Source organism: Primulina eburnea, chromosome 6 (genome assembly GCF_022965805.1).
Source record: "Primulina eburnea isolate SZY01 chromosome 6, ASM2296580v1, whole genome shotgun sequence".
NCBI classification, from domain to species: domain Eukaryota; kingdom Viridiplantae; phylum Streptophyta; class Magnoliopsida; order Lamiales; family Gesneriaceae; genus Primulina; species Primulina eburnea.
The window spans coordinates 27,139,679-27,211,767 of NC_133106.1; the positions used below are offsets into that span (position 1 = coordinate 27,139,679).

The 72,089-nt window shown below is 37.8% G+C and overlaps 4 protein-coding genes across 8 annotated transcripts; 2 read left to right on the forward strand and 2 right to left on the reverse strand.

Moving 5' to 3' along the window:
- Positions 1-4,594: 4,594 nt before the first annotated feature.
- LOC140834023 (methylsterol monooxygenase 2-2-like) lies at positions 4,595-35,823 on the reverse strand. Of its 4 annotated transcripts, none has more exons than XM_073198596.1 (7): positions 35,648-35,821; positions 34,281-34,418; positions 6,888-7,033; positions 6,330-6,449; positions 6,045-6,257; positions 5,867-5,947; positions 4,595-5,047 (listed from the first exon to the last, which is right to left on the reverse strand). In XM_073198596.1, the coding sequence occupies exons 1-7, from the start codon at positions 35,675-35,677 to the stop codon at positions 4,966-4,968; spliced, it is 810 nt and encodes a 269-aa protein (XP_073054697.1). In that variant the 5' UTR covers positions 35,678-35,821; the 3' UTR covers positions 4,595-4,965. The 4 variants fall into 4 exon arrangements, with proteins under 4 accessions (XP_073054697.1, XP_073054699.1, XP_073054700.1 ...); XM_073198597.1 differs by lacking the exon at positions 4,595-5,047 and adding an exon at positions 5,096-5,331 and having other exon boundaries at positions 35,648-35,823; XM_073198598.1 differs by lacking the exon at positions 34,281-34,418 and having other exon boundaries at positions 35,648-35,822.
- LOC140833653 (uncharacterized) lies at positions 23,557-26,382 on the forward strand. Its single transcript, XM_073197978.1, has 6 exons — positions 23,557-23,626; positions 23,920-24,422; positions 24,556-24,649; positions 24,933-25,131; positions 25,173-25,470; positions 25,546-26,382. The coding sequence occupies exons 1-6, from the start codon at positions 23,557-23,559 to the stop codon at positions 26,128-26,130; spliced, it is 1,749 nt and encodes a 582-aa protein (XP_073054079.1). The 3' UTR covers positions 26,131-26,382.
- Positions 35,824-44,342: 8,519 nt separating the features above from the next.
- Positions 44,343-44,990, reverse strand: LOC140835432 (uncharacterized mitochondrial protein AtMg00860-like). Its single transcript, XM_073200927.1, has one exon. It carries the CDS (start codon positions 44,988-44,990, stop codon positions 44,343-44,345), a length of 648 nt encoding a protein of 215 aa, XP_073057028.1.
- Positions 44,991-60,982: 15,992 nt separating this feature from the next.
- Positions 60,983-64,584, forward strand: LOC140834024 (uncharacterized). 2 transcript variants are annotated; one of them, XM_073198600.1, is made up of 5 exons: positions 60,983-61,466; positions 62,017-62,185; positions 63,486-63,518; positions 63,665-63,759; positions 64,205-64,584. In XM_073198600.1, the coding sequence occupies exons 1-5, from the start codon at positions 61,053-61,055 to the stop codon at positions 64,436-64,438; spliced, it is 945 nt and encodes a 314-aa protein (XP_073054701.1). In that variant the 5' UTR covers positions 60,983-61,052; the 3' UTR covers positions 64,439-64,584. The 2 variants fall into 2 exon arrangements, with proteins under 2 accessions (XP_073054701.1, XP_073054702.1); XM_073198601.1 differs by lacking the exon at positions 63,486-63,518 and having other exon boundaries at positions 60,987-61,466.
- The last annotated feature ends 7,505 nt before the right edge of the window (positions 64,585-72,089 follow it).

Here is a 72,089-nt window from a genome sequence, read left to right on the forward strand (position 1 = left end):
TTGAGGTTGTTTTGTCTTGAATAAAATAATGATGTAACGTTTCTGAAAAGCTAAGTGCAAGAGAAAGAGACGAATATGGTTGTAATCGAATCGAGTCGAAGTGAATTAGTCAATAATTTATCCTGATGGAGTTATATGAAGGATGCAAATTGATCGGAAATTAGGAAAAACATTTAACATTTGAGTATATATATATACGAGACATGACACGGGCCACGCTGGTACCATTTAAAAATTTGAAAAGTCAAAAAGTGACATTGGGTGGTTCATATATCCGATTAAAAAATAAAACTTTTAAATATAGAAAATAATTATCAAATTAATAAATACTGAATTTAAAATAATTTAAAAAATTTGAAATATTTAAAATAAGTCCGTTTAAAAAAGATTAATTTATTTAAAAAAGAAACGGTTAGAGCACTTAGTCAGAATCATGTACTAACTTAATACATTGTTTTATAATCTCAACTTTTGTTTCCCCTAAATTTTTGCATTAATTAAAATCAATTAAACCAATTATATTTTTCAGAAATAAGAAAACTTAGCATCTAAAAGTGGTTTAATGAGAATTGTCAGTGGCTTGATTGTCTGTTGAAATATTCTCTCCTGATATCATTTTTCATTACATGATCCCGGATGAAATTATGTCCGATGTCAATGTGTTAGGTCCGATAATTCAAGACAGGATTATAGATGGTTTTTATGGAACTTGTATTATCATAGAATATTGGAGACTTGTTGTGTTGAATTCCATAATTTCTTAATTGATGTTGAATCCAAAGCACTTTTGCACAACAACTCCCAACGACTAGATACTAAGTTTCAAACGTTGATGTGGAAATCGATGTTTGCTTTTTTTGCCGAACCAATAGGTATGATCCATTGGTGCTTTTCCGGTCGATCTTTCAAATGCAAACACTGTGTTTGGCCAGCTAGCTTTCAGATACAGGAGTGTTCCAACTAACCCTCCGTACATTTTTATGTCTGTTGATATTCCACTTTCATGTTTGTCTAATTTGATTTATGAACTCGTTGGAGTGGCGGTCATCACAAAATTTTTCATGCCAAACTTCTTTAACAAGTCTTTGGTTATTTGTCTTTGTTGATAAAAATGCTGGTTTCTATATGCTTTAATTTTAATCAAAGGAAGAATATTAATTCTCCCATCATGTTTATCTCAAACTGTTTATGCATAATGTTAGAGAATCTTTCACACAGTTTAGGGTAAGTGGAACCAAATATTATGTAATCAACATATATTTACACGAATAATGAATGATCACATTTACTGAATCTAAACAGTGTTTTATCTATGGTTCTAATTATAAAGTCATGCTCAAGCAAGAATTTAGTCAAAGTATCACTTCATGCACAAGGATATTATCAAGTTTATAAACATAACAATGATGAATGTGATTGACAAATCCTTGTAAGCTTGGTGGTACATGACTATCTTAAAATATCCATCACATAATTGATAAATTGACAAAGGCTTCAATTCTAGCAGGAGCAAGAATTCTTTCATGGTAGCCTATAGATATGCTAAGCTCGACATGAGCAAGTCCATGAATTCAAATCCACTACAAAAAAAATTCCTCATCTATGCCATCAAACAGAGTTCCACAAGACTTGTGAACTTTTAAGGTTCGAGATTTACTATGCAACTGATACATTCTTCTTCTTTATTATACTTAGTTCTTGTATCATCTTCAATGTTGTTTCTCATCTTTGGTGCATCATGATCATAATCTGAATGTGTAATATTATCTGTCATAGCCAGAAAAGGTAGATAGCGAGAAAGTTTTACCCAATTGTTACAACTTTCAACTATATTATTGTTATTGACACACCATTGATCACCCAAAAACAAAGAATTGGCCTAATTTCTTAGGGAAGAGCTCAAAAGAAACTCCTGGGGTGAATGAAATTGAATCATTCATACTTTTAATATATTGAGTAAACTCGTGTCTTGATGGGGAATATACAGCTTTTTCCAAAACTGAAGACCAATGTTTTTTTTTTTTTTGTTTTGGAAAGGGTACACGAAGAACATTGCGTATCAAATCAGTTACAATGATGATGATATATTGTGGCTTATGTACGAAAAATATCGCGAGGAAAATATAGGCACTATATTTAATCTCGAGCATATTTGGATAGCCGTCAAAAATTGTCCAATGTTTACTCCACGTTCAACCGATCACCTTGTTGGCACAAGAAAGGCGAGGACCTCATCCAACTAAGATGTGAGTCTAGATATAGACCTAAACCAAGAAAACACTTGTACAATAGGTCAGAAGTCAACAAAAAGAAAGGACAAAGGAAAAACAAAATCAGTCATGGAAGATATAATAGTAAACTACAACAATATGTTCAAAGTTTACTGAGTAAGCATAAAAAAGGCCGAAGTTGATCTCAAGCAAAAACAACTCGAATTAGAGGAGATTAAAGAAAAATTTTCCTTAGCCAAATCTGAAGCAAAGAATCGCAAAATTAAGCTAAAGGGATATGAAATCTTTTACAAGTACACTTCACAAATGATAGAGGAGTAGCTTATCATTCATGAAAGTCTACGTCACGAGATTATAGAGAGATGGTATATCTCAAATGTGTACTAAAAAGTGGAGATGTGAAAAACTTGGATATAACGAGTTGTGTCTTGACGGAAATCTTTTGCCGCCTCGGCACGAAAATAGAAAAAGGAAAGATCCTGCACAAAATCTTTGAGAAAGGAAATCTCAAACTCTTGGCGAATTTAAAAAGGAGAAGCCCTAGATTTCGAAGGGGTGTTTAGAAGAGAAGCTGCCAAATAAGGAGTCGTCGATCTTGAGTGTGAAAAAGGAGACGGAGAACGAGAGATCAAGTGATGAAGAACTTCACAACATTTTCTCCTTTTCTCTTTCTTTTTATGGGGATTGAGGGGATCCTAACCCCTACAAATTTATGTTGTGATTGGATTTAAGATTCAATGTTATTTTTGATTATGTTATTGCGTTTATGGTATAAAGTTCTCATTCCCCTAATATTAGAAAAACTCTATTATAATGTAATTTTTAATTAATGTAATAATGTTTTCAATCAATGTAATATAGTCTTAGGAAAGTAGTCATTGCAAAGTAGTCGTTTAAAACTATTTGTTACATAGTAGCAATTGGAAACTAGCTATTGCAAACTAACTGTTTCAAAATAGTTGTTGCATGACAAGAAAAATAGTTGTAGCTCCACATGTGAAACAAAATCCAAGTTGAAGTTGACGGTCGGTATGACCCGAGTGAAGAACTAATGTTGTTTATGTTGCAACAAGGCGACAAATACAAGAAACATATCAAAGTAAATGAGATGTGGCAAAGAAGAAGGTTTATCCATAGAAATCATGAAGCCAGGCACGTCAGGCTCAATGTTTATTTATCCACAACCCCAGTGTATTCAGATCAAATATTTCGAAGATGATTTCGAATGCAAAGAGAGTTATTCCTTCGCATAGTGAGTGCACTTGAGAATCTTTTATCGTATTTGCAGTAGAGAGACGATATTATAAGAAGGCGATACTTGTCAATCATCACTACAAAAATGCACGACTAAGATCCATCAATTGGCTTGTGGAGTCTCTGTCAACCATCTTGACAAGTACCAACATTCATAAAGTTTCTTTTCAAGTTACGTGAAAATGTGGTTGAAGTTAGCACCCGATGAGAATATTACAATAACCCTGAACAAAGATGATAAGCGTACACAAAATGATAAATCTTCATTGTTGTATGAACTTCAATATAATTAAATTGAGAGCAATCCCAAAAGATGATCAGAGTATGGTTTCATAAATGTCGAGAAATAATTTTTTTTTTTTGCATTTATGTTTTGTTTTGAGTGCAAGGTTAAGAATTTGCAATGTTCGTAATTATTACTTTTTCTGCACTGGTTTATTTTTGTCGAATACTTGACCATTAGTTTGCATTATTCATTGCGTATATTACTTAATTAATGATATTTAAAGTATGTGTTAGAGTTTATAATGTAAGTTAAATTATCGTTAAAAGAATATCGAGTTGATTGCTCATGTATTATATTGATTTGTTTTAAAATGGTAAGGTTTGATTTCAATGAAGAAGTTTGTGCTAATGGAGTGCATTTTAAGAAATTCTATTGATTCTTGGAGACATCACATACGTCGTAAAAGCCTAACATTTAAAGATGCAACAGAATTCAGGATTTGTGTTAAAAAAATATGTTATTGTCACTAGACACATTTTCCTACAAGGAAAGTGATTGGTAAGACATACTTATGTAGCAAAAAATTTATGAGTGGTGATTTATGCATCCAAACATAAATCAGACAATTCATTCTGCATAAAAAAATGCAACTTAAATGGAAGATAATGAACTTTCTTTTGGAAGATCCTTGAAAGAAATTTCCATTGCTCGGTTTAGATCTTATTAGTGGTACAAGCCTACTTACTGTTCATTCACCTACAAAAAATAAAGCTCTCATTCCAGCTGCCGGAACCTCCATCGAGTTGGTCGAAGAAGCCACGATTTCATCGGGAACATCATAAGTGATTAGGAGAGGCTGGCAATGAACAAGCAACATCTACTATTCTTTTTTCTACCTAAACGATGTTTCGACACTCCTGTGATCAGTAGTACTATTCAAAATTCCCAGGAGGTTACAAGATGCAACAAACATGAATTAAATCAATAATATCATCAAACTGGTTAATTTCACAATGAGAGCAACTAAAACTGTATGCAGGTGGAATTTCATTCATGTGGTTTCAGAGGGACACGGAGTTCATAACAAACCAAGAATTGATTCCACGATACAGAATGTAAATCTTAAACTGCAATTGGACACAAAAGGCAATTGCACACGAGATGCTGACGAACAAAATTCGACCAGTCAAATGATATGTTTCAACCCCACGAACCGATCTGTTACACCAAACACTCGACGTCTTCCTGTCACCTTTATGTTTCCTTTAGATCAGCCTCCTCTCTGTCACTCTTAAGGGCCTTCAGCTTTCTGTAACCTTTGTCGGTACCAAATATCCTGGAAAAAACACTACTATGAGAACCAGCACCCTTGTTTACTTCCAATCACATCGTTTCATCCAGTCACGAAGTTATTAAGCAATCACTTGAATTAAGAAATACACTGAGGCGTGACATGTTTGGACTGTCTCGCAAACACTGTCTATATCACTAAGTTAATGGATGTGAATTTATCCATGATCTAAGATTCAAGACAGACGTGTCTACTGCACCTCCGAGGCATCAATTAGCAATACCAACAAGAAAGCTCCAGTCACCTGGAATTCAGCTCCATCTCTGATGCTAATAAATGCAGAGACATGGTCTTACTCATAATTATTCACAAGTGGTTAAGAACGACTAAAGTTTACTAAAACCAACTGAATACTTATCAAATTCAAAAGATTGTTCAACAGCTCACTCTAATCCCTAAATCAGAGTGAATGAAAAATGCAGACCATTAGGATTGGATCATCCCCATGGTAATGCTTAATAAAGTGATTTTTATGGTTATAAGATATATTACTCAGAACATAGTTCAAGGTTCAAAAATGAAAGCAAGGTAAGGAATCTCTTCTATGGTGGAAACTAGTGCTTGAGATACGCTGCTTGTGGTTTTGCTGTTAGAAGTGAAACTAAAAAAATATGGTTACAATAAGAAAGGGTTGACGTTTTATTCTTCTAAATACAACTCATAGAAAGCTTTTAACGATATGAAAGGTGTTGGTAGATGATTCAATATTCCTTAATTATCTAAAAGATGAAACAGACTATCACTCAGAAAAATCATACACGGTTGAAAAATGCAAGTTAGAAAGGAGTGGACTAAAGATCTCACCAGTCCATGTAAACAAAAGTTGATGAATAGTTGCCACTCTTAGTGTACAGCAATCGGTGATGATAGTCGTGAAAATCAGCACTGTCAATCCATAGCAGAAATTTCAGATGTAAGGTGATTAACTTAATAAATATCGTGCAACAGTCGAACAAAAGATAAAAGAGTACAAAGTACAGACCCCCCATATAAAGGCAAGAAGTTTGAGAGACTCCATGGGAAATGGTACCCACAATGCGCCTCAACCGTCTCAAGGACTCTGAGCACCATCCATAACCAGAGTGTAATCAGATGAGGACCAGTTATGGCAGGACCAACTATTGTTGCAAACCCAAGAAACAAAATCTCTGCCGGGTGAGCATATTCAGAAGTCAATCCAAATGGAGTCGCGTATCTGCATTATCAAACATATTGATGATAATCAGCAAACAGATATGGTTTTCTTGAGAACTTGATGTTTGCTTACTCATGATGAACACTGTGGACATGCTTGTAAAGCCATTTTGTATGTAAAATCCTGTGTCCCCAGTAGAAAACAAAATCCTCCAGGATGAAGTAGAAAAATATCTGAGTTGAGATGACTTTCCTGCAGAAAAATGTCAACTTTTTATTCTAAAAGTAACGGGAAAAGGCTTTATTACAACTGAAAAGACACTATGCAATTCATGATTATATACTGCAGTAACACCGCACAACACAGGACTACAACTTACAATCATTATTGTGATTTTTCAAATATAGAGACAAACTGATTGTGGATTAGCCAAACCCATTGCTTTTTTTTCTTGAAAGGAAAAGAACTTGATATGCTCCAGAATAACATGATTTTACAAAATCAAGATCTTTCAATGATTTTGATTGTCATACCAACTAGAGGACAATCTGCAATTATAGGAAACAAAAATAACTGTTTTGTCTAGAAATGAAATTTATCCTGAGATTTGAAACATTTCAAGAGTAAAGAATCACATACAATATCAACCCCCATAAACTTCATACTAATAAATAAAGACCACAAATGTACCAGGAGGGAAGTGGTAATGAGCTTCGCATTCCCATGAATTTGAAGACAGGATAGGATAGGATCATAACAGGTAGATTGACACAAAAATGATACAGCAATAGCTTAGTGATACATTTCTCCTGAGCTGCAGGGGTATTATTCTTAATCTGCAGCAACAGAAAAGCCAAGAATCGTTATGATTCGAATGAGTCAAGTCACTAGCTAGTTACAATCCATAGTAAAATACTTGCACCACTACCTTGAGCACATAATTTAAAGGAACTCCATGTCTCACACATCAACATGCTTATTCACTCGAAGGCAGATGGTTTTTCAAATCACATCTTAAGTCAAAAACTAAGCATTGATCAAGCATATTTCCAAAGAATATTAACTGCCATCAATGCGTCTTTTAGTTGACATTCAAGCTTCCATCCACAACACCAGATTAGGATATATAACTCCGAAAATAAAAACTTGAGAGGCCACTTAAGGTCAAACATGTGAACAATAATTTTTGTTTCTCTAGCATTGACCCATAAGTAGATCAAGAAACAAAGAGAGCCACCAATTCTCGAGGCAAGAACCAGCACCTGAACTCGTTGTTAGATTGAAAAAATCCTAAGTTTTGGTGATAACAAACAGTTTTGAACTGTTTCACGATCTAGCTGCTATTTACATGTATTCACAGGTTTCTAATTGGAAGTGGTGAAGTCAAGCCGGACTGCATGATTATATCAAGCAGTAATCCAACCTGACCGCAGATCAGACTAATCCTAGCTGGATATATCTATCATCTAAAATACATTGACAGATCATGCATGGTATCTTACCAACTTCCGATTGACTGGAATGTTTTTAATATGTGAAGAGTCAATCAACATTTCAAAATCCAAAGTAACCAAAGCCGTAAAAAGTGAAGAAATAATAAATGGACATTAAATATAGTGTACTATAAAGAGAACTTGAAAATATCATCGTGTCGGATGTTAATACATATAACCGTTGAAAAGTTACCAACCATTGTAGATGTTCGTATAAATATGTAGATTCAAGATTGAAGAAAGACACAAGACAAACTTTTACAATATGCAAAATACAAGATTCCGAACACTCTTATTCTTTCAAATATCAAGTTGTTCACTAGCACACGATTACCTTTCATATCAGATCATCAAGGATCAAATTGTGCCATTTCACCAACTCCAGCCATTAAAAACTATCTGTTGAAGAGTTCAGATACTGTCTGAACCAAGTGTTCCAAAGACAACCAAACTTATTTATAGTATTGTTTGAACTTTCACTAAGAATTTCGATTTAGGCAGTGATAAGTCCTAATCGAAGTGGGTTTGTACAAGTATTGTATAAATCAAAATATTTTAGTGAATTTTATCCTAAGTGGAAGATAAGGTGACGTAAGAGTTGTTAGTCTCCAAACATAAATAAATATCATGTCTTATTTACTTGCATTTTATATCTTCTTCTGTTTTATAGTTCTTATCTAGCCGCATACGTTTGCTTTGAATATATTGTATCACTAGTCTAGCCGGACCGTTTTCGCAGTCAAAATCTTTTAAGCAGTCTAGTTACTTCAAGTCGTTCCAGAAAACAGACACTAATAAGAAACAACTGTTAAGGTCAACTCGAGTTACAATTTTTTAAAAGAGCTTATTCATCCTCTAAACTCTTTTTCGTACCATAAAGTGGTACCGTAGAGGTTATTTTCTAACTCTGATATTCATATATTTAAATGACATCACTTACCAAGATCTTTATGTTTTCTAAATAAGACTACGATGATTGGACGATACGCAAGCAGGCACATCTAGCCACAAAAGATGATGACATATGGTATATCATCACATATGGCACAATGAAGATCCTCAAAACCAACATTGTCATAGCCATATCTGAGGGAGAACCTCAATTAGTTGAAAAATATCGGTCGGAGTGGAATGCCAAGGACAAAAAAAAGAAACAAAACTTTACAATGTGGCCAAGGATATCCTTTAGAAGACTCTTGATAAAATATTTTCGGTAAATTTAAAACTTGATCTACAACTAAAAAGTTCTGAGAAAGCCGACCCAACTCCACGAGGAAACGATCAACAAGCTTACTGTGGCAATTCAAAAGTTTGACAATGCAAAGATGAAGCTCGGCGAGACATTGAATGTGTTTGCCGAACGATTTAGTGGTATTGTAATTGAACTTGCTTCTTTAGGCAAAAAATGCTCTGATCGTTAATTTTCTTTGAAGATAATGAAAGCATTGCATAGAGAATGAGATTTAAAGACTGTAGCAATGAGGGAGTCCAAAGACCTCAACAAACTCGAGCTGCATGACTTGTTTGCAGATTTGAAGGCATGTGAGTTCGAATTAAGTATCCAGACAGAACTGGAGGCTTTCACCTCTCAACCTACCAAAGCTCTAGCCACCACAACATCCACTAAAAACAACGGTAAAAAGTCTTCCAACAGAAAATCTGCTGACTAGTTAAACATGAGGTCCTATCATTATTTGTTAAAAATTTGGCAAATTGATGAGAAAAAATCAATGTAAGTTTAAGTATTATTATTTTTTTTATAAGAAACATAATTTATTAATAATAGAATAAGAAAGAGTACAACAGTGGACTAGTGGTCCACTCTCGTCATGAAACACACAACATCAAATTTGCTTTATGGACGCATATTCCCAATTTCTCACTAAATCTAAAATCGAGACGTTCTTAAAATCATGATGATTGCCAATCCACATTGCAATGTTGATCTTTATTTTTTCCCAGCAACTCTCTGTAGATTCTTCGTTGTCCTCGAAAATTCTTCTATTCCTTTCTAGCCATATCGTCCAGCGTATGCACTGAACAATCACTTGCCAAACAATTCTTCCCCTGGTACCAGTTAGCCGTCCCAAATCCATACAGAATAAATCATTTGTGGACTTCGGCATCACCCACACCAATCGAAGCACTTGCAAAGCTCTAGACCACAGTGAGATTGTGAATGGACAATGAATGAGCATATGATCCTGAGTCTCTGTATCCTTTCTACATAGCACACACCAATTTGGGCACAATGCAATTGTTGGCCATCTTTCTTGAATCATCCTAAGTTTAAGTATTATCGTAAAAAAGATCAAGCTGATGATAATCAAGCTTGTTTTAACTGTCAAAAGAAAGGTCATTTTATTGCAGGCTATAATAGGCCAAAGAAGGATGAAAAGAAGCCCAGTGAAAGAAGAAAGTTCAAAGATGATAGAAGATCATTCAAGAAAAAGAAGGACCGGAAGGTGATTGTTGTTGAGGATAGCAAAACAAGAGGGCTGATTCAGACTCAGATCCTTCATGCTCAGATACCTCTTCCAGCGGTAATGAGAATGAGAAAGTTCAATGTCTAACGCTAGACATCGAGCCGGAAATCACAAAAGTCGAGCCGAAACTATTGATGACATGGTATTTGAATTTGACTCAGACTAATTTACACGAGAGGATCTTGTCACGGTACTGCGTAGCATGGTAGATGAGGTTGAAAGACTTTCACAATCATTCGAAAAAGTCAAAGACGAAAAGAAAAAACGAATAGACAAGTCTAGTGACTCTAGCTGCATGAGGAGCTTGATAGTCTAAGGAGAAAATTCATGTTAGCAACTGAGAACGATGATTTACGAAAAGTGTTCCATGTAACTATCAATAAATTGATAAAAATAAACGTTTGACGCAATTAGTCAATTTCTGGAACAAGTCTTCTTCTTCTATAGTGGAGATGCATGAGATGCAAAAACCAACCAGAGATAGAACTAGCTTAGGGTTTGGCAACAATGAATGTAGCTCTTCAGAAGCTAGTATTCAATCGTGTCATATAAAGACAAGTCTAAAATGATACACTTTGTCCAGTCCAGCATGATATATGAACATGATAAGCCAGAAATCCAAACAAGTCAAATCGTAACTTTTGAGAGCAGGGCTAAGCATAGAGGCCTTGGCTATGTTGAACCGCAAAATTCTATGGCTAAAATACAGACAAGGTCGAGTTGGTCATGGTCACCATACCGGCTTGAAATGGTCTCGCAGAAATCCAAATATAGCCGGACATTATTTTATGAAGGGAAAACCTAGCTGGTACTATAATTGCAAGCTGGTTCAAATGAGAAACAAAATGAATGGACATGATGAAAAGCCTAAACATCATTCGGTAAGAGAGAGAATACGAGACAAAACTTCACAAATTTATGCATAGGCTAGTACTCTTGGGATACACACACTAGTAGGCCAATTAGCCTAAGTGTGGGTCTTGAAATGGTTAATCCAATCAGGACACAACTAGATTTGGTTACCAAGTGTGTTATTTCATTGATTGCAGGCATCAAAGAGAATGTTTGTCAAGGATTCAATTTGGTAACTGGATAGTGGTTGTTCCAAACACATACAGAAATGCCAACCTGTTATCTGAGGTGATTGACCAAAAAAAATCCAAGAATCAATTTTAGAGATGCTTCTAAGCGTAAAACTATGGGTAAGAGTAAGATTATTCACGAGAAGGTTATTATTAGAGATGTATTGTTAGTTGAAAATCTATGCTACAACCTGATTAACATTAGCCAATTACGTGATAATGGATATTCTGTTGAATTCCACAAACACACATGCATTGTCATATCTGCTAATGGAAAATATTATGCTAACCGGACTACGAGAACAAAACACCTATAAAGTTATTTGATATGATGATCAAGTTGTTGCTTCTACTTGTTTTCTTGTTGTGCATGATAATAAAAATTGGTTTTGGCATAAGATATTAAATCACATAAATTCCAAATCTATTGTCAGTCTGAGTAAGCAAGAGCTAGTTTTTGGATTGCCTAAAATTGATTTTTCCAAATATAAGATCTGCATTGCATGCCAGCTTGGTAAGCATGTGAGATCTACTTTTAAAAATAAAAGGTATAACTCTTCAACCAAATGCTTGGATTCACTGCATATGGATCTCTCTGATCCCACCAATGAAGAGCTTAGGGAGAATGAGAAATACTCTGGTAATTATTGATGGTTTTTCCAGACTTAGTTGGATAATATTATTGCCTTCAAAAGACCATACTAGTGTCCAGTTGATGAAATTTTAAAACATCTTCAAAATGAAAAATCCTTGTGATAGATAGGATGAGGAGTGATACGAGCACTGAGTTTACAAACAAAATTCTCTCATGCTATCTAAATGACCAAGGAATCAAACGTTGGTTCTCTGCTGCTAGGTCATCGTAGCAAAACGATGTTGCTGAGAAAAGACCTTAAAGGAAGTGACGAGAACAATTGATAACTGATTATGGGATATCTCAAAGATTTTGGGCTGAACGAGTCAATATAGGTATCTACACTCGGAACAGATCGATGATAAATAAAAAGCATAATAAGGCTCCTTGTGAGAACTGGAATGGTAGTACACATGATATATCTTACTTCAAAATATTTGGTTGTAAGTTTTTCACTCATAATAATGGTAAAACACATCTAACAGCTTTTGAGGTTAAATTTGATGGTGGTGTGTTATTAGCATACTCATTTGTTCATAAAGCACATAGGGTTTATAATTATAAAACCTTGTCTGTTGAAGAATCTGTACATATTGTATTTGATGAATCATCTATATGTCAAAATGGTTAAAACAATAATGATGTCCATGATTTAAGTAACACATTAGATAGTACTAACCAACAGTGATGATGAGATAGACCTAAGAAGAACGGCTGGAGTTGCTCCAAAAAAACCTCCATCGGGACATGTAAAAACCACTGTCAATCAAGCCGCAGATAAAGTTGAGCCGGTAAATGGTCACCAGCCAGAGATACCTCAAGAGGAAAATGATACAAATACCAATGACGATCAAGCGGTTCAGCATCAAGACCCAAATCCTTATGGACCAAGCCTCTGGTAGAATAAGAATCATCCACTCGAGTTGATCATCGGTAATCCAATTACATCTTTTAGAACTAAAGGACAAATGACAAATGAATTTATGCATGTTACTTTTACATCTCATCTTAAACCTACGAAAATATATGAATCCTTGGCAAGCTCAAGCTGGATAGATTAAGCAAGATGTGTCACGTCCCGATACCGGGGTGAGTTGACATCCGGCGTTGTTTTACAATTATTCAATCGTAAATCAACAAGCCTCGTAGTACAGTGTACAACCAAACCAATCTTTTTCATAAAACATACATTCTCTTTACAACGTAATCAACTTAACAAACGTGTGCGGAAGCGAACAACGTAAAAATAAAATATAGCCAAATTCCAAAGTATGTCTTGATCAACTGAAACCTTGTTACCATCCCCAGAAATTTATTTGCTCTTCTTCTTCAACTTGTTTTTCATTCTTATCTGGGAGTGAGAGGTGTAAGGGTGAGTATTTTGTGAAATACTCAGCAAGTGGGGCCGATCGATCATAATAACACAAGAACATACATATATTGTAAGAATTATGAATATTATTATGGCTATTATTATTATTAACTATTATGAAGTGCAAAACATTGAAAAACATGTTTGCAAAATATTGACAAAACATGAGTGCAAAACATTGACAAAACAATGAAAATCAAATGTGCCAAACTTTTGACTAAAATAAATAAAATATATTAAAGTATGCATCAAATTGAGGAAATTGTTTTCAAATCTTGCCTATAAATAGATGTATTGAGTTTGAGGGAAATCACACCAAAACCTCTCCATCTAGAGCAAGCTTGAAGTTTGAAACCATCAATCTTCTTTGAAGTGAAATTTAAGAGTTATATTTCTGGAAATTCGTCTCATCACTCCCGACCTCAGAATCCTATCTCCAGCGTTCATAATACACTTTCAAATGTTCTAAAAATCATATCCAACTTTCAGCCTCATCCAACGGTTCAATTTCTGGGAAACGTATCTGCAAGAATACTGCTCGGAATTCAAGCGAATTTAGCAATTTTACGGATTTTCGGACGTTAACTTCCATAATTTAGGATCACCTTTCTGTAAGTGGGCTTATGTTTTAAAGTTTCTAAGTATGTTTTCGAAAATTCGATCGACATGATATATTCCTTCGATTTGATATATGAATATTTCGTTTCGATAAATTGTTAAGCATGTTTAAATCAATTTCAAGTGCATGTTCCTTTCGTTTCAAAATTATGTTGTCTTCGTTTCATGTTATATTCTAATATATGTTCTTAAACACCAATTTGGTGTATTCTAAGAATTATATTTAAAAGCACTATTATGATTCAAGTTAGAAATGGTAAAAAAAAAGAAGGAAAATTTTCCTAAAACATGATAAGACATGACAAGTTTATGGCCCTGAGGCGGTGGGTAATAATAACCGATATATGGCCTCACCCCTTAGAGGAATTACATATAGGGGACTGATCAGTAACACCATGAATAATAAGATGAAATAACAGTGCAATACGAATAATGTATGATATGTCTATATGCATATGATAAGCTATGTTTACTCATGGTTAATATCAGGTCTTGACTTTTGTTATGAATTATTATTGGAACATGAAATTCATATTTACATAAAAATATATATAAGTTATGTCATGACTATCATTTTGTCTATTTATTGTCTCGACGTTTGTGGAGACACGGCAAATTTCGAATTGTTAAGATCTATATATGTATATTCTTGTGTTATTATGATCGATCGGCCCCCACTTGCTGAGTATTTCACAAAATACTCATCCTTACACCTCTCACTCCTAGATAAGAATGAAAAACAAGTTGAAGAAGAAGAGCAAATAAATTTCTGGGGATGGTAACAAGGTTTCAGTTGATCAAGACATACTTTGGAATTTGGCTATCTTTTATTTTTATGTTGTTCGCTTCCGCACTCGTTTGTTAAGTTGAATACGTTGTAAAGACAAGGTATGTTTTATGAAAATGACTGGTTTGGTTGTACACTGTACTACGAGGCTTGTTGATTTGCGATTGAATAATTGTAAAACAACGCCGGATGTCAACTCACCCCGGTATCGGGACGTGACATTTAAGTTGTATCAGAGCCCTCCAAGTTCATAATCCGACTGGGAAATTGCCATAGGAAATTTGACAAAGTCAATTTTTGGCAAGACCCTAGCGACTTCCTACCAATGAACAATAATCACTATTCTTATCGTGACATCTGAAAATCGCAAAATTCTATTGTTGAAGCATCCAAAATCACGTTTTGCCGTTTTTGGTAATAATCGTGAATATCATAACTCCTTGTTCTAAGCCTTTCCATTTGTTTTATTTCAGGAAATGGCTCCTCGTACTCGTGCTGAAATACCCAAACGTATGCGTGAACTCGCCCTTAGCGACCACGAAATTGCGATGGCACATCTTAGAGCGCAACTTTATGAGGAACAACAAAAATATCACGATCAATTGTTAGCCAAAGACTTGGTATATGAAAACTTGAAGAAGGAAAAACAAGAACTAGAAGATATCAAAGACCATCTTCAGGCTGACGTGCAAAGATTTGCTTTATCTTAACTCAGAAGAAAAACAGCACGAAATGACCAAGAACAAACTAGAGGCTTCCCAAACAATAGCCCTTGAAATGGATGGATTACGCCAACGAATGTTAAGAGGAATCTCAAGCACTACAGTCTCAGATTCAACAAATGTTGCTAATGGAAAAACAACGCCGTCAGCAAGATAAGGCAACCATTCAAGAACAGCAGAATTCGGTGCAGAATTTGACTATGCAAAATGAACAATTACAGAATCATGTTCATCATCTTGAGGATGCCATCATTTTGGCATTGGAGCCGGAAGTAGAACCGGTAGAAGAACAGATGGAAGACGAAGTACTAGGAGATGGCGAGATTTTAGATGATTGAGTATTGAGTGTCGTGAATATTTGGAATAAGGATTTATAATCCATTTCCTTTCTTTTGTACTTCTTATCACTGCACTTCTGAAAACTTTGATTTCAATTGATTTTCCTTTTCATTGGAATCAATAAAAAGTTTATTTGATCTATTCCTTGATTTATTGGATATTTGAGATAATCTTCAATATTTTGTACATAATTATTCAAACCGCTTATAAACTCTCATGCGTGTAGGAAATGGCAAAGAGACCCCATCGTAGCAACCGCAACCCGCGATATGCCAATCGCAACAATGATTGCAACAACAATAACAACGAAGAGACACCACCACCAGCAAGAGCTGGCCTTAGCAGAGAAGATTTAATGGCCATAGCAACCATTGTGGCAATAACCCTCCAAGGAATGAGCCATTTAAATACCAACACTAATCAGCCACCTTTTTATTGATTCCAATGAAAAGAAAAATCAATACAAATCAAAGTTTTCAGAAGTGCCATGATAAGAAGTACAAAAGAAAGTAAATGGATTATAAATCCTTATTACAAATATTCACGACACTAAATACTCAATTATCTAAAATCTCGCCATCTCCTAGTACTTCGTCTTCCATGTGTTCTTCTACCGGTTCTACTTCCGGCTCCAATACCAAAATGATGGCATCCTCAAGATGATGAACATGATTCTGTAATTGTTCATTTTGCATAGTCGAATTCTGCACCGAATTCTGCAGTTCTGGAATGGTTGCCTTATCTTGCTGACGGCGTTGTTTTTCCATTAGCAACATTTGTTGAATCTGAGACTGTAGTGCTTGAGATTCCTCTAACATTCGTTGGCGTAATCCATCCATTTCAAGGGCTATTATTTGGGAAGCCTCTAGTTAATTCTTGGTCATTTCGTGCTGTTTTTCTTCTGAGTTAAGATAATAAGCAAACCTTTGCATGTCAGCCTGAAGATAGTCTTTGATATCTTCTAGTTCTTGTTTTTCCTTCTTCAAGTTTTCATATACCAAGTCTTTGGCTAACAATTGATCGTGATATTTTTGTTGTTCCTCATAAAGTTGCGTTCTAAGATGTGCCATTGCAATTTCATGGTCGATAAGGGCGAGTTCACGCATACGTTTGGTATTTCATCACGAGTACGGGGAGCCATTTCCTGAAATAAAACAAATGGAAAGGCTTAGAACAAGGAGTTATGATATTCACGATTATTACCAAAAACGGCAAAACGTGATTTTGGATGCTTCAACAATAGAATTTTGCGATTTTCAGATTTCACGATAAGAATAGTGAATATTGTTCATTGGTAAGAAGTCGCTAGGGTCTTGCCACAAACTGACTTTGTCAAATTTCCTATGGCAATTTCCCAGTCGGATTATGAACCTGGAGGGCTCTGATACCACTTAAATGTCATGTCCCGATACCGGGGTGAGTTGACATCCGGCGTTGTTTTACAATTATTCAATCGCAAATCAACAAGCCTCGTAGTACAGTGTACAACCAAACCAGTCTTTTTCATAAAACATACATTGTCTTTACAACGTAATCAATTTAACAAACGAGTGTGGAAGCGAACAACGTAAAAATAAAAGATAGCCAAATTCCAAAATATGTCTTGATCAACTGAAACCTTGTTACCATCCCCAGAAATTTATTTGCTCTTCTTCTTCAACTTGTTTTTCATTCTTATCTAGGAGTGAGAGGTGTAAGGATGAGTATTTTGTGAAATACTCAGCAAGTGGGGGCCGATCGATCATAATAACACAAGAATATACATATATAGATCTTAACAATTCGAAATTTGCCGTGTCTCAACAAACGTCGAGACAATAAATAGACAAAATGATAGTCATGACATAACTTATATATATTTTTATGTAAATATGAATTTCATGTTCCAATAATAATTCATAACAAAAGTCAAGACCTGATATTAACCATGAGTAAACATAGCTTATCATATGCATATAGACATATCATACATTATTCGTATTGCACTGTTATTTCATCTTATTATTCATGGTGTTACTGATCAGTCCCCTATATGTAATTCCTCTAAGGGGTGAGGCCATATATCGGTTATTATTACCCACCGCCTCAGGGCCATAAACTTGTCATGTCTTATCATGTTTTAGGAAAATTTTCCTTCTTTTTTTTTACCATTTCTAACTTGAATCATAATAGTGCTTTTAAACATAATTCTTAGAATACACCAAATTGGTGTTTAAGAACATATATTAGAATATAACATGAAACGAAGACAACATAATTTTGAAACGAAAGGAACATGCACTTGAAATTGATTTAAACATGCTTAACAATTTATCGAAACGAAATATTCATATATCAAATCGAAGGAATATATCATGTCGATCGAATTTTCGAAAACATACTTAGAAACTTTAAAACATAAGCCCACTTACAGAAAGGTGATCCTAAATTATGGAAGAAACGAGCTGGAAGTTAACGTCCGAAAATCCGTAAAATTGCTAAATTCGCTTGAATTCCGAGCAGTATTCTTGCAGATACGTTTCCCAGAAATTGAACCGTTGGATGAGGCTGAAAGTTGGATATGATTTTTAGAACATTTGAAAGTGTATTATGAACGCTGGAGATCGGATTCTGAGGTCGGGAGTGATGAGACGAATTTCCAGAAATATAACTCCTAAATTTCACTTCAAGGAAGATTGATGGTTTCAAACTTCAAGCTTGCTCTAGATGGAGAGGTTTTGGTGTGATTTCCTTCAAACTCAATACATCTATTTATAGGCAAGATTTGAAAACAATTTCCACAATTTGATGCATACTTTAATATATTTTATTTATTTTAGTCAAAAGTTTGGCACATTTGATTTTCAATGTTTTGCACTCATGTTTTGTCAATATTTTGCAATCATGTCTTTCAATGTTTTGCACTTCATAATAGCTAATAATAATAATAGCCATAATAATAGTAATAATATTCATAATTCTTACAAGATGAACTTAATAAGTTTGAAAGAAACAAAGTTTGACACCTAGTTCCTTCTAATCAATGTATAATTAGAACTAGATGGGTGTTTAGAAACAAAGTTAGATGAACATGACTCTGTCATAAGGAATAAGGCTAGACTTGTTGTTCAAGGATATATAGACAGGAAGAAGGAATATACTTTGATAAATCATTTGCTTTTGTATCTAGACTTGAGGTCATAAGATTATTTTACTAAGGCCGATCATTATCTACTAGTTCAAATTTATGTTGATGACATTATATTCAGTTCTACAAATCCAGACTTAGTGAGAAATTATCTAAGTTAATGTAGGAAAAGTTTGAAATTATTATGACGGGAACTGACTTTCTTCCTCGGATTGCAATTCAAGCAGCTAGATATTGGAATCTTCATCAATTACGCCAAGTACACTAAATAAATTCTAAAGAAGTTTGGATGGAGAATTGTGTTGTTGTTGCCACCCCTATGAGCTCATCAATCAAAATATTACCCATATGAGCTCATCAATCAAAATAGACAAAGATGAAAGAGGAATCTAAATGGACCTAATCATGAATAAAGTTTTGATTGGATCACTGCTACATCTAACAGTTAGCCGACCAAACATTACGTTTGTGGTTTGTTTATTTGCGATATTTCAAGCTAATCCTAAGCAATCTCATTACACTACAGCTAAACATATTCTTAAATATCCTAAGGGGATTTGGTATCCCAAAAATTCTAGTTTTGATCCAATTGGTTATTCAGATACATACTATGCAAATAGCAAAATTGATAAGAAAAGCATTAGTAGATCATGTCAGTTTCTTGGAGACAGAGTGATATCTTGGTTCAGAAAAAAACAAATTTAAATTACTATATCTATCGATGAAGCTGAATATTTAGCCGCAAAAAGTTCTTGTGCACAAGTTTTGTGGATCTAACAACAACTCAAGGACTATGACATCTATTCTTCTGAATATCCGATATTCCATAATAATACAAATGTGATTGCCATCATATATAACCCCGTGTTGCAATCTAAGACCAAGTATATTAGCATAAGACATCTTTTATGTGAGACCATGTGATGAAATATGACATCCTTCTAGACTACATCTCAACGGATCAACAAGTTGTCGACATCTTCACTAAGCCATTGCCTGATGCTAAGTTATTATATTTTCGCAATATTATTTGCTTAATAAATTTGAATTAAATGCATAAATTTAGGGGGGATATGAGTCAAGCTAATGAGACAGAATGTCAAGCCGGTACGCAACTCTAGCCACTCCAGCTAGAGTTTGTGGAAGTCTGATCTCACCATGTGCTCTAACAGTACTTCCTTCCTAAAATATATTAATCTTTTGAAAGATCAAATATTTTAAATTTCAAATTTTAAATTATTTTAAATCCCGAATTTATTGCACAATCAGTTATTATCCGCATTAAAAATGATTTTATTTTATAGCGGATATATGAACTACCAAAAGTGTCTTTTTGAACTTTCAAATTTTTAAATTAAACCACAAACATGAAGACACGTGGACTGTCATGTCTATCACATCGGACCGTATAATATTCAAGCCTCGTCATCTTTTCCAATCACTTCGATATTCTCTACACACTATTCTCTTTGTTTTCGTGTATTCTAACCATTCACAAGATCAAGTCAATCTACTCCAAGATTTATCTAAAAATGACTAGCTGCTCTATCAACACTCTAGTTGTCGACTTTGAGTCAGTCCTGACTATGAAAGAGAAAGAAGCCATTGTAGGCATGTTCAAATACTGGGCTTAGGAAATTTTTGCGATGCATTATGAAAGTCTCGAAGCCTGTTCCAAACGAGTTCTTACCATATCCCAAGCTTAGAACATGAAGTCGTTCTCTGCACTATACAAGGGATCAATCAAATTATCTCCCAGAAATTGTTCGCATAAAATTCTGATCTTTCATCTAGTGGTCTACTATTTGCTCTGAGTTCCTTGAGGAAAACATCTCTCAATGGCAGTCAGAATTATCTCTCTATCAGGATTTCCACTCTCTTCCCCACATGTCTTAAGAAAGATCTGAAAGTGGAATTCAAGCTACTCGCCGATCTTGTTAGCAAATCATTGTTGGAAAAGTCCGTAGCATTTGACAAAGTGGCAACCGAGAAGTTCTTGGTCATGGACACCATCACATCCAGGGTAAACGTAACCTGGTCAAATATTCTATTCAATATATTTACTGCACGATCAAAGGAAGGACTCATTCCCATGCATACAACAAAAAGTTGTTTTGGTGAATGTTCCAAAGCTCCACTCCATCAAGCTCATGAATGCCACCGTCATTGAGGCATTCAAGAAGCAAAATATTCCAACATGAGTCGAACGGTTGGAAATCAAAAAGAAAAAAGCAGAATAACAAGAGACTGCCAAGAACAAACACAAGCCGGCCAAAACCCCTGCTAGAGATGCTAAAAGAAAGCTCATTTTTTCTAATGATTCAGATTTTGATGCAGGTAGAGAGAAGGTTTCCCTCACCCAAGTGTTTGGTGGACCAAAGAAGGCTGCCAAGCCAAAGAAGAAGGCGGAGAGTCCTGAGGTGAAAGATAATGTTGATTAAGCATGTTTCCAAACCACTCAAACCTACACCAATTCAAGCCATTCCTATCTCCAGTCTGAGAGGAGTCGAAATTGTGGAAGGTGAAGAAGTTGCCACACAATTTGGTCTACCTGCCATTGATCCCAAGGACAAGGACAAGGGCATACTTGTTGAGCAAACAAAACTCTTCAATGCTCAAGCTGCCATCAATGTCGCCATGCGGCGAGTTGATGAGATTATCAGAGAAAGACTTATCATGTTTAATAAATAGGTTGATTATCGCACTGTGGTTCATTTCTCTGTAATCCGTGAAGAGAAAAAGCTGAAGGCCGTCGCCGAACTAGAGGATAAGATTCTACATTGGGCTGAAACCGATATAATCTATGAAGCCCTAGAATGGCGAGAGTTCTTACTTCTCCAATCATTACTTCAGCCGCTGAATAGTTGAAACACAATGGATTAGGATCTCTCTCCTCAAACACTGATAGGTGGAGAACTTGTGATTCGAACTGTTTCTTTAGAGACCCTACCTATCCAATTGACTCAAGACGTTTCTTCTCAGTCTCCTCATACTTTATCCGAGCCAAATGACCTAGCTGAAGAAGATTTCTTGCCGAAACAGCTAATAGATCAACTTCAAGCCGTGTCGAAATCTGTCAACAGCCTGGAGATCAATCACTTCAATCATACAGTTGATTTTGATCATTTTAAGAAACGAATGGTCGAAGATATAAGCTTCATTGGCAAGCACTTCCTGAATTTGAGCAGAACAGATCATGATGAAGAATAAAGCTGCCCATATAAACGCATAATTTTCAGTCCAAAACACTCAAGTCAAGAATCATATGGATGAGAGGCTTGGTAATTTACAGACCAGACTTGGCAACCAATTGCAAAAAATTTTGGACTATATACAACGTGATGATGCAAAAAAATGGGGAAGGTTATAAGAAGTTAGAAGAGCAAAAGAGGAAAGCTCAGAAGGCCAAATTCGAAGAGGCTAATGATGCGGTACGAAATTCAGGTGATCAGTCTATCTGGATGGACACGTTGTTATGAAAGAGTAACCAATACTCCAATGTTTACAGCGGTAAATATCAGGGTCGCCACCTGCGTCACGGAACGAGATTAGAGGTATCGCGAGAGTCCCAGTAAAAGATCCTCCAGTGCTCGAATTAGCAAACACCTCAAGATATGTACTCACCAAAGCTAGAGGCCTTTTTGGAGCATATCATGAGATAAAAATCCTCCCCTCAAATGATGAGATAACTCATATTTATAGGCTCTCTTGATGAGCCATGGGCCTTAATTACCTTGAGCTCTCTATTGGGCCTAAACCTTAATTAAAGGCCCAACCCAACCTTCTCAACACTAATTACGATTAACTGATAATAATAATAAAAATTAATTTATTCTTCAGACTAATACCTATCATAAGCCCCCTACTCTCGAATACCTACATTCTAGTGAAGGTGATCGAGAGTACCGCTAACAAAATACAACAATTTAACGATAATTTTACCCTATTCTTCTTTTTAATTTAGCAACTAGGTTAAGCCTCCACCTCCCTATAAAAAGGGGTCCCACACGCCCCTGCTCCTCTACCGATTTTCCGCCGCAATGTCAGGTAAATTCTGTTCTCTGTTTTTCTCTTTTATGAGTCACTATTGCTGCTTTACGTTATATAACATTCTTTATTCCAATGCTTCTTCCTTTATCCTTCGATTCTATGCTCCATTAAACAATCGTACTCCTCCCTCCCTCCCTGACGTCGAGTGCTCTCAAGGACCGCTGACGCAGAGAAAGGTTCCTCGGCATTTTTTCAACAAGCAGTTCTGGCCGGGGGTTTTCGAGAACTGGGCCGATTCTACGAAATGTTTCGGTCGGGAATGGGAGTCCTGGAAATGGGTTGCTGACTCATATTCCTCGCAGAAGAACAGCCGCTCCGCCAGCGAGTGCCATCCGCCGATCATTCTATTGGACGGTAGAATACGAGCTGTTTAAGCCGGAGAGTTAATATCCCCTTTCTTCTCACAGGTTTCTTCATCAATCTCACTTAAGAAATCGAGATTCCTACTTTCGGATTTGTTGCTATTCAGCTATCACTTAGCTGATAGTGTTTCATTATAGGGCGGGAATGGTGCAAGGATTTTGAAGCATGAATAAATGTCTTGTGCAATCTGTGAGTTGATGGAATGAGATTTCTGCGGTGTGCTTACTAGGGAAAACAAGTCCGTCACAGTGGCTTTGGGCTTAAGTGGCGGAGAGAGGGCGTCAATATGAACGAGACCGAGACGGGTTTTGGTGAAGGTGTCATCGGCGCCGGCGAGGGAGGGGGAGAAGATGAAGGCAAATCTGAGTGGGAGATGATGCCTCCCATGATGCTACAAATATATTTAGAGTTTGGAACCGTAATATGAGGGTGTAGCTTGGGTTTGGGTTTGGGATTATTTGCGTAATGGGTTTGAGTTGGGGTGGTTTGGGATAGGGATCGGGCTGGGAGTATTTGTGGGTTGGATCTGGGTTTGGGTGATTTGGGCTCGGGATTGGGCTAGGGATCGGGCTGGGAGTATTTGTGGATTGGATCTGGGTTTGGGTGATTTGGGCTCGGGTTATCTAACAAATTTTAAAACTTCTTGCAGGGTGCACGCCTCGTGGTAAGGAGTACTCTTTACTAATGGCTAGTCGTATGCATAAATCTCCTTTTTCGAGTGATTTTAGTAGGGGTGAAGCTTCAGATACTTACTCTTATCACTCTGACACTCCGTCCCTCTTGAGCGATTTGGGTTCTTTGGGTGACCTGACCCTCCTTGGTGACTTGGGCTCTTTGGGTGATGACGTTTCAATAGATGATCTCGAGAGTACTTTCCCTCCTATCCCTCAAGTGCCATTATCTTGCCTTCGTGATTTCTCGCCTGGTGATAATCCTGATCAAGAAGTTATTCCCGGGGACCTAGATCGGAGCCTCCTGACTCCTCAGGATGTGAAGTGCTTGAGTGGTAAACTGGAAATCTCCTCTGACTATGAGTTTAAAGCTCCTGGCCTGGGGGATTCTTATCACAACCCACCCGCAGGGTATTTTACCGTGACCCTGGCCCATTTTAATAGTGGGTTTTCTATCCCTCCTCCTTCCTTACTAGTCGAGGTGACTCGAACCTTAGGTGTAAGCTTCAGTCAATTGTCTCCAAACTCACTTACTTATTTCCTAGGATTTTGTCACCGAGCAACCGAGTTTCAAATTCAGGCTACTACTTCTCTGTTTCATTTTCTTCTCTCAGTACGATGCCTCAGGCCGGACTACTCCGTCTACTTCCAACCTCGTGCTGGTTGCAAGTTTATGGTCAGACTACGCTCTACTCGAGGGGATTGGCGGTCTCATTTTCTTTTTGTAAAGGATAGTGGGTGGGGCGTACCTTCAACTTGAAGCTCTAGTTGTAGTGTTGTGAAAATGAGAATGATTCATCGACACTTGCAAGTTCAGTGTCAAACCCTGGGGTTTTTTGATGATTTATTCGATCCTAAGAGTTTGTTGGCCAGCGGTATCTCTTTTGTTGCTCTAATTGTCTTTTTGCACATCGTTGATATTCACTATTCTTAACTTTTACGTTTGAGTTATGAAATTTTGATGCTTTATTGCCCCTTATTTCTCTTGTAGGGTTGCGCGTGAACTTGGCCACCCTTCAAGCTCGCGAAGATACTATGGGGAAGTCTCTTCCTATCGGAGAGAAGAAAAGAGTTGAAGATCGGCGCTATCCTCCCGCTCCTCGATCTTCTATCCCTATTTCGGGGTCGCACCCCCAGTCTGGTCGTGGAGGAGGGTCTAGTTCTCAAGGTCGTCAGGGGCCTCATCCTATGTCCACTGACAGCCATGCTTCTGGAGCTGTTGTGGATAAAGAAAGGACCAGTGTACTAGAGGACATGACGATGGCAAGAGGAAGGGCGAAGTGGCCACCCCGCTAAACTTTAAGAAAGGTCGTGGAGATCCGATATCGTCTTCTCGAGGCCTTCGGAAGAACTCTCTATTCTTGGAGGGCGTTAATGCTAAGGAGAGAGTGGGGTCATTTTGGGATACCGACGACCCTGATATGGGATGGAGAAAGGGGAGGGAGATGATAAGTGATCATGACATGGCCCATTTGGTTCCTCAACCTCCTGCTGCCCTATCCCACTGCTTGGCCTTGATAGGTTGCCAGGTGCTTTCCTCGCCCCTTAGTGCCTTTTCTGCAGGGGTGCTCACGTGATGTAACCAATTGTTTCTTGTTTTTCAGGCTGTGTCTCTGGCCTGTGCTTACCAGGCGCGAGAGGAGAGAGGTCGATCCGAGGAGGCTCGAGTTCGCCGAGAGCTCTCCCAACTAAAGGAAGAAAATGAACGCCTTCGATCGGAGAACATGAAGTTCCAAGACGATCTTTCTTGCTTGACAAAGAAGTGTGAAGAAAAGACCAGAGATGATGAGGAATTGCGTAAAGAGCTTGGTTCCCTCTATGACAAGCACCATACCGAAGTGAAGACTGGCGGGATGTTCTTGGCTTCTAAGACGGGGATGTCCTTTGTGACGGGTGTTGAGGAGAAGGCACTAGCAGCCTTTCGTGCTTCTCCGGCCTATGCTGATGAGGTTTACAGTCACGCTTTTGGTCTCCGTGATGAGGTGGTGCGAGACTGTCGTCTCCAGCTCCGCTTGACAGGCTTAGTTCCTGAGGAGGTGATTATGAGGATTTCACCTCATGTGGCAGAGTTGGGTGACACCGCTCAGGTTGACCCTCTGCCAGAGTTTCCTCCAGCAGGGGATGTTGACTGCGAGGTCATTGGTGCGCTGCACTTGCTCCCTGCTGACGAAGCTATCGAGGATGGATGATTTTTGTCTATGCCACTGGACCTGTCGGAGCTTTATTCTAAGATCGTACTTTTGCACAACTATTTTGCTTAGTCGAAGTTTATTTTGATTACTATGTCATCTGGACATTAATTTTCGTTTTCTTTTAGTAATACTTCATGCTTGCTGCTTAGTTAAATATGAATTTGGGCATATTTAAGCCTCTGTGGTCTCGACGGGACGTTGTTACCCTAGCGTAGATATCCCGGGACTCTATTTTGGTGACCTCTTACAGTGTCTGAGCACTTTCCCGCTGGGCTGGCCAAGCTCTTATGCTTGGGTGGCTCTTTGTGACACCTTGGGTCTCGCGATGTCTTTCGCGTGCGTAATTCTTTTTTTTTTTTTTTTTGGTTCTTTAATTAAATAAAATGAAAAGACGATAAATGCAAGAAAAACTTTCAAATTTATTGATAAACGTAACTCAGGTAACAACATCTTGTCACTGACTGCTCTTTAAGTAAAAACAAACAGAAACACGTAGTTTATACGTAAAATTTCTTTAAGTTCGCAATGTTCCATGTTCTTGGTAAGGTCTTCCCATCTGGTTGCTGAAGACGATATGCTCCTCCTTTGATTATCTCCATTACTTTGTACGGGCCTTCCCATTTTGGGTCGAGTTTACCTACCTGCCGCAAGATTTCTGCCCTCCTCAAGACTAAGTCCCCTACTTGAAATGACCTATGCTTAACCTTGTTATTGTATGCTCTGGCCATTTGCGCTCTGTACCTTTCTGCACGGAGTGATGCCTTTTCCCTAAGTTCGTCTATGAGGTCCAAAGATAACCTCATCGCTTTCTCATTATCCGCTAGAGTATAATTCTGGACTCTCATGGAAGGTTCTCCTATTTCTGCGGGAGCCACTGCTTCTGCTCCATAAACCAAATTGAAGGGTGATTCTCCGGTAGAGGTGCGTGACGTAGTCCTATAAGCCCAGAGGGCACTCGGCAGTTCATCCACCCATTTGCCTTTGGCTGCTCCTAATCGGGTTTTGAGGTGCTGCAAGATAGTACGATTTGTAACTTCCGTCTGACCATTCGCCTGGGGGTTTCCTACGGAAGTGAAGAATTGCTTGATGGAAAACCCCTCACACCACTTTCTTAATTTGGAACCTGAGAACTGTGCTCCGTTATCTGAGACGAAGGCTCGTGGTATTCCAAACCTACATATTATATTCTTCCACACGAAGTTTATTATGTCTCTTTCAGCTATCTTAGCTAAAGGTTCAGCTTCTACCCACTTCGTGAAGTAATCGACGGCCACAAGAAGGAACTTTCTCTGCCCAGAAGCTATGGGAAATGGTCCCACGATATCCATTCCCCATTGTGCAAAAGGCAAGGGGCTTTCTAAGGGTTGCAAGAGCGTAGCTGGCTGATGATTGATATTCGCGTGCTCTTGGCATGCACGACAGTGTCTTACCAACTTTTCTGCGTCACGCCTCATTGTGGGCCAAAAATACCCTTGCCGCAGAGCTTTACAGGCCAATGCCCTTCCTCCTAAATGATTCCCACAAATTCCTTCGTGAATCTCTCGAAGTACGTAGTTAGCATTACTGGGAACAAGACACTTCAAGTACGGCAAGGAATAGCCCCTTTTGTACAACTCATTATCTATTATTGTAAATCGAGCGGCTCTGATCCGAAGCTTTCGGGCTGTAGACGGATTTCGTGGTAGGCTTCCTTGTACCAGGAAACCGACGATTTCATCTTTCCAGCTTGGTTCACCCTCTCTCGCGCACAGAATGTCAAGAGTTGGTCCCTCCGCCTCTTCCTTAGTAACGGCTAGAAAAGTGACCCTTCTACTGTCAATATTTGTCATTGAACTTGCCATCTTGGCTAACCTATCTGCTATTTCATTCTGGGCCCTGGGTACATGCTTTATCTCATAGTTCTCTAGACGCGAGAGTAGCTCATTAACCCGGAGCACATACCTGGCCATCTTCTCCTCCTTAGCCCCATAAATCCCTTGAAATTGGTTAACCACAAGCTGGGAGTCACTGTGCGCTACCAACCTCTTTGATCCTGCGGCTAAGGCTAGCTTTAATCCTAATATAATAGCCTCGTACTCTGCTTCGTTATTTGATGCCGAAAACTGAAGCCTTATGGAATACTGAAACTTGTCTCCTTGAGGATTTTCTAACAATATCCCGGCTCCACTTCCTGATGCAGTGGAAGATCCATCAACAAATAGTGTCCAAGTGGGGCTGGAACATTCTGCCTCCACTATCTCCATCTCTACTATGAAATCTGCCAGAACCTGGGCCTTTACCGCTGGGCGCGGTTGATACTCCAAGCCGTACTCGCTCAACTCCACCGCCCACTTGACCATCCGACCAGATGCCTCAGGGCTGGAGAGCACCTTTTTCAAGGGATGGTTGGTCAACACTACTACCTGATGCGATTGGAGGTAAGGACGAAGTTTCCTTCCAGCAGTGACCAGCGCCAGGGCTAGTTTTTCGATATTGGTGTACCGAAATTCTGCACCCTGCAATGTCTTGCTCACGTAATATACTGGTTTATGCTCGCGCCCTTCCTCTAAGGTTAGCACCACGCTGATTGCTTCGGCCGAGACTGCTAGATAAAGGAACAGCGTATCTCCTTCGCATGGTTTTACAAGTAAGGGTGATGTGGTCAAGTATTTCTTCAAGCTGCTGAAGGCTTGTTGACACTCGTCCGTCCATTTGAATCTACTTCCTTGTCTAAGCACTTTAAAGAATGGCAGGCCTTTATCCGCCGACCGAGAGATGAATCTGCTAAGGGCGGCGATCCGTCCTGTTAACTCTTGTATTCCTTTCAATGTCTTCGGAGGAGACATGTTCAAAATAGCATTGATCTTCTCAGGATTAGCTTCTATCCCTCTAACTGAGACCATATAACCTAGGAATTTCCCTCCTCCGACCCCGAATGTGCACTTTTCAGGGTTTAACTTCATTTTATATTTTCTCAGAATGTCAAAACATTCTTTGAGATCTTCAATGTGGGTTGAAGCCAGTATGCTCTTGACAAGCATGTCGTCTATATACACTTCCATGTTGCGCCCGATTGTTTTTTCAAACATCTTGTTTACCAACCGCTGGTAAGTTGCCCCGGCGTTCTTTAATCCAAACGGCATCATCACGAAACAGTAAATTCCTCGATCAGTTACAAAGCTTGTCTTTTCCTGATCTTCAGGTGCTAGCCGAATTTGATTGTAGCCTTGATATGCATCCAAGAAGCACATCCGGCGGTGGAGTCTACCAATGAATCAATCCTTGGCAACGGGAAAGGATCCTTAGGGCATGCTTTATTCCGATCAGTGAAATCTATGCACAACCGCCATTTGTTGCCCGGCTTCGGTACGAGTACGACATTTGACAACCATTCTGGGTACATGACGGGGTGGATGTACTCGGCTGCTAATAGCTTCTCTACTTCTTCAATGATGTGTCTGCTCTTCTCGAGACCGAACGTCCTTTTCTTTTGCTTGATTGGTTTTATCTTTGGATCTGCTTTGAGATTGTGGAGCGCATATTCCGGGGGTATTCCTGGCAATGCTTCATCCTTCCAGGCAAATACATCTGCATTTTTTCTCAGAAAGGCTGTCAGGGCTTCTTCCAAATTAGTTGGTAAACCTGTTCCAACCTTGACCTTGCTCTCGGAATTTCCTGGTATTACTTCTATACTTTTCAGTACTTCTGCGGCTTTAAGTCTCTCGTCTCTTCCTGATTCGCTTTCAACAATATGAATCTCGTTGTTCCCTGGATGATGCTCCAACTTCTGCTTACTTCTGGGTGATGAGTCTTTTGGGGCAGCCTGCCTCTTCCGGTGACTTGCTGTCCCCTGCAAGGTGATGGCATGACATTCTCTCGCCAATCGACTATCACCGGTGGCCTCCCCTATTCCTTCGGGTGTGGGGAACTTAAGTTTCATGTGATACGTAGAGCCTATCGCCTGAAACAAATTTAAGCTAGGACGCCCCAAAATAATGTTGTATGCTGACGGAGACTTCACCACGAGAAACTTCACCATCTTAGTGGTCCTTAGCGGGTAAGACCCCAAGGAAAGGGGGAGCACAACCTCTCCCAATGCCTCAACCACCTCTCCCGCAAATCCAACCAGAGGGGTGTTTACTGGGGCTATTAGGGCATTGTTGATTCCTAGTTTTACAAAAGCGCTATAAAAAATGATGTCTGCAGAACTTCCTGAATCCACTAGTATCTTTCTCACCCAGAAATTGGAAATGGTGGCGGAGATGACTAGGGCGTCATTGTGTTTCCCACGAGGGAACTCCAGGTCACTGTCACCGAACACCATACCTCCCTTCGACTGGACTATCTCGAGTATGGTGTGTGATTTGGTACTAGTTGTAGATTGAAGTTCTTGCAATGCTGCGCGAATCAAAGTTTTTCTCGCCCTATTCGAATCCCCACATGCTGGGCCTCCAGAAATTACTGCAATGATTCCTCCAGTAGGGAGGTTCTCCTCTATCCTTTCGGGCCGTTTCCCTTGGTCATTGTTTCCTCTCAGAGGGCTGGGCTTGCGCTGGAATTCCGGGCGCTTACTGTCCTGCTGATTTCGTGACTTATCCATGAAACCGCCCAAGTATCCTCGCTTGATGAGTTTCTCTATTTCTGCTCGCAGGACAAAACAATCTTCTGTGGTATGACCTTTGTCCTTGTGAAAACGACAATACTTGTCAGACTGTTGTCTTTTCGAGTTCTCTTTCATAGGGCGAGGGGGCTGCAAAGGACCTTGCTTTTCGGCTACCACTAGTATGTCTGTCAAGCGTGAGTTCAGCGGGATGTGCTGGAGATGAGGGCTCTGAGTTACCTGCCTTTCTTCCTTCTTGACCCCGAATTTCTCATCTTCTCTCTTTCTTTTTACAAGATAACGAGGTTCTACTGCTTCTTCGATGCGTATGTACTTTTCTGCTCTTTCAAGTAATTCTTCCAAAGTGTTCGGGGGTTTTCCCGATATTGACTCTTTGAATCTCCGGTGACGAAGGTTTTGCTGCATGATTCCCGCCAGTAAATCGTGATTGACGTACGGGACCTCATGAACGGCCTGAGTGAATCGTTGTACGAACTCTCTCAGGCTCTCTCCCTCTCTTTGGACTATGGTGAACAAATAAGACGCTGTCTTGGGATACTTCCTATTAATGGAGAATTGTTGAAGAAAACGTCTAGTGAGTTCATCCAGGCTGCCTACTGTCCCCGGGGGTAGCTTGTTGAACCAAGTAAGGGCCTGTCCTGATAGGGTAGTTCGAAAGATTTTACAGTAAGCAGCGTCGCTGATGTCATAAAGGTCTGCCTTTGCATAAAATTTGTCGAGGTGATCTTGTGGATCCCCTTCTCCTTTATACTCAGGTAGGTTTGCTATCTTTAATCCAACCGGCAGCATTTCTGCTAGCACAGCTGTGGTGAAAGGGCTACGTCGTGCAGGTGAAAATGCCATTGCAACCTCTTCTCCTCTCTTGGCGCGGAGTTTCTGACAGGATGGAGGTGCCTGGCTATGAGCCTCGTCATCCTGGAGTGCAGTCCCCTTCTTTAGGTTTGTCGGTGGCACGTTGCTGGTCACGACTACCTCTCTCTCCGGTAAGACTCTCTCTGAATGATGCGAATGGGCTCCTTCGCCGTGTGCTCCCCTGTTCTCGCTGTGCTGTTGCCGAGCTGCGAGGTATCGCTCCACGGCTTCGGTTGCAGCCCTAGAAGCTGCTTCCTCCATCAATGCCTTCAGAACCTCGGACGTGATCAGGAACTCCTCCTGCTGTGGTCGAGCTGGAGGAGGGCGTCCATGCTCTTCTTGGGCATCATGGGTCGTACGCGATCGTGTTTGCATTCTCAGTGATGAGGTGGCAGGTTCCCACAGACGGCGCCAAACTGATGCGGTACGAAATTCAGGTGATCAGTCTATCTGGATGGACACGTTGTTATGAAAGAGTAACCAATACTCCAATGTTTACAGCGGTAAATATCAGGGTCGCCACCTGCGTCACGGAACGAGATTAGAGGTATCGCGAGAGTCCCAGTAAAAGATCCTCCAGTGCTCGAATTAGCAAACACCTCAAGATATGTACTCACCAAAGCTAGAGGCCTTTTTGGAGCATATCATGAGATAAAAATCCTCCCCCTCAAATGATGAGATAACTCATATTTATAGGCTCTCTTGATGAGCCATGGGCCTTAATTACCTTGAGCTCTCTATTGGGCCTAAACCTTAATTAAAGGCCCAACCCAACCTTCTCAACACTAATTACGATTAACTGATAATAATAATAAAAATTAATTTATTCTTCAGACTAATACCTATCAGCTAAGAGAGCTGAAGAAGAGAGGAGGAGAAGACATGAAGAAGAGGCGAGAAGAAAGAGGTGGTGGCAATAGCGGTATTTTTTATGCAGGTGTAATAGGTTTACTTTCTCAACACTTTTAAAAATGTAATTTCATTTACTCAATGAAATATATTATTTCTTTTGACTTGTGTTTGATATTTGAACTGCTCATATGTATCCATTGTTCTTAGTCTAGCATCTTAGTTTTGTTATCACCAAAAAGAGAGAAATTGTTAGATTGAAAATATCATATGTTTCAGTGATAACAAATAGTTTCGAGTTGTAAGGATCTAGCTATTATTTACATGTATTCACATGTTCTAGCAGGACGTCGTGAAGTCAAGCCGGACTACACACTCGTTGAAATGATTATGTCAAGCCGTAATCCAACATGACCTCGTTAATAAGATCAAGCCGCAGACTGATCCTAGCTGGACATATCCATCAACTAAAGTACATTGGCAAATAATGCACAGTATCCTACCAACTCCCGATTGACAAGAATGTTTCATAATGTGTCAAGAGTCGATCAACTTTTCAGAAGCGAAAGTAGCCAAAGCCGAAAAGTGAAGAAGCGATAAATGAGCATTAAACACAGTGTACTATGAAGAGAAGTTGACAATGTCATCCTGTCGGATGTTAGTATATATGATCGTTGAAAAGTTTCCGACACGTTCATATATAAATATGCAGATTCAAGATTGATAGACACAACTCACAAGATTGAAACTTTTAAAATCTGCAAAATACAAGATTTCGAGTACTCTTATTTCAAATACCAAGCTGCTCACTAGCACACGATTACCTTTCATATCAGATCATCAAGGATCAAATAGTGTCCCTTCACCAACTCTAGTTGTTCAAAGCTATATGTGGAAGAGTTGTCATATATCTATCTGTCTGAACCAAGGGTTCCGAAGAAAGCTAGACTTTTTCATAGTATTGTTTGAGTTGTCAGTAAGAGTTTGATTTAGGCAGTGATAAGTTCTAATCGAAGTGGATTTGTACAAAGGTTGTATAAATCAAAATCTTTTAGTGGATTTCATCCTAAGTGGAAGATAAGGTAACGTAGGAGCTGTCACTCTCCGAACATCAATAAATATCATGTCTTATTTACTTGCATCTTATATGTTTATCTGCTTTATTGTTCTTATCTAGTCCTATTGTTAAATGTTTGCTTAAATTGAATATATTGTATCACTTGTCTAGCAAGAACTTTTTCGTACTCAAAATATTTTAAGTGGTCCAGTTACTTCTAGTCATTCAAGAAAAAAGACATTAACAGCTAATAACTATTAAGGCTAGCTCGAGTTTACAAGAGACTTTAAAAGAGTTCATCCACTCCCCCCCCCCCCCCCAAACTCTTTTGTGATCCCATAACTCGTCAACACTTTACTAAATGTTTATCTTAACCTAAAAGTTACAAAATTGTCCTCCGAGAAAGTTAACCAAACGACTAAAAACATTTTGGTTAAACTAAGAAACTACCTAATCACGACAAACATATATATCATGTTAACTAAGTCACTCATCGGCTGAAATTAAACTAAATAATAGAAAGTTTCCTGCTTTGGGTCAAACAGCAATATTATTTTGAATGCTGTATATTTTTGAGTGAGAATGAAGATTCCATTCAAATATTGAAATTCGTAATTCTTGCAACAAATATGATATTTGCGATAGATATTAGAGACTTGGAAAAGGTATATCACAACAAAGAGTACAGCATCTATATACAATAATGTGAAAAAAAAATATTTAGTCCATTTTTTTAATATTTACCTACAGTGCCTATGATGAATAGAAACTGAGCAAGTACAGTGAAACCTGAATTTTGTACTTGCTTAGCCATCCAGCTCTTTCAAAAAATATGAACGGGAGTCCAGACAAGAAAAAGACACTTTCATGAAGAAAAAAACTTCCGAGGCACGCCAGTTGAAAGTCATTAAAATGAGTAATGAGATACTGCAACAACAAAATTTTAGATGCATGTTACATTGAGGCTGCTAGAAATAACAAAATTTTCAATTAGATATTCAAAGATTGTTATAAGAAAAACAAACACCGATTGTTCATAAAGTAAATTCAAAACATTAGACCTCTAAAATAAAATATCAATTCACCATTTTCTTCACAAAAGATGATAACAACAATATCTTCAAACCACCAATAAATATGGAATATGTGCCATTATAAGGTCTCCGATATAGAACCCGGCCTAGCATTCTAATGAGCATAAACAACGTAGGAAATTAACATGTTTTTTATGAAACATAATTGGCACAAAAATATAAAAGGTAAAGCTACAAAAGACGCCCATTTCCAATCTAAAGATTAGTCCATGATGAAAGAAGCACTTAAGGAATATGATCAAGCGGCTCACACCAATCACTAGAAACCAAATATGCTCCAAATTCTACGTAATAAAGATGCCTTAATCCCTCCACTAATCCAAAAATTCCTTAGCAACATGATAGTGTCTTTATCTTACTATTAACATGAAATACAGCAAATAGCACTTCTTATTGATGGCATTGAACACTCCGTAGGCATACCAGGCATGAAAACAAAAATTAAACAAGCTTATGGAAACAACAGAGCAAAATATATGCAGATACAATCAACAGATTCTTGAAAATAATTATCCGCTTCACAGGCAGGGTTTGATGCAGACAGAAGGCTCTAAATAGATTAAAAGGACAAGCAAGCAACCACTCATCAATTTCCTTTCTAAGCCAAACAAGCCTCAAAGTTTTTGGAGAAGAAAACTAGAATTCAATTACATTAGAGCAACAAAAACTCAATCCAACCCACAGCCACACACTTTATTACAAGTAATCGTATTGCCGTCCTTTCAATCAAAGAAGAAGGTGACACATCAAAACCATTAGCTCAAATCTAATTAACATTCAAATTATCCGCCATTCGCAATTGGCGGCTAAAATCCAAGCATATGGACTGTTCAATAGCACAATCTTCTACAAAAAAAAATTGACTCTGATTTTTTTTTAAAAAAAATATCGAAGAAGCCAGCAACAAAAATCGTAAAAACAATGCATCAATCCTACAACCAGTGGAACACCAAAAAATGGCTCAAATATAAAAAAAAACATAAAATCGATCAAATAAAATTCGATTAACTACATATGAACCGAAAATATATCGGAAAAAAAAAAAACAAATAGAGAAGTTACCGTCCAAGCAGACTCGACGATTGAAGCCATTGGAAAGGAAAAGGAACAGAGTGAGTAATGAAAATTTTGGTAGTGAAAACAAGGGGTCCAGAGGGAGGGAGGATACAGACTGTCAGTGGAATCTCAGCTCGTGGTCTGCTCTCTGTGTATCCTCCCACCACTTACCTTTTATTTATAGAAAAATAATATATTTGAATTGTAAATATTAATTTCTATTTCTAATATATAGATACAGAAGACAAACACGTGTTACTATGGAAAACGATACAAGTTTAGTAGAATGAGGGGCAAGACGAGTTTCGACCAGTTGTCAGATAAATCGTATTGGACAAATATCGAGTGTTGATAGAAAAATTTGAACTTTAAATTATTAGTCAAATGTTTACTTACTCCACTAACTCGGACAACCCTCGTTACCTATATAATGACCCCTTGTTATAATTTGAGTAGTATATGTGATCCACTTAGTTGAACTCGATTTTTAACTGTAGTTCTTTTTATAAACAGTCATTTTAATTGAATCCGTTCATGTAATAATTAGTTAAGATACAATTATTTTTTCTTTCAGATATATCTTTCTCAATCAGATTATGATTAGATTCACTTCAATTTTAATTTTGATTCAAAATATAGAGTACATAATCTACCAAATAATAGTTACTATATCATTACTCATTTTAAAATATATTCCACATCTTTGACATAATTTGTATTATGGTTCATATAATGCGGAAAATCATTCTCAATATGTGACTAAAAAACAAAAAAACAAAAAAAAATTCATGTGAGATGGTCTTACGAATCAATTGTATGATATGAGTCTCTTATTTTGGTCCTCCACAAAAAATTATTGCGATATGTTAAAAATGTTATTTTTTTATTGTAAATATAGTAAGATTGAACTATCACACTGATAAATATTTGTGATATTGTCTCATAAAAAACGTACTATTAAAAAAATCATGATATCGAATCGCATCGAGTGTTTTTACGAAACCAAGTTACGTGGTCGGTAGAACCGATTTAGAATCTACGTACGTACAATGATTTGTAGCTATATAATATTTTTTGGACTTAAATATCCATCGTTGTTTTTAAAGTATGATAATGACTTCAATATTTAAAATGAAATTTTTTATATATTAATTGACAAACTAGGATATTTTCAATACTTTTAGACTTTGATCTTCGATTTCTCGATGCCTCCGAGGATGATCGTACCAATATAAACAACAATTTTCCAAACAATAATGCAATCCGCCAGTCTATGATTAATATTCCAATGTTTATCAATTAAAGAGAGCAACAATTTTTCTACTTTGTTGGAGAATTGAGATCCTGTGCTATTTATTATTTATTTTATTAATTGAAACTATAGAGTAAAAATAAACAGAGATTGTTGTTTTTTATACCCCATTTTACACTAAATAAAATTAATAGGTGGAGGATATGTAGCACAAATCAGAGTATAAACGATCTTACTCGTAACGATATTAGTTGTAGGGCAAATAATTTTTGTAGCCCATTAAATTGTTCAATTTTGAGTTTTGTTCAGCTACGTATTCAAAGTTTTATTTTGATATAGTAACTTTGATTTTTTGACTTTTGGTCTATTTGGTCGAAGTGTTAAAAGTAAAACCTTAAAATGCCCCTTCACCTCAAAGATGAGTGCCTATATATATATACAGGGGCGGAGGCACAGCCCGGGTGGTACAAAAAAATTTTAAAAAATTTAATGTAATTTTTTTAATAATTTTGGATAAATATGATATTAGCTTGGGTATATCAATTTATAATATTAAAAGATTTTAGAATTTAAAATTATAGCCCGGGTAGAATCGGATTTCTTGCTCCATCACTATATATATATATATATATATATATATATATATATATATATATATATATATATATATATATATATATATATATATATATATATAAGAGGTCGAACTCAGAAACCACATGCTAGTTAAATAACCCTTGGTACACGTCCGAATCCTGGAATATTCTCAAATGGACGAAATAAGTCACCTCTCAAATAATTGCCCAAATAGGTGGCCAATTACTTATGGGGTTTTTTAAAAAAATATAGTATTTTTAAAACTTATTTATTAAAATATTACAGATTTTAAAACTTTGTAAAAATATAGTAATCCGGAGAAAGAATTTGCGGATTCAGAATCCGGGAGGATTCTCCGTCGGCGACGGTTTAACCAAAACCGTCGCTATTAGCGACGGAATTACAAAACCGTCGCAACTTGCGACGGTTTAAACAAAACCGTCGCTATGGCAAGGAATTTCCCATGACTCCGTGACACAATTTCACGCATATAAATTGCACTGAGCATTTGGCGAATTCATCCCATCCTTCAGCTCAACTTTTCAGTTTCGGCATTCTTCTTAAACAGTTTTTTTTTCTTCGGTCCCTGTCTTTTTTTTTTTTTATAAAAATTCAGTGATTCTCTTTCTCTTATAAATTACGTCGATCGTGTGCTTAACGGAATTCTTAATTTGATTTGATAGTTTTCTGTCGCATATCAGAATTTGAGGGAATTGTTTTTAGTATATTATTTCTGATAATGTTTCTAATTTATTGCAGATGTTAAACTCCGGTAGCTGTCTAGAAGATGTTAAACTCCGGTAGCTGGCATTATCCGAGCTAGAATTTTAAACTCTAACTTCCTTTAATATTTTAAATTGATCTACCGGACTAATATCAAATTTATCCAAAATTATACAAAAATTTACATACAAAATTTTTTAAAATTTACTTACAAGAGGCTGGAAAATATTTATGAGGCTGGAAATTTTGATGAGGTGGCGGTAGTATCATGTATTGTTCAACGTCCTTTGCTAGCCCCGAAAAATGAAGAGGATCCCCAACCACATAGTATATTCAGATATTGATAATTCAGTTATTAAAAAAAAAATTACAATTTGGGTTTAACTTAGAGGATCAGTCCGTCTCTTTCAGCTGTTTTTTTATAAATTTTGAAATATTTATTTTATTTAGAATGATTTATGCATGATTGATGAATTTTGAAATATTATATTATTCAGAGTAGTTTTTATATATATGGCATTCAGCTTATGAATTTTGAAATATTTATATTATAATTTAGAATGTGTTAAAAATATTTTTTTTGGCATGTTACTCATATAACATGCAACCCTTAGAGGGTTGAGTTGATGTTTTTTTCAATGTACCAAAATGGCGGTCTGGCCCGTGCCGTTTGATGGCGGACCGACTGATTTGACAACTTTAGTGCCATTAAACTCATTTGACAACCTTAGCTGAGACCAAGAGTGAGTGTGGGAATCACATTCCTGTCGGGCCGGGGGTGAGGGGCGTCTAAGGTGAGCGATTTCACCTTCTGGAGAAAAGAGTGAGTGTGGGAAAATTTTTAAAGAGGGAGATTTGGTGATGGTGCAATTGCATGATAGTAGATTTTCTGTTGGTCCTTTCAATATACTCAAAGACAAGAAAAACGGTCCTTTCCAAGTTATTAAAAACGTTGATGTCTGGTGATAATACAGGATTGTTTCACCCTGGCCGTGAGTGTCTGCACGGCCAATGAACGGCCCGGATCACTCCACATGAGTGATCCGAGCCCACCTCCCTGTAAAAAAAAAATTGACTCGGAAAAATCCGAGCCGTTGGATCGACCCTTGCGGGCACTGCCAGCAGGGGTAGGGTCGACTTAACCGATAATACCTATCAAATCAACGTACCAGCTGATATGAATTTCTCCGACACTTCCAGACTTATATCGTTTTTGACTAAGTTCAGGGACTAGTAGTTTCTCTTGCACCAAGAAAACGTTGGTCTTGAGTACGATTCTCTCACCAACAATTTTCTCGAACGAGTTTATAGCACGCCTTGTAATACATAAATTTTTTTAGCGACAGTTCTAAAAACCGTCGCTAAATTTAAATTAGCGATTTTTTAATGAAAAACAGCGACGGTTTTAACTTAACCGTCGCTAATAGCCGTATTACCAACTGTCGCTAATAGCGATGCTGTTTGATAACCGTCGCTATGAGCGACGGGTCAATCGCTATTACCAAAAACTATCGCAAATTGTCTATAAATATCCGTATTTTCGATCCATTTTTCTCTACACCACTTCACAACACTTAAAATTTTCTCTCATAGATGATTTTAGTTTCGATTGAGGGTACGTTTTTTTCCTTTTAATTTTTGGTTAATTTTTAAGTGTTAATTAAGATCATAAGTATTGTTAACATAGTCAGATTTTAAGTTTTTTTAAAAAATTTATTAAATTATAAAAGTATTTTTTTTATTTTAACAAAAAATGTAGCAACAGATTGTGATATACCGTCGCTAAACTTAGCGACGGTCGTTAAACGTAAAACCGTTGCTAAATTAGAAACCGCCGCTAATTTTAGATGGAATATTAACAGCGTACATTGCACGCTGCGGATAATTGTATTCATGCCACAGATAATAATATTAACAACGTGCACATGTACGCGACGGATAATCTTGAACTTTCAACAGCTTGCAGTTGTGCAGCGTGCAATGTGCGCCGCAGAAAGAGAATTTGTGCGCTGCAAAAAGTCATTTTTATTGTAGTGGCAACACCCATATTGGTCACATATGTCTCAATATTATCTAGCTTATTCTCACTTTTCTCCATTCTCTTTGAAGATTCAGACAAAAGTATTCAACAGTTCCTCTAAAGATGTCCTACCTTCACTCTTTGAATTTTGAACTATGGTGGAAAATTAAACACTTTCTTGTTATTGGGATAAGAAAAAATTTCATGGCCACGCAAGTCGGGATGATAATTTTTGGCTAAATGGTTACCTCAATAGCCTTTTAATTACATCTGTTCATATACTAACTTGCTCCATGAATGCACCTTCATCATTAGAGGTTGCAACAATCCTAAATAACAAGAGAATGGAGAAAGCCTTATTCTCACTTTTCTTATCATAGATCTTTCACTCAGCCACTTGTAACTATTGAATGTCATATTCTATAGCATCTCTAGGCAATTTGGCAAATATGATCCTTCCAGTAGTAGCATCCACATAATTCTTGTTGGTCCATTCAGCTCATTATAAAACAACTAAATTTGAACTCAATCTTTAAAGTTATGATTCAAGCATCTCCTAAGTAATTCTTTATAAAGCTTATGTTCTTCATATATACAACTGCTCAAAACTTTTGTTCCTGGAAGTGGTGATATCGATCTTCAGCTAGGATGGCTTGGCCTGTGGAAAATATTTATTCGGAAATTTCAAAGCCATGTCCACCATTTCGACTGCATCCAACTTCTTGCATTTTTCCTAAGAGAAAAAGGGAATAGTCATAACCCAATGATACCTTCAATGACTCAATTTATCTTCACAATGTAAGCCACCTCTAGAAAACTTTGCAGGTTTCTGAAGCTACACCCCTAAACTGATTCTGTTGCACCATGTTGATCAACGTCGGTTTCATTTCAAAATTTTTGGCATTGATCGTCCCTCGGGCGATTACAAAATTTATTGTTGATCACAGGTTTGAAGTGATCCTTAATTGGCACCACACCACCATTGTTTTTGTCACGCCCGAGACTCGGGATTGACACCGACGTTGTTTAACAATCACACAGCCGAAACAACAAGCCTTGGTATTACAGTGTAAACCGAAACCAGTTTATAATTCATAATTTCAAGGAAATAAACATTGTCTTTACAAAACCGAAATCTCAAAAAGACGACAGAGTTTAAATGCAGAAACATAAAACTGCATAATAATAAACTTAAACTTAAACTTAATCTAATTTCTCGAGCATTCACCATCCCCAGAATTTTTCCGACTCTTCCTCTTCGATTTCTTCTTCAAGCTTATCTGGGAAGGGTTGTAAGGGGGGTGAGTATTTAGGAATACTCAGCAAGTGGGGGAATATCGAGCACAATAAAATAACATGCATAAATTTCGAAACACGTGACTTGCATACATACTTTCATAAACATGCATAACATTTACCAGCCACTGTGATTTATCTAACTTTCTATGGTTTACTGACGTCAGTCCCTAATTTTTATTCATCTAAGGGGGCGAAGCCGTATAACAGTTTTATCCCCCACCGCGTAAGGGTACGTCATTGTTGGGATTCCCACCCATATACAGTCGACTCCTCACAGTGTTTAAAACCGAATGACAATAACACAAGAAGGAGTAGGAAAAGAATTGTACTCGACCGAAGTTTTTTTATCCAAAAACCGAAAAATCACATATGCATAAACCGAATTTTTAAGATTTTAAAACAGCCCACTTACCGTATAATTGATGCTAAAGACGTGGATGCTCGGCTCGGAAATAGGGTTGCTTCTCGTTCTTGCTCGGACGGCGCTTCGACTTGGTTTTTGGGACGATTTTTGTGCAATATTTCAGCTAGGGAGAGTTGCTGAATTCTCGAAATTTGCAGCAAGGAATTTCGAGATTTAGGGTGTGAAGAATGATGGGGTGATGGGGTATTTATAGGTGAGGATGGTGGGTCTAAATTTGGTACTCAAATCATACCAAAATTTGCTCCAAATCTCTCAATATTTGGTTCCAATATTCTTGCCAATTTCAAAAATTCATCTACCCAAGTTAGGAGATTTATACTCTAATCTGATGCTCTTGATTAATTCAGAATTTAGGTTGCTAGATCCAACGGTTTTGGTGAAAAGTTGAGTATTTCCTTCCAATCTGCATGGTATGCTTCCTTGTATCCATGCCTTACAATATTTGGGCACAAAATTTGAAAATTTGATTATAATCTCATGCCTTAATTCTTTAAATCTTGTAGGATATCTCAATCTTGTCAAAATCCTCCCAATATTTTCGAAATATGCCTGCCTTGCTAGAAAATGTCTCCAACAATTAATTTTTCCCATAAACATATCTCATTATATTATTTTATACATAGAATCAAATCCTACAAATTTCCTTACAAATTATTAAATACATAATGGAAAATTTTCGGTTCTCACATCCCTCCCTCCTTAAGAGGAGTTTCGTCCTCGAAACTTGAGTTGGCCTGGTCTCCAAATAGGTAGGGATATTCCTTTCGCATCTTCTCTTCAACTTCCCAAGTTGCTTCTCGCTCTGAGTGGTTGGACCATTGTACCTTGACGTAGGGAATGATACGTCGCCTAAGAACTTGCTCCCTAGTATCCACGATTCTAATAGGGACTTCTTCGTATTTCAGTTCTTCTCCCAAGTTCCCTTCGACCAAGAACGGTTCTATTTCTAGTACGTGACTTCGGTCTAGAATGTACCTTCTCAGTTGGGACACATGGAACACTTCCAAGATTTCAAAGGGTCCAACATATCGAGGGTTCAGTTTCCTGGCTTTACTGAATCATACAACTCCTCTCATAGACGAGACTTTTACATAAGCCTTCTCGCCCACATTGAATTCTACAGGCCTTCTTTGAAGATCTGCCCAGCTTTTCTGTCGATCTTGAGCTGCCTTGAGCTTTTCTCGGACAATTTTAACCTTGTCCACTGTCATCTGTACTAGCTCGGGTCCCACCACAGCTTTCTCTCCCACTTCATCCCAGTAAAGTGGTGACCGACATTTCCTTCCATAAAGGGCTTCGTATGGAGCCATTCCGATGATGCTGTGATAGCTATTGTTGTAAGAAAACTCAATTAAGGGTAGATGAGTGCTCCAGTTGCTACTGAATTCAAGGGCGCACTCCCGCAGCATATCTTCTAAGGTCTATATGGTTCTCTCCGTTTGCCCATCGGTTTGAGGATGATAGGCCGTACTTAGGGTCACTTTCGTCCACATGGCCTCTTGAAAGCTCTTCCAAAAGCACGAGACGAACCTCGGGTCTCTATCAGATAGGATGCTCACTGGCACTCCATGCAATCTCACAATGTTGTCCATGTACAGTTAAGCCAATTTGTCGAGATTGTAATTCATGCGGACGGGTAGGAAATGTGCGGTCTTCGTGAGTCTGTCCACGATCACCCATATACCGTCGTGGCTCTGCCTAGACTTTGGCAATCCTACCACAAAGTCCATGGAAATATTCTCCCACTTCCACTCGGGGATTTCCAGAGGTTGCAGTAATCCTCCAGGTCGCTGGTGTTCTGCTTTGACCTGCTGGCATACCTGACATCTGGAGACGAATTCAGCTACATCTCTTTTCATGTCATTCCACCAGAAACTATTTTTGAGGTCCCTGTACATTTTCATACTGCCTGGATGGACTGGCAATTTCGACTTGTGCGCCTCTGCCATTATCTCTTGGCGAAGGTATCGCTGTCGGGCACACACAATCTTTCTTTCATCCTTAAGATTCCCTTGTCATCAATTTGATGATCCAGAGACTTCCCTTCTCTGATATGCTCCTTAAGTTTTGTCAGTACCGGGTTTCGATCTTGGTTTAACTTGACGGTCTCCTATAGACATGGCTGGGCTGAGAGGGAAGCTAGAGTTATCTTGCCTGGGCCCTTCCGACTTAGCGCACCAGCCACTTTGTTTGCTTTACCCGGATGGTACTTATGGTCAAGTCATAATCCTTCAGAAGTTCGATCAACCGCCTTTGTCTCATATTAAGTTCCTTCTAGGTGAACATGTACTTGAGGCTCTGATGGTCTGTGAAGATTTCAAATTTAGCACCATATAGGTAGTGCCTCCAAATCTTTAAGGCGAAGACAACAGCTGCTAGTTCCAGATCATGAGTAGGATAGTTCTGCTCGTGCGGTTTCAACTGCCTTGATGCATAGGCGATCACTCACTCTTCCCTCTTGCATGAGTACGCATCCTAGACCGTCCTTAGAGGCGTCACTGCAGATAGTGAAATCTTTATTCTCTGCGGGCAGGATCAACACTGGCGTGGATGCGAGTTTCTCTTTCAATGTCTGGAAACTCTTCTCACAATCCTCATTCCAGATGAATTTATATTTCTTCTGTGTGAGTCTCGTCAGTGGCATGGCTATCGAGGAGAACCCTTCGACGAACTTCCTGTAGTAACCTGCCAATCCAAGAAAGCTTCTGATATCGGTGGCGTTCTTCGGTCTCGGCCACTCTGTAATTGCCTCTACTTTTATTGGATCCACTGACACTCCTGCTCTCGAGATTACGTGTCCTAGAAATGACACACTTTTTAGCCAGAATTCACACTTGCTAAACTTGGCATAGAGCTTAATCTCTCTTAAAGTTTGCAGAGCAAGGTGAAGGTGCTCTTCATGGATCGTCTCGTCAGGAGAATAGACGAGGATATCATCGATGAATAATACTATGAACTGATCCAAGAATGGCTTGAATACTCTGTTCATCAGATCCATGAATGATGCTGGTGCGTTGGTCGGACCAAAAGGCATCACTGTGAATTCATAATGCCCATACCTGGTTCGAAAGGCTGTCTTGGGGATATCTTCAGCCCTGACCTTCAACTGGTGATAATCTGTCCTCAGATCCAGTTTAGAAAAGACGGCGGCTCATTTAAGCTGATCAAACAGATCGTCGATCCGAGGTAGAGGGTACATGTTCTTGATTGTGATCTTGTTCAACTCTCTGTAGTCGATGCACAATCTCATACTCCCGCCTTTCTTCTTGACGAAGAGTACTGGAGCTCCCCATGGATACACACTCGGTCGAATCTGCCTTTTATCTAGCAATTCTTGGAGTTGTTCCTTCAGCTCCTTGAGTTCGGCTAGTGCCATTCTATAAGGTGCCTTAGAGATTGGTGCAGCACGGGGAACCAGATTGATCTCGAACTCCACTTCACGGTTCGGGACCGTCCCTGAGAGTTCTTTGGGAAAAAAATCTGGGAACTCTCTCACTGTCGGGATGTCCTCCAGTTTCAGTTCGTCTTTTTCTTTTATTTCACTGACCATTGCTAGGTAGATGTCTTCTTCGGATTTCATGGCTCTCCAAGCTTGAGTTGCGGAAAGCAGTGACTTCTGTTCCTTGGACTTGACATGATACACGACTTCTTCTTGATTAGGAATCTGGAGTCTGACTTTCTTCCCTTTACAATCTACTATCGCATGTTTCTTGCTAACCAATCCATCCCTAGGATGACGTCGAAATCGACCATGATCAATTGTATCAAGTCGGCACTAAAAGTCTGATCACTAATATTGATTTTACAATCTCTGTAAATTTCGTGAGTTTCAATGGCCCTACTTGTAGGTGTGTCTATACGAAAGGGCTCATTTAGCTTCTCGGGCTTACAGCCTAACTTCTTAGCAAATCTCTTAGATATAAAAGAATGTATAGCACCACAGTCAAATAATGCATAAGAACGCACTTGCTGATTAAGTATGGTGTCTGAAACGACTTCATTGGCGTCGTCTGCCTCCTCCTAGGTCATGGCAAAGACCCTGGCATTAGGTTTGTCCTCCTTTGATTTACTAGGGCCTGCTCCTGTGTTTGGCCCAGTTCCTCTGTTTGGGCATGTTCGTCGGTTGGCGGTGGTAGGACACTCTGCAGTTCTATGCCCTGATTTTCCACACCCAAAGCATACACCGCTGGCCCTTCGGCATTCTCCGGCGTGCTTGAAGCCACATGTTGGGCATGGCTTGAGTCCTTGAAAGCTGCTGGCGGGGGATTGCCCTGTGGGAGGTCCACCTGACTGATTGGGCCTCTTGAACATTGATTTTCCCTGAGAAGGATGGCTGCTAAGGGGTCGCTTGTTCCTTTTTTCCCATTCTCTTCGACGAATGTCAACTTCGGCTCGGATAGCCGCGCCCATCAGGTCTGAGAAGTTGGCAGGTTGGTAGACTGCTAGCGCTGATTGGATTCTGTTGTTCAACCCCTTCTGAAAGCGGTGCAATTTCAGAACTTCGTCTGCCATGATTGCTGGAGCATATGATCCAAGGGCATTGAACTAGGAGGTGTACTCCATGACTGACATTTCTGGATCTTGACTGAAATTTTCAAACTCACTCAGTTTTTGCAGTCTGACCTCGGCTGGATAATACTGTTTCAGAAAAGCTTCTCTAAAACGCTGCCACGTGATTGGTCCTGCAGTTGTCATGGCTGGCGAGATTGCTTCCCATCACTTGCCTGCTTTATCCTCCAAGAATGGCACTACCACGTCCACTTTCGGTGCATTCGGGACTTCCAATAGTCGCAGCTGGGTTTCCACGCTTTTTAGCCAGCTCTGGCTAATTTCGGGGTCGGAATCCCCACTGAAAGTTGGACACCTGTTCTTGCGGAGTGATTCATAATGGAACTTGACTCCGTGTTGTGGTGGAGATGCTGGTGGTTGATTGGAGTTCGGGTTCACTAACCCTTGCAGTGTTGTCGCCACGATCACGGCTATAGCCATCAGGTCTGCTTGGTTAAGACTGAACCCAGGTGGTGGTCCATTATCGCCTTCATTGGCATTGTCGATGTTGTTGTTAGCATAACAGGGGTTGCGGTTTTTTCTTGGAGGTCTACCGCCCATTTCCTACAATTAAACGTTTCTAAGACTTTGATGTGTATAATGACATGATTGAATAATTAAGTTATGCTGGAACAACTGAGATTAATAAATAAACATAACTTTATAAATTTTTGAATGTAGATGAACAACTGAAAGCAACAAATAGTACTGAAAGAAGACAAATCGTACTGATTGAAATAAAATAGAAACAATGGAAAGATAAACTCCTATTAATAAGCAAAGGTCACTAAGAAACTCTAATCATCTATCTCTCCATCTCCTATGGCAGCTATAGGCTCATCGATCTCTATCGGTTCTTCCTCTTCCGGTTCCTCCTGTGGCTCTTCCTCTTGAAGTTTTTCCACCATATGGGTGAGCTGTGCATTCTCTTCCGTGAGCTGAGCCACCTGTGCATTAAGTCCCTGTATCTCCGCCTCAGCCACGTCCATCTCGTCGTTCCAATGCTGCTGATACTGCAGATGATATTGTTTCTTCTGCTTGAGTTGGTCCTTTAGAGCTTCCACCTGTTGGGTCAGACGTTGGTTTACATACGTGAGGCTGTTCATGGCCTCATACGAATTCTCCAGTCTCATCTTACCCTTGACATTCTGCTGTTTCTCTTCCTCCAAATCCTTGGGATAACGCTCCATATCCTCTCGTAACTTTCCATGTTGATACTTGCTATGTTCTATGACATCTATTAGGTCCATGTTATCACCTCTGACTAGCTCACCCTGATAGATAGACTGGTTAAGGCGGACGCGAATCTCCTCTTTCTCAGCGGCTAAAGTCTCGACCTCACTCCTCCTCTCACTCAATCTGGCTCTAAGTCACTGAATCTGACGAGACTGATAGTGAAGGGCAAGCTCCTTCAAACGAATGGCAGCTTGGGCACGAGTGTGGGGTCGCATGGGAGTAGATGGAGCCGTTTCCTAAAATCAAAAAGGGAAATGCTCAGATCAGAAGGAGATAATATAGAACAATGGACAATATGCAATATGTATGAAATTTTCGACAATTACGTAAATAGTTTTTTTTTGTCCAAAAATGAAAAGTTTGGAATTAGACATATAGGTTCGAAGCATATGTCGAGAAAATTCCAGAACAATCGATGGAATCGAATTCGGAATTTCCTACGAGAAGTTATAGGTTTACGAATATTTCCTAAAACGGAAAAAACGATGTTTCGGAGGCCTAAACGGAGGAATTTTGCGATTTCAGCACCTACTTCACGACAAAGTCATTTTTCCACGTTTTGGACCGTTTCGAAGGGGATAGCATCGGCCTTTCTCAAAAATCCCACCGACGGATTATAAACCTGACGGCTCTGATACCACTTAAATGTCACGCCCCGAGACTCGGGATTGACACCGGCGTTGCTTAACAATCACACAGTCGAAACAACAAGCCTTTGAATTTTTATATCAAAGAAAAGCGAGTTCAAGACTTTTAATTTTTCACATCAGTGTGCAAAAACATAAATAAACAAAGGTGAGTTAAAACAATTAAAATTAAAATGTGCTCTAAATTAAAATCAAGATTAATCGATAATAATATTAGTCTAAATCAAATAAAATTCAATCACCGGCAGCGACACCAAAAACTTATTGCGTTATTTTTTACGCATGTGTACGATGTCAAATTTTATTACTCGAACAAGTACGAATATCGTTTCACAGAGAATGAACAATTTAATATTATACTAAATATTGTAATTAATATAATTCTAACTTTATTTAGAAAATCAAATATGATATTGACAACATAAAATAAATATTGCAACAATTAATCAACAATTAACACGATTTATAAGGAGAAAAATTTGATAGAGAAAAATTTTAGAGTTTCGATTTCAATTGTCTATTCACTATATTTAATTATTATCAATGTTTTTATCATAAATTCTTCTAGTTTATTAGCTAAGAATTCTCTACTCAATTTTCCAAGTGGAAAATATAAATTTATATTATCTAATATTGATTCCAATATTTTTATTAAAAATCAAATATCAAATAACATAGACAACAAAATATTCTTCAAATGACTTCAATAGAGAGTTATACGTCTTTCGAACTCTATAAACATCAATGAATAAATTATATACTCAAATATATTATATTTTAAACATATATATAATTATATAATAAAATATTATTATTTTATTATTCAATATTATACTATTATAGTTATAAATTAATAAAATTACAACTCAATAAATAAATTGTATACACAATTGAAATTTAATAAAATAAATACATGTCTCTGAATTCTCGAGATATCGTTATAGGACGATCGAATCAATCATAGTCACCATTTAGTTTTTCGAAATTCGGTATTGATCCGTTCAGAATTCAAAAAAATGCAACTTAAAAGTAGTAAATCCAAAAAAAAAAAATCTCCCAAGAAAATAAATATTGGAAAATGCGATGAAAGAATTCAGAGAACCAAACCCTATGTAATGCCCGAGATTTTATGTCGTGTTAAATTACGATTATGGATTTTTAATCGAGATAATTATGAAAGGGCTAACCGAGACCCGAAATGAGATCGCGTGTGAAAATTGATGTGCGAGAACAGTAGCATCGGCGCACATGCGCGACCGGATGCGCGCACATGCGCCAAACAGGCAGAAGACCTCGCGCATATGCGCGGAAGATGTCGCGCATATGCGCGAGCCTATACAAGTGAGGTCCAGAAGCCATCGCGCATATGCGCTAGTAATGTCGCGCATATGCGCGAGCTGCCAAGGCCGAGACCAGTAGGTCTCGCGCATATGCGCCAGTAATGTCGCGCATATGCGCGAGACATGCAAAAGGAAAAATTGACGGGTGGCTTATTGCATGTTACATATGTGTATATGTATATATATATATATATATATATATATATATATATATATATATATACATGCGAATCTTCCTCAGAAAAAGGGAAAAGCGAAGCTCCGAAGAAAATTGAGTTTTGATTTCAAAATTTGATTTCGAGCAATCCGTCCGTCCAAACTTAAATCTGAGTACGGCACCGTGTTCCTAGCAACGACAGTTACAACATGACGTAAGTTTTATTACGTTTTGTTAAGATTTGGAATTATGCTATGTCCAGAATTAGATACGATTCATATATGACATTCTTGACATAGTAGACAGCATAGAATCAAAGTCAGATTAAGAAACGCACTGAATATGGAATTGTTATGATTTTCAGAATAAGATTGACTAGAATTGATGTCAGATTTGTACGGTGGTTGATTGTAAATTATTGGAATTAGTAGATACTGGTTTGGCATCACCAGTATCGCAGGATTGTACTTTTGTACGGTTAAAATTTGATAAAACAGAGATGTCGTGATTTGATTAGAATATTGATACAATATTGGTATTGTCATTGCCAGATTGTACAGTGACAGGCTTTGAGTCAAGACTTCGATTGTATCAGAGCGACAGCAAGAAAGGTATAAATAAATGTTGATTCGGGATTGCACAACTCGAGTTAGGTCTGACTTGAGTTTCCCTAAATCACATACTTTATTTTATTGCATTGATATTTGCAGATTATCAGATTGATATGTTAATCTATTGACTTAGAGCAGAGTCAGAGTCAGAGTCTATGGCAGATCAGCCTAGCTAGGGCAGAACCGCAGAGTCTTTGTCAGAACCGCGAAGACTCTAGACTTACGGTGTATCGATGAGCTTAGATGTAGATCGACGTCTATTGTAGACATTCGATACATCATACCAAAGTCTAAATTAGATTGGGATCCCTAGGTTAGAAATAAGATAAGATCAGATCAGATCACGAGTCATGGATTCATGTAGTCAGATTAGATACATGTTTTGATGTGTGGTTATGATTTTATATATGTTTTATATGATTGCATGTATACATTGTTTATATTGGGATATTTATATCTCACCGGAGTTATCCAGCTGTTGTCTTGTCTGTATGTGTGCATGACAACAGGTGAGACAGGTTCAGGGTCACAGAGGTGAAGAAAGATCGAGATTAAAGTGGAGACTACGGACTTGGACTAGAGATAGGGTTTAAACACTTGATAGTTAGTTGTTAAACTTGAGATGTAAATGATTGTATGTTGTATTAGATTTATACTTTTATACTGATATATATAGGGGTTTAATTCCATTACCTTCCGCATTTAAAAAAAATTAAATTTAGACCCTGTTTATTCTAATTAATTAGTCGCAAAGACGATTAAGAAGATGATTAGCGTCCGGGTCCCCACACCCTACAACACGTGAATCTTACTTATGACAAAAGCTTATGTGAAACGGTCTCACGGGTCGTATTTTGTGAGACAGATCTCTTATTTGGATCACCCATGAAAAAATATTACTTTTTATGCTAAGAGTATTACTTTTGTAAGGACCGTGTATCGTATTATCGTAAATCTTATATGATTATCGATAATTAATGAAATTGTCATGGATTATGTATTTGATGTATATCGTGACAATGAATTGAGAAAATGAATATTGTATATGAATTGAGGTTGTACGAATTGATTTGAGAGGCCGGACGCCAATTTAGTACAAACATAAATATTTGTACAGAACGTGTGGCGTCCGGGCGGTAGAAAATGACCGCCCGAGCGCCAAGGAATGAAAACTTGATGTCCGGGCAGAACACTTCGCGCCCGAGCGGTAGTTTGTGACCGCCCGAGTGCGAAGCGAGTGGCATGGGACAGAACATGCCGCGCCCGAGCGGTAATGTTTGACCGCTCGAGCGTGGTACAAGCAACTCTCGGGGACAGAATGTCTCGCGCTCGGGCGCGAGAATTCTACCGCCCGAGCGCGAGAGCGGTGAGGATAAGAATCCTTTCTTTTCTCTTTCCTTCGCCATTTCTTATACGATAACTTCGAGGGAAAGTTAGAGAATTCGATTTCTTTCGTCCGATTCGACTTTGAAACGTTGTCTAAACGCGAAACAAATTATATATTTGTTATCGTTGCGTCGAAGGCTTCTGACTGAGGTAATTTTCTTCTGGTTTCAGCAGCTTTAAATATCCAAGTGCTGGAATAGCATGTATCTGAAGTTGAATTTCTGATATGTAGTAGAATAACCGACAAGAAACTCATATTCGAAGTCGGAATTGAATTATGATATGATTTTGATTTGATATGAATTATTGAAGTTTCAAATGATATTTGAAACTCATATTATTGATTTTGGAGTATGTTATTGACTGGAATGAATATGTTATGGATGTAGATAAAGTATTATATCAATATCTTCAGGCTACATCAACTGGAACGAAGAACTGAGGTATGTTGCGACCGGGTAACATACGACAGGTATCTGTATGATATGATATATGATTGGATTGGATTGGATTGGAATACGTGTCTATGTGCCTATTTGATGATTTGATGTGGCATACATGACATTGAGATTTGAGATATCGATGTATAAAATAAATGTTTTGTTAACACACATCATTTTATGCATACATCGATACATGACATGCACGTTGAGCTATGATCCTTGGATACCCTGATATGATTTGATTGGATTCCGGGGTTTGTGAACACAATCGCTATGCCGGTATTATATGACCCGTAAAGCATAGACAATTGTGGCCCCATATGATTGGATATGAGATGTGGGATTGACGACGCTTCGTCGACGTTGTCATATGTGTATTCCCATATCGGCCGGTGTGCCAGCTCGAGCATTGATTTGATTTGATAGCGATTCGATTGATTCTGACATGTGCTCAGTGGATGGGCATTTGACCTGATACCTCCACGACATACATGCATTGCATACCATATATCATTGTTTAGATATCTTTGGTATATATGATTGGTTGTTCCATACGGAGCTTTGCTCACCCCCAAGGGGGGCTGTTGTTGTCTTTGTGTGTGGACAATGGCAGGTACTCCAGGACATCAGGAGACCAGAGAGGGTACTTCTGGAGGGAGCCACAGCTTGGGCTGAGGTTTTATGTTTATGTCTTGTTCCCAGTATATATGTATATGTATCTATATACCGGGGCATGTCCCGAGGATATGAGTTGTTTGTATATGATTGGTTTTGATTTCGTGTGGGCGTGTTTTATGATTTGAATTTAGATACTATTTTTAGTATTTAAATTATAGAAGAGATATTTTGGGCTCGTCGTAAAGAAATTTTAAACCCGTTTTCCGCTGTGATTACTTAATCCTAATCAAATTGTGTTATAATAACGATTAGGAGCTAAGGGCCCCACACTAGATGGTATCAGAGCATAGCTGGGAATGCTCTATTGAGTCTTGTGTACACTTGAATAGGCACAAATGAATTGTGCGTATGTGTTTGAATTATTTGTATTATTTGCTCCTATTTGATTTGATTCGAGTAAGTATCTGATGAGATTGATGATATGAGATGATGATTTGAGATGATGAGATTATGAAATTGATATGAAATTGTGATATTCATCTTTTGATTTGTAGATGGATCACACAAATGAAACTGCGAGTAGCAGTACTGAGAGGATTGTTGGGCAATTTGAAGGATTGTCCATGGATGTTGTGATGGCTCGATTCCAGGATTTGAAACCACCGAAGTTCTTTGGTACTGAGAGTGCTGAAAGAGCTGAGGCCTGGCTAAAGGATATCGAGCACTTGTTTAATATTGTTGAGTATTCCAAGGCTCGGAGACTGAAACTTGCTTTGTATCAGTTGAAGGACCGAGCTAAATCTTGGTGGGAAGCCGCTGAGATTGGATTGAAAGAAGCCGGGATTGAAGTCATATGGGATGTCTTCAAGGCCCAGTTTTTGGAGCAGTATTCTCCTCCTTCTTATTATACTGCTCAGGAGAATGAATTCAATAATCTGCAGCAGGGAACGATGACTGTTGCAGAGTATGCTTCAAAATTTTCTACGTTACTGAAGTATGCACCTCACGTAGCTGGGAATGCGAGGGCAAAATATAACAGGTTTGTAAATGGTTTACATCCTGTTTTATGTACATATGTTGTTTCTGGATTGCCTACCAGCTACGCAGAGGCAGTTGAACGAGCTAAGGCAGCCGAGGCTGGACTTAGGCGGGGAGGTCCACAGTATACTCCTCCACCTCTGGTGTCAGCTCAGCAGCCTACTTTGAGGCCGAGAGGTAAGAAGTTCAAGAAGACTGGCTCTGCTTCTTCGTCTTCTTCCAGTTCTAGTGGATCACAGAGAGGGAGTCCTGTGATTGCTCCCTATTGTAGCCATTGTGGAGGCAAACATACTATCGAGCAATGTCGAGGTATGTTTGGTACTTGTTATCAGTGTGGGCAGGAAGGCCATTTCTCTCGAGTATGTCCGAACAGGGGTACGACTTCTGCTCAACCCCAGCCAGGATTTAGAGGTGGCCCTAGTACGATGAGACCTGCTGTTCCTGTTCCATCTTTTCAGCAGTCGAGTGTCCCACGATATCGAGGACCGGGTGGTCAGAGTGCCCAAATTCCTCCTCAAGTGAGAGTGTATGCCATGACTGAGGATCAGGCGAGAGAAGCTCCTGGAGGCGTGATTGCAGGTATTTGCACGCTTTGCGATTATCCTGCACGTGTTTTATTTGATACAGGAGCATCTCATTCATTCATATCTCATGCATTCGTTGCATCTCACGATATTGAGTGTACCCCGTTGTATGATATTTTGTCGATAGCCACGCCAGCAGGGAAGATTATTGTGTCTGAGAAAGTTGTGCATAATTGTGTATTGATATATGAGGATAATGTGATATTTCTGAATTTGATTGTCCTCCCTATGCACGACTTTGATTGTATTGTTGGCATGGATATCTTGATGACGAATCGAGCTACTGTTGATTGTTGTCATGGGTGGTTCGATTTCGACCGATTGATGGACCCAAGTGGAATTTTTATGGCAAGGGCTCCCAAGCCAAAATTCCATTGGTATCTTCCTTGGAAATGTCCCGATTGTTGACTAACGGAGATGAGGGTTATCTTATCTACGCTATTGATATGTCTAAGAATGAGTCTTCTTTATCTGATATTCCTGTTGCGAAAGAATTTCCAGATGTATTTCCCGATGAGATTCTTGATTTTCCTCCTCATCGAGAAGTTGAGTTTAGTATTGATCTTGTGCCGGGGACTGCGCCTATTTCTAAAGCTCCCTATCGCATGGCACCATTGGAATTGAAAGAATTGAAAGAACAATTACAGGATCTTCTCGATAAGGGATATATTCGACCGAGTGTATCACCTTGGGGAGCTCCAGTTTTATTTGTTCGGAAGAAAGATGGTACGATGCGAATGTGTATCGACTATAGACAGCTGAACCGGGCTACTGTGAAAAACAAGTACCCACTTCCTCGTATTGATGATTTGTTTGATCAGCTTCAAGGTACTTCTGTGTACTCGAAGATTGATCTTCGTTCTGGGTATCATCAAGTACGTGTTCGAGACGAAGATGTACCCAAAACTGCTTTTCGTACGAGGTATGGCCACTATGAATTTCTGGTTATGCCTTTTGGTCTTACGAATGCTCCTGCTATCTTTATGGATTTGATGAATCGGGTCTTCCGAGATTATCTGGACCGATTCGTTATTGTGTTTATTGATGATATTCTTGTGTATTCGAAATCGAAAAAGGAGCATGCTGAACATCTGAGACTTGTACTTCAAACTCTTCGTACTAGTCATTTGTATGCCAAATTGTCCAAATGTGAATTCTGGATGGACAAAGTGGTATTTCTGGGCCACGTCATTTCGAGACATGGCATATCTGTTGATCCTGCGAAGGTCGAAGCTGTATTGAATTGGCCAAGACCTACGAATGTTCCTGAGATCCGTAGCTTCATGGGTTTGGCTAGATATTATCGTCGTTTTATTGAAGGATTTTCGAAGATAGCTAAACCTATTACTCAACTGACACAGAAGAATCAGCGATTCATTTGGTCAGATGAATGTGAAGCTAGTTTTCTTGAATTGAAGACGAGATTGACCACAGCACCTGTGCTTACTATTCCCTCAGGTACCGGAGGATTTGTGGTGTGTACAGATGCGTCTGGTAAAGGTTTGGGCTGTGTTCTGATGCAACATGGCAAAGTGGTTGCTTATGCGTCTCGTCAATTGAAATCTCATGAAACACGTTATCCTGTTCATGATCTCGAATTGGCCGCCATTGTGTTTGCTTTGAAGATTTGGCGCCATTATTTGTACGGAGAAAAGTTTGTTATCTATTCGGACCATAAGAGTCTGAAATATCTCTTTTCTCAATCTGATCTGAATATGAGGCAACGCAGGTGGATGGATCTCCTGAAGGATTTTGATTGTGAGATTCAATATCACCCTGGATCGGTGAATGTTACTGCGGATGCCCTGAGCCGTAAAGTTCATGATTCTGTTCTAGCTTCTATCAATGTCACCAAAGTACACGAGGATATTTGTACTTCTGGTTGGACTTTTCACTCGAATTGGAATTCTGTCATTGTCTCAGCATTGCAAATTGAGCCGAATTTGATATCGAAGATTCGAAAGGCCCAACGAAGCGATGCTCAGATTCAGAAGTCGAAAGAACTTGTATCTGCAGGACATCAATCTGGATTTCAGATTTCTTCTGATGGTTCTTTACGACTTAATGGTCGGCTGGTAGTTCCGGACGACTCTGATTTGAGATCTGCCCTTCTTCGAGAAGCACATTGTAGCAAATACAGTATTCACCCTGGAGGTCGGAAGATGTATTTGACATTGAGACCTCAATTCTGGTGGAAACGTATGAAGAAGGACATTGCTGAGTTTATTTCGAAATGTCTCGTCTGCCAGCAAGTGAAAGCCGAGAGAATGAAACCTGGAGGTTTACTCCATAGTCTCGAAATCCCGAAATGGAATTGGGAGCATATTGCTATGGATTTTGTGACTCATTTACCTCGTTCGCCTAAAGGCTGTGATGCTATTTGGGTTATTATTGATCGGCTTTGAAATCTGCACATTTTATTCCGTATGAACGGACTTATCCCTATAAGAGAATGGCCCGTTTATACATTGAGAATGTTGTGAGACTGCATGGTGTGCCAGTCTCAATTGTATCTGATCGTGATCCCAGATTCGCTTCTAAATTCTGGGGTAGTTTCCAAGAAGCTATGGGTACGCGTTTGGCTATGAGTACTGCATACCATCCTCAAACTGATGGCCAAACTGAGCGTACGATTCAAACGTTGGAAGATATGTTGCGTGCGATTGTGATGGATTTCAGAATGGGATGGCAAGATGCCTTACCATTGGTTGAATTTTCTTATTATAATAGCTTTCAAACGAGTATCGGTATGGCACCGTTTGAAGCTTTATATGGGAGACGATGTAGATCACCGTTATTCTGGGATGAGATTGGTGAGAGACAGTTGACTGGACCTGAAATGATACAGGAAATGAACGATAAGGTTCAGTTGATTCGGCAGCGGATGAAAGCTGCTCAGGATCGTCAAACGAGTTATGCGAATAAACGAAGACGACCCTTGGAATTCCAGAAAGGTGACAGAGTGTTTTTGAAGATATCTCCCTTTAGAGGCACTGTTCGATTCGGCATGCGAGGGAAGTTATCTCCTCGTTATGTTGGTCCATACGAGATTCTGGATCGAGTTGGTGATCTTGCGTATCGATTGGCATTGCCACCAGCTTTATCTGCTATTCATGATGTGTTTCATGTTTTTATGTTGAGGAAATATGAACCGGATCCATCACATATACTTACACCTGATGAGGTTGAACTAGATCCTTCTCTTTCCTATGTTGAACAACCTGTTCGCATTATGGATCGAAAGGAAAAGATATTGAGAAACAAATCGATTCCTCTAGTACGAGTGCAATGGACACGACATGGTGTTGAAGAATCGACGTGGGAGTTGGAAAGCAAGATGCGAGATTCGTATCCGTATTTATTTGATTCTACGACATCTATTCCATTGTATTCGATGTATTCTGATCCTTATTCTGATTTTAGTTTTGATATGTACTATAACTGGTGACATATGTATGTTTACCAATGTTATGTATATAGTGATGTTTGAGATTTCGAGGACGAAATCTTTTAAGAGGCGGAGAAATGTAAGGACCGTGTATCGTATTATCGTAAATCTTATATGATTATCGATAATTAATGAAATTGTCATGGATTATGTATTTGATGTATATCGTGACAATGAATTGAGAAAATGAATATTGTATATGAATTGAGGTTGTACGAATTGATTTGAGAGGCCGGACGCCAATTTAGTACAAACATAAATATTTGTACAGAACGTGTGGCGCCCGGGCGGTAGAAAATGACCGCCCGAGCGCCAAGGAATAAAAACTTGATGTTCGGACAGAACACTTCGCGCCCGAGCGGTAGTTAGTGACCGCCCGAGCGCGAAGCGAGTGGCATGGGACAGAACATGCCGCGCCCGAGCGGTAATGTTTGACCGCTCGAGCGCGGTACAAGCAACTCTCGGGGACAGAATGTCTCGCGCTCGGGCGCGAGAATTCTACCGCCCGAGCGCGAGAGCGGTGAGGATAAGAATCCTTTCTTTTCTCTTTCCTTCGCCATTTCGTATACGATAACTTCGAGGGAAAGTTAGAGAATTCGATTTCTTTCGTCCGATTCGACTTTGAAACGTTGTCTAAACGCGAAACAAATTATATATTTGTTATCGTCGCGTCGAAGGCTTCTGACTGAGGTAATTTTCTTCTGGTTTCAGCAGCTTTAAATATCCAAGTGCTGGAATAGCATGTATCTGAAGTTGAATTTCTGATATGTAGTAGAATAACCGACAAGAAACTCATATTCGAAGTCGGAATTGAATTATGATATGATTTTGATTTGATATGAATTATTGAAGTTTCAAATGATATTTGAAACTCATATTATTGATTTTGGAGTATGTTATTGACTGGAATGAATATGTTATGGATGTAGATAAAGTATTATATCAATATCTTCAGGCTACATCAACTGGAACGAAGAACTGAGGTATGTTGCGACCGGGTAACATACGACAGGTATCTGTATGATATGATATATGATTGGATTGGATTGGATTGGAATACGTGTCTATGTGCCTATTTGATGATTTGATGTGGCATACATGACATTGAGATTTGAGATATCGATGTATAAAATAAATGTTTTGTTAACACACATCATTTTATGCATACATCGATACATGACATGCACGTTGAGCTATGATCCTTGGATACCCTGATATGATTTGATTGGATTCCGGGGTTTGTGAACACAATCGCTATGCCGGTATTATATGACCCGTAAAGCATAGACAATTGTGGCCCCATATGATTGGATATGAGATGTGGGATTGACGACGCTTCGTCGACGTTGTCATATGTGTATTCCCATATCGGCCGGTGTGCCAGCTCGAGCATTGATTTGATTTGATAGCGATTCGATTGATTCTGACATGTGCTCAGTGGATGGGCATTTGACCTGATACCTCCACGACATACATGCATTGCATACCATATATCATTGTTTAGATATCTTTGGTATATATGATTGGTTGTTCCATACGGAGCTTTGCTCACCCCCAAGGGGGGCTGTTGTTGTCTTTGTGTGTGGACAATGACAGGTACTCCAGGACATCAGGAGACCAGAGAGGGTACTTCTGGAGGGAGCCACAGCTTGGGCTGAGGTTTTATGTTTATGTCTTGTTCCCAGCATATATGTATATGTATCTATATACCGGGGCATGTCCCGAGGATATGAGTTGTTTGTATATGATTGGTTTTGATTTCGTGTGGGCGTGTTTTATGATTTGAATTTAGATACTATTTTTAGTATTTAAATTATAGAAGAGATATTTTGGGCTCGTCGTAAAGAAATTTTAAACCCGTTTTCCGCTGTGATTACTTAATCCTAATCAAATTGTGTTATAATAACGATTAGGAGCTAAGGGCCCCACAACTTTTTATTGTGAATATGGGTAGGATTGACCTGTCTCACGGATTATGACCCGTGAGACGGTCTCACATGAGAATCACTCCTTACTTATTATCCAAATTTGTATGATTTGGACGATTGAAAGTTGGCAAAAACTTGTGTGAGACGGTCTCACGGGTCGACTTTGTGAGACGGATCTCTTATTTGGGTGATTCATGAAAAAATATAATCTTTTATGCTAAGAGTATTACTTTTTATTGTGAATATGGGTAGGGTTGACCCGTCTCACAGATTAGTATCCGTGAGACGGTCTCACATGAGACTCACTCCTGAAAGTTTATACACTTGATCTAAACATTGAGTAGGTCTCATGTGAGACCGTCTCACGTTTCTCAATCTGTGATTCACAATAAAAAGTAATACTCTTAGCATAAAAAGTAATACTTTTTTTTATAGATTATCCAAATAAAGATCCGTCTCACAAAATACGATCCGTGAGACCGTCTCACACAAATTTTTGCCCTTAACATTTTAGGATACTTATTTATAAAAATATAATATAATATTAATTATTTAAAATTTCAATAATAAAATAAATTTAAAAAATAAATGTGTATCGAGTTAAATTTAATAGGTAAAAACTTGTGTGAGACTGTCTCATAGATCGTATTTTGTGAGACAGATCTCTTATTTGGGTCATCCATACAAAATTATTACTTTTTATTCTAAGAATATTATTTTTTATTGTGAATATCGGTAAAGTTGACCCGTCTCATAGATAAAGATTCCTGAGACTGTCTCAGAAGAGACCTATCCAATTTAATAATAATAATAATAATAATTAAATTAAAAAATAATTTATACTCGAGGTAAAAATTACTTTTCACTTGGATAAATCCAATTAAGTCATTTATCAATACTTTGTGTAATAAAAAATATTTAATCATTAAACAATATAATTCTCATGTTAAACTTTAAAAATCATATACTAGTTGATTATTAAATGTTTATTAGATTTGTTTAAAACTAATGGTAATTTAGAAAACCAATTATCAAAATTTGGTGTTTTCCATTTGGCTGCCGCTGGAAACAAAAAAATGCTGGCATTTTGGTGATTTGATTGAAACGGACGAATGGTGTTGGAGCTTCCTCATCAAGAATTTGCTAGATTATACGAATATTCAACCAAAGTTGATTCAGTAACATGTATGGATTTTTTCACTGAGTCTTTAACTTCGACATCGTTTCTTGGCTTGCACAACTTCTCCGTTTCTTCCGTTCTGCTAAAATCTCCGTCCAAATTCAACTCTTTTGCACCTATTTCTGCCTACAAAGCTCGTCACTCTTTACTCGATTACAGAAAGGACTATGGCTGTTACAACCATCGAAGGAAGGACGCAGGCAAACCCAGAAATACCCTAGTGAGAGCGAGTCGTAGGGAGTCTCCGTACGAGGTTTTGGGGGTGTCTCCCGCTGCTTCTACCCAAGAAATCAAAAGGGCTTACCGAAAACTTGCTCTCAAGTATCATCCTGATGTAAATAAAGAGGTGGGAATCTGTCGGTTGTCCAAAATTTGGTTACTTTTATTGTTTCTTAGCTCAATTTTTAGTAGTAATGTCTGGATGGATTTTCCTTGTATGATTCCTTATTGATGAGGTTATTTTCATTGTGTAATCTTTTCTTGATCTGTGTAAATCTTATACTAACTATATGTGAGTTTTAGGCCAGATATAAAATTAATGTAATACATATGCCAGAGTCTGATCATTAAGGATATGCTGCATGTTGTTATTATTCTTCATTCTTTGTTATGCTGGGATCCTGCTTCTTATTATACTCTTGTCTAGTTTGTCATAGTTTACTATTGATGGAAATCGACTCGAAAAATTGAATTTTGAATAGAGGTTGGTCCCGACCAAGTCAAATGTTAATAATGGGATAAAGAAATGTGTCGACACCCCATGTTTTACATCATGTTCATTGATTAATATTTGATCATCTAGGTCTAACAGGACCAAATATAATCCAAGTATCTTGTGTTCCAGTATTTATATCTTGCCTTTGAAACAATCTTTTTTCTATTTGTGCTGTCTACAGCCTGGTGCTCAGGAAAAGTTTATGAGGATTAAGCATGCGTACAACTCTGTGTTGACATCTGAATCCCGAGGGAAGTATGATTCTGGAAATCAAGGTGCAGGTTTTTCTTATTCAACTGGAACATACCAGCGTAGGACTAGAGAAGCCGAAGAAGAGTTCTATGGCTTTGGTAAAGCATTTGCCCGCTTAAACTTTTTACTGTCTCTGTTTTTTCAAATGTTTGTTTTTGTTTTCATTTGTTTCTGTTGGGAAAATTGCTTTGGGAAATCAGTCTTTAAAATAATTTATCCACCAAAAAAACTGGTAAAGAAAAAAATTATGCCACGTCTCGAGATACTTCAGTCACCAGGAGAATTTTGTTGGTTATTGTAGTAAAAACATATTCACATTTATTTTTGGCCTTTAAAAGGATAGCCTAATACATGGACATGCCTAAAAAGTAAGCAAGTTACCAATTTGTAGAGTTTATACCGTTAAATTTGAATCGATTTGGTATAACAATTTTCAAAAGAATGATGTGTATAGCATTTGTTACTGTAATGAAAATATGTTACTGTTGACATATACTTATTACTTCTGGCTTTCACCAGCTTGCACTGATAAGCAAATTCAAATACAAAACTCGTACTAAAAAGGGAGTTCAGGCTTCATATATTGCTAGTTCTCATATAAAACTACTTTTGATAACATGGAAAACTTCCACTATGGTTTATGGGCAACTTCAGGTCGACAATTTTAGCGAATCATGATAAAGATTGTACATATCAAGTATTTAAATTAGTTTTATACAGTGATCTTAGGTTTTTGGCTGTGTAATCCACTTCTGACAATTTGTGAAATTCTTGCGATCTTTGAGTCTCTTTGCGTAATGCAAATTCTGTTTTCTTTATTTACAAAAGAATGACTTCTAAGATACAGCACATCATGTTTATCAAATCTGTGCAAAGTATTGTACTATTATCCATTTATTCTCTATCCTTCTATTACGTTTCCTTACTCTATTAATCCATCAGCAGCCAATCGCTCCACCGTTTTATGTGGCTGCTTAAGTGTTATACCCATGGAAACACAGTGTTTTGAACATTGTACAGCTTGCTATGTTTTGAGTTGCAATGTTTCCATCAAATATAGCCTTTTATATAGTGTCGGTGCTTCATCCTACAATTGTATTAAAGTTAAGGAAAGGTATATTTGGAATGGATATGTGAAGGAACAAGAAAAGTCTCATAGTTCTGTATCGTTTCTTATGTGGCACAGCAATAAAAAAACTTGGTTTTTGGACAGCTATTCACTGTTAAAAAATTAAACTTCACTGGACTATCAACTATTGGTTTTGGTAGAAGCATAAAAGGCAAATGATCAATCATATAGCATTAGTTTGTTTTAGATATTAAATTCATTAATTTGGACCCCATGAGAAGTTCCTCATTTTGATATATAATCTTATATTTATCCCCTCGATGGTGCAGGCAACTTTTTGATGGATATTCAAATAACATTAGGTAGATTTATACTTCTTGCAACACCACAAGGGTCAACCAGTTTCTTGCCTTTTTGTCACCTTATATTTGCCTATTTCTTTTTTTTTTTATCCTCTGGTGGGTAAAACCACATGTTTAAATTTTCTATTCATCGCATGTTGCTGCAGGAGACTTTTTCAGAGATCTTGAGGAAGAATTTCGTAACTGGGAGGCAAGTGATACTTCACAATCAAAACCAAAGAGCTTGTGGGAGGAATTGGCGGTGAGATATCTTTGTAGACTAAAAACTAGTTCCAAATACATAATATTGATGAGAATATATATTTCTGTGCTTGAATCTTTGATATTGTTTACTTCATTTTTCACTTAATATATTGGTTAAACATCATGGTAGACTTAAACAATACCCTTAAGTTGCACTAAAATAAAGCATCACCCGTGTGTTTCAAAATAAGACCGATGATCTATTCGAGGTTGAATAATTTCATTGTCCCCTTTCAAGAGCAAGAATGGAAATTTGGATAATTGAAACTTGATGCAAGTCCATTAGGATTCCTAGTGCAATTATTTCAAGGGATGTAAAAAGCAAAGTAAACCAAATTTCTGGATATCATTTTTATACTCTAAACCAGGGGAGGACAAACTTCAAAGGGTGGCCATATAACTTACACCATATTAATATATAGTTCTTTACTCGTGTATGACAGGAAATAGGGGAAGAGTTTGTTGAATTCTTGGAAAAAGAGTTGAACGTCACAGATACAGAGGTTGCTGAAGATAACAACGGTGAAAGGTTTTCAAAAGGGTTTTCACCTAATGGAACTAAGGAGGCTGCAAGTGCCGATCGAAAGGGGTCGAATAAAACCAACAGCATCGATGAAAGTATCGACGAGATCGAAGAAACCTTGGCCCAATTGAAGAAAGAATTAGGCCTTGAGTGAGAGCTTTGAAATATAAATCATATAGGTTGTCCAAACATTCGATGATTGAATCAACATTAGTGGCATTTGTTCACTTGGGATACTCTCTCCTTACTCGGAACCAGACGTCAGTCCAAGGAGAGAATAATATCGACAATCTTTTCAGATCGTTTTTGAAACGTCCCAGTCCGATTTTTTTAGTTTAAACACATCTCTTTAAATTCGAAGATATGTATAATTTAACTTGAAAATTCTGCTAGAAACCTTTTCCTGAGTTGCTCAAGAAGCACAAATGTAACATGAACCAACTCATTCATAACCAAACTCTCATGCAATAAAAGACTTCAACAATTTCCACCACACGAAAGAAAAAACGTAGTAATTTACTCGGCCATTGTCTAGCAAAATTTAAAAAGAGTTTTACGAATAGAACTCAAAATTTGAACCCATTTTTCAAATCCACAAAAATTTCAGCAAGAAAAACCTAATAAAAGGAACCCAATCTCTGAAGTTTCGAACCCCTTTGCACCTAAATCGATAAAATTTCAGCAACTTGAAATAAAAAAATGAAACAAAAAGTCATAAAAGAAATATTACTCGGGTGAGTTCACTCCTGCATGCAGGGGCGGAGCCACAATACTTTTCACCCAGGCTGCCCGCGTTGTCCAAATTTTTTTAAAAAAATTTATATGTAAATTTTTGTATAATTTTAGATAAATTTGATATTAGTCTGGGTAAATTCTAGCCCGGGTAGAATCAAATTCCTGGCTCTACCACTGCCTGCATGACACAAGTCCACTCGAGCATCCACGACACCTCAATCATCATTACGTGCACAAATTGAACCTATTGAGTGTGATAAATCAGCAAGTTCGTTCTATGATAACGAATAATACATAGTATAAAATCATGCACACAATATACTTTTATGAAAATAAGCGTAACTTTGCTTGAAAAGCTTATAAACATTTCATCATCACATGAACATGCTACCTCATCTCAGTTTTTAACTTAATGGAAAAATCTGACAAACATTTGTATAATACCTTTCAACATTACTCTACTGAAAAATCTGGCAAAATAATTCCTTACTACCTTTCATCTCTACTTCACAGGGAAACTCTGTCAAACTATCATATAGTACCTTTCATCTCATATTTACAAAAACCTCGACCTTAAATAGTCAGTCATTCGTTTATTTTAGGAATAACGTTTTATTGAAAAGTGGCATAGTCAAACATTTAACAGTCAACAACCATATAAATTTGGTCAAACAAAAAAGACAAAAACTAGTGTGAGACAGTCTCACGAGTCGTATTTTGTGAGACGAGTCTCTTATTTGGGTCATCCATGGAAAAATATTATTTTTTATTGTGAATATCGGTAGGGTTGACCCGTCTCACAGATAAAGATTCGCGAGATCGTCTCGCAAGAGACCTACTTAACAATAAAATATCCATGATTCCAATAAATAGCAAAGGCGCCTGTCAAGTGGCCCTCGCTCGTGAACAGTCTTTTAGCAAGACCCTTCGACCAACACCAATGACCTATCTCGTTCTAGTCAATTGATAGATGCATGTTAGCTTAAAGCCAACATCCTAAACCCATGTCAATCAATTGTCACCATGGTTCGCTGGAACGGTTGCGGTACTTGGAACGACAACTACCATTCCAGTTCCAATGTTATGTCGTGGAACGGTTGTATAAAAAAAATTAGTAAAAAAATTAATAAATTTATATTATATTATACTAATAAAACATAAAATATATGAAGTTAATATATCAATAAAAAATTATTTTACAATAATAGCACAATAAGAAATATACACAAAAATGAAAAAATTATAACCTACCAAAGCGAATACCATGATGAGTGACGCGGATGAGCGAAATCATTGTTATATTCTCCATGAGTATCCTGTTGATTAAATTGATTTCGAACATTTGGATATTGACGTAATTGTCCATATGAATATTGATTAAATTGAGATGAGAAAGATCATTAGAATTGGATGATTGATTTTGTAATAGTATTTCATTACGACGATTATAGTATTCGAATCCACGATACCCGACGATTATAGTATCCGGATCCACGATACCCATTAGAACTATCACCAATATATTGAGACGACCCATAATCAAATCCACAACGTCTAATTCCATGTGTACCAGATGTTGAAAAATCAAATGATCTATCAAAAAAATCGTGTCCAGAATTATAATTACCCTGATATCCATATCCACCTGATTGATATCCAGCCGGATCATACCCAACATGTTGAGAGTCCCAGTTGTAACTCATCAATCCATAATTATCTCTCATTTGAATTCGTCGATTTCCCCCAATCCAAGACATCTTATATGTTCTTCAACACCCATGTATGGTTGAGAAGAATCAGCTGAATGTTCTTTATCAATGGCACTAGATAATTCTGATAAACCTTCCAAGAAACGAAATTGTTCCTAAATTCCAGGACGATAATCATGATCAGTATCTTGTGTTGCATAATAATTTTCATCTCCTTTTGCCCATGTCATACCTGCAATATGTTGGTCATCTTGATGACTTTGATCATTTGTTGTATCTTGTGATATTTTTCACGTCTTTGTTGATTATTTGCATAATCTGTATCATCACTATGACCACTCTTATCATTATCTTCACTATCATCTCTCGATATAACTTTTTCTCCTTTCTATTTTGATGACGTTTGGGCCCGTTTCTTCTTTTTAATGATTTTGAACACTAGTGGTTGTGTTGGTTTCTTCAGCATCTATATTTTGAATTCCTTCATCTAGCCATGCCAAATCGTCATCTTGTAAAACAAGCTGTTCAATATCTCTTATCCATTCGCTTAATATATCTTCATCATGAAAAATGTGGTTGAGGTATATATGGTTGTAATAATCGTCATCTTCTTTTCCGCACATCAAGTTTCATACCTTGAGCCGCATGTTATAATGAACATAAACTAATTTGTGCAGCTTTTCTACAGCCAAACGATTATGAAGCTTTGTGTGTATGAAAGACCATGTACTCCAATTTCTCTTACACCAAGAGTCGATCATGTTTGGCTTAAAACTTTTGTTGCAATTTTTTTTAAGGCGTGGAGCATCGTCACCATAGTCATTCCACCATTCAGCTTATACAAATAACATCATAAGATATATATTTTTAAATTCATAATTTATATTAAAATGTAAATTCAAATAAAAAAACAATGAATCTAGACTTTTTGTCACTGCCAATTTTGAGTGATGATTCAAATTCACCTATATGCTCCGTGAAAAATTTAATCTACAAGAAAAATATGAAAAATTTATTAGGATTTATATATGAAATATATAGTAGGAAAACTTAATACATGTAATATATATTTATATTTATATATATATATATATAAATGTATATATATGTATGTTTATATGTATGTATACATATATATGTATGTATAGCATACATTAGAGCTCTCAATCGGGCCGGCCCGTGTTGGGTTGGGTCGGCCCGCCTCGGGTTGGGAAGTGGTCGGCCCGTGGCGAGCCGGCACATCGGGTTGGTGGGTTGGGAAATCCCAGCCCAGCCCACCAAAAGATGGGCCGCGGGTTGGGTTGGGCCAACCCACGGGTCTAAAAAAATCTAAACAATTTCAATACATTTGCTTAGTTTTGCATACTGTAGTTCACCCAAAACAATTGACAAAAAACGCTGTGCTGTAATCTGAATAAAAAAGGGTGGTTGGCGGTCAAAGAATCCAAAGATGAGTAAATGTTAAAACATGAAATGCCACAATTGACAGTGAAATAAACGAACAAAGTGCTAAAAATTTAAAAAGTTCAAAGAAATTAAAGTTCATCAAACTAAACAAAAAAAACAATACAATTTTTTAAATTTCATTAATCATGAAATCATTCATATCAAATTCTTCTCCTCCATCTTCATCCTCTCCCCCTTTATCAATATCGGCATTTGATCCTTGATTAGACAACGTTGTTTTAACACTTGTGTCGTCTTCATTAACTTGATCAACATTAAAATACAAAAATACGAATGTAGTTAAAATTAAAATAATAATAAACTAATTTATCAACTAAGTCAACAACAAACTAGAAATTTGTAAACAAAATTACCAACGTAACCATGCAACTAATTGCGAGTGCAAATAAGAGCTTGAATTTTTTCAGGAAGTGTACAACTTCTATACTTGGTAAGCACACGAGCACCGATGGAAAAAGCTGATTCTGATGCAACAGTAGCAATTGGAATAGCCAAAACATCACATGCCATCATTGCTATGGTGGGGTACCGATGTTTTTTATCCTTCCAGTACTCCAAAACAATCAAATCTTGATGATATGCAAATTCAAGTTTTGGCTCCTCCAAATAAAGATCAATTTGAGATTTTCCAACATTTGTAATTGTCTGGCTCTCATATGCCATCATTTCCTATATTAATTGCAATAATTATGATATGAAAATATAAATCAGTTAAATAATACAAGAAAAAAAAGTATTAGAATGCTTACATTAAAAATGCTTTTGCTCTTTCCTTTACCTTCTCCTGCACTTTGGGGAGCAATTTGTGTGCTAGAAGAAGATCGTGGTCGTGAAGAACTTGCATTGTCAGTCTTAGAATATTCATCAAAAAGCTTATAGAATTTTGCTTTCACAAGTTCTATCTTCTCGAGACATTTAACAAAAACACTCTCAACCTTAGAATAAAAAAACTCCAACATCGAAAGCTTTATCCGTGGGTCAAGAATGGCTCCAAATGCAAGCACCATGCTATATTGTGTCCAATACTTTTCAAACTTCACATATCACTTATCACCTCATCTTCATGCATTAAGTTTTCCTTTAACAAAACTTCAATCTTCCAGACTTGCATAAAATATAAATTTGATGTAGGATAAGAAGAACTAGAGATCAAATTGGTAGTGTCATAAAATGGCTCAAGGAACTCACATATTTTTTCTCCTCTTTTCCACTCTTCACTTGAAGGACAAAATTTATAATTCTTGTCATTGAATTGAAGGAAAACAAAAGCTTTCTTATACTTGATGGCACTATCAAGCATTAAATATGTCGAGTTCCAACGAGTAGACACATCCAATCGCAAGCCAATACTAGTATCAATGCTACCGACTGCTTGTACACATTCTTGAAACTTCTTCATCCTAGTCTCCGAACCTTGAACATACTTGACTGACTCTCTAATTTTATTCAAAGCAACAACAGCGACTTTCAAACCTTCTTGGACAATTAGATTCAATATATGAGCAGAACAATGAATATGAAAATACTCACCGTCACACAATAAGCTATCATGCAAAGAGAGTTGCTCTTTCAAATTAACTTGCATGTTGTCATTACTAGATGCATTATCCAATGTCAAAGAAAAAACTTTTTTCTCAATTCCCCACTCTTTCAAAAATTCAAAAAATTTTGCTGCTAATTCAACTCCAGAGTGTGGTGGAGGCATATGAGAAAAGCTAAGAATTTTACTATTCAACTTCCAATCATTATCAACAAAATGAGCAATCAAGCAAATATAACCCTCACTAGTGCACGACGTCCACAAATCCGAAGTTAAACAAACTCTATTCTGAATAGTAGCCAAAACATGCTTAATTTTCTCTTTTTCCCTCAAATAGATTCTTTTAATATCACAAACAAGATTGTTTCTAGAAATACAAGGAACATCGGGATTTATGTATTTCATCCAAGCTCTAATACCATCATACTCAACAAACGAAAATGATAAATCATGTCTAATGATTGCACAAGCCAATAATTCACGTGCAATTTTTTGGTCTATTTTCTTAGACCTCATCTTCCCATCTTGATCAAGAATCATTTGTCCTACATCATGGAACTTCAATTTGCTACAAGTTTTCTGATGACGCCACAACGTAGAAGTTCCATGCTGTTTAGTCCCACATTGATACTGTTTTTTACATCCATTATATTCAGCTTTATCTAAACCATCAATCCCTTTGATTTTCTTAAAATACATCCAAATATCAGAAGTTTCTCTACGTCTTTTTGGTTTAGTTGAACCCTCATCATTCTTAGGATTTTTCAGTTCATCAACATCCACATCAGCAGTTGGAGTTTGAGAAGAAACGTCCATTTCAACAATCTGTAATTTTTTTTTTTCAAAAACCAACTGTAATTTTGAATTCAAAATTTAAAAATACAATCATTTCAATAATAACTTGTATTCAAGAATGTATTAATTAAGAGGAAAATAGCAATTAACAGTAACACATCATTTCGAAAGACAAAACTCGTTGAATACACGTGTAAGCTTGAAATGGGACAAACAAAGCAATATGAAGCTACTGTACATGACACATTACTATAAGAAAATTGTGGATGTGGAATATAAATTATAAAAAGATGATCCCACTTTAGTTGCAGGTACTAAATAGAAAAATAAAAAAGGGTTAGGTTCATTTTATTTCCTTGGAAAATGGTTACCTACTATACTGAGTTAATTAATTTTGCGATTTGAAGCTCATATCATTTCCACAATTTCTTTATAACATCTACAAATACTAGTATATTGCCACCACCAGCTGTGGTTGTTTCTGCTACTTGTGTGACTAACTACTGACTCTTGGTTTTAAATACTTGATATAAACCAACAAATCTGTATAAGTTTTTCTAAGAATATAAGTTCACATTTATATTTTCAACAGCCATTTCTATACCTTGCCCTTTATGTACCATTTCAATCTGAGTGGTTTTTTTTTCTATACATTAGTTGAATCCTGAGTTGCCTAATTCTATGTTACGAATTCCTAATCCAAAGGTTATCAGAAAAATATATTTTATATTTATATTTTCAATGACCATCGTTTTCTACATCTTATTTTGTATATACAAAAGTAGTTTAAATGGCTTTTCTGTAACAAATTGTTCATGAATCATATCAATAAATTTTAGCATGACTCCGTTTAACTCTATCTCGAAAAAAAATTTGTGACTTGTACGCTTTTCATCTTTTTCTCTATCAATCGTCGGTCCGAATTCGCATTTCAATCAATGAACGCCTTAGATATTGTAATTTCTCGACCGAGGTATCATGACAATTACTTTTTTTTTAAAAAAAAACTTTTAAGGATAAAATGAAGAACATTAAAGTTGGATTAGCTTCTTGGTAGTAAGAATATCCCTTTCAATGCCATGTGAGAGTCCATTTAACTCATACGGTGTGCCAAACCTAACTTGAAAATCAAATAATAGGGAACACACCGTTTTGCAGCCAAGAATGCAGGCAGGAACAGATCGAGACAGACGAAGCCAGTGAAAAAAGATTGAAGCTCTCTTCTTCTAAGAGATCCTCAAATACTGTGAGACAGAACACCGAATCTGAAAAAAAATCTGTACAGTCAAACACTGTTGCTGTCTCCTAACTCCGTAGAAATCGTAAGCGAGTTTACGTAGGAAAATAGAAGGATAAGAGGGATAATGATCGGGGGCTGATTCATAGAAACCGTAAAGGGTTCTTGAATCTTGAGATTTGAGATCTTAATTCTTAGGTTTTATTTAACCCATGGGCCATGGGCTAACCCGAGCCCATCGGGTTAGGCCCAATTCAACCCACGGCCCGAGCGACTGGGCCCGTTTAGGCCCTAATTTAAATGGGCCAACAAAATCAAAACC

Excerpts from the sequence above, each read along its gene's own strand:
- LOC140833653 (XM_073197978.1), top strand. The coding sequence starts at position 23,557 with ATGAACGAGACCGAGACGGGTTTTGGTGAAGGTGTCATCGGCGCCGGC. Across the intron at positions 23,627-23,919 it reads GGGAGGGGGAGAAGATGAAG|GGTGCACGCCTCGTGGTAAG; the intron begins GCAAATCTGAGT and ends AACTTCTTGCAG. Across the intron at positions 24,423-24,555 it reads CTCCTTCCTTACTAGTCGAG|TACGATGCCTCAGGCCGGAC; the intron begins GTGACTCGAACC and ends TTCTTCTCTCAG.
- LOC140834023 (XM_073198596.1), bottom strand. The coding sequence starts at position 35,677 with ATGGCTTCAATCGTCGAGTCTGCTTGGACG. Across the intron at positions 34,419-35,647 it reads TCGTCGAGTCTGCTTGGACG|TATCTCATTACTCATTTTAA; the intron begins GTAACTTCTCTA and ends TTGTTGTTGCAG. Across the intron at positions 5,048-5,866 it reads ACTTTTGTTTACATGGACTG|GATATTTGGTACCGACAAAG; the intron begins GTGAGATCTTTA and ends TGTTTTTTCCAG.
- LOC140835432 (XM_073200927.1), bottom strand. The coding sequence starts at position 44,990 with ATGCCTTTTGGTCCGACCAACGCACCAGCATCATTCATGGATCTGATG.
- LOC140834024 (XM_073198600.1), top strand. The coding sequence starts at position 61,053 with ATGGTGTTGGAGCTTCCTCATCAAGAATTTGCTAGATTATACGAATAT. Across the intron at positions 61,467-62,016 it reads ATCCTGATGTAAATAAAGAG|CCTGGTGCTCAGGAAAAGTT; the intron begins GTGGGAATCTGT and ends TGCTGTCTACAG. Across the intron at positions 62,186-63,485 it reads AGAAGAGTTCTATGGCTTTG|GCAACTTTTTGATGGATATT; the intron begins GTAAAGCATTTG and ends TCGATGGTGCAG.